The following is a 72,089-nucleotide window of genomic DNA, read 5'->3' as shown; positions in this document are numbered from 1 at the left end:
AATAAATTAAAAAAAATTAAAAGTATTTAGACGTTTTTATTAAAAATAAAACTAATTAATATATAAGTAATATATTAAATATTTTATAGGTACAATAAAAAATATGTTTTTTATTATTTCTTAATATTTTAAGAGAATATTTAGATAAATTACCAAAATAATTAATGTAATAATTAATATAATGTAAATTGTTTTATTAAAAATGATAAACTAATTAATATATATAAGTGATATATTAAATATTTTAAAGGTATAATAGAAAATAATGATGAATTTTAGAGGTATAATATAGACATAATATATGATATTCGATACTACAAGTGGCTTATAACAGTTGTTGGGGTTAGGCTATAAACAACCTTAGTTTTGTGTTACAACCCAATACAAAAGTTACAAGTAATCTAACTTTAATGGTAGAAAAATACAAACTACATAAACACAAAGGAACAAAGTGTAGAATGGAAATTTGTTGAAGAACAACCCTTAGAACACAAAATCACAAAAGCTATGATTTTATGTGAAACGCAAAAGTTGCAATGCTTGACACAAATGTAGATTTGTTGTCCAAGAATCTCTATTCCTAGCATTCTCCTTGGAATTGCTTGAAGTTACTACAATGGAATGAGATTGAGATTCACAAGCCTTGATCATTCATACAAGTCAAGCTTTCTTGATGAAGATCTTTGAGAAAACTAATAATCTTGAAAGCCAGAGAGAGAGAGAGAGTTCTTTTTTAGAGAGAGAGATATGTAAGTGATCAAGTCATCAATTAACTCATATGAACCTTTTAAATAGTATAGGAACCTCATTAGACTCAACCAATAAGATTAGTATATTTTAATTTGAATTTTGGAGCTAAAACATGTCATTGTACGGACCCGTACAGACAACCCAGATGATGTGTCGCCTGGCACCAGGCGATGTATAGCCTGCCATGCGATGCATCGCCTAGCACCAGGCGACATATCGCCTAGTCCATTTTACAAAGGACGAGCAATGCGTCGCAGATGCCTCTGTAATAACGCTCCAAACTTTGTCTTAAAACATCAATGCTCCTAAACTTCTTAGGTACTCTTATATACTCCAAAGTAACACTTTGGACCCAAAAAGCATGATTTATAAATGCCTATACTAAAAGTCAGTTTTCACTTGTTGACTTTTGTGAAATCGTTATTGTTTTTACACATCTTCGTGCCTAAACAATTTCACTAAAAATCAACTTTCACATGTTGACTTTTGTGAAATCGTTATTATTTTTGCACATCTTTGTGCCAAAATAATTTCACTGTGTATTTAACCAATCACAACAACAGTGTACTAGAAAGTCTCTTCTATAATGTAGAGCAATCATAGTGGCTTCTTTAAATAGCTATACTCTATAAATATAACTCAAAAGTATCAAATTGGCTCTCCATCACATGCTTTTCTTCAATTTAAGTTGTATAATTTTTTAAAACTTAGTTTAAGTAAAATTAAATAATTTTTTCATGTTAGAAGTTTTAAATTATTTTTTGTTAATTAATTAAAACAAAATTGTAGTAAAATGTGACTTTTCCATTAAACAAAAAAAAAGAAAGAAAATTACATGACATATGGATTTTTTTTATTTGTTTTCATAAATATGGACTTTTTTACATTTTGTATAAACTATGACTTTTTACTAACTTAACCTAATTGTATGGAAAAATATTTTCATATCGAAATAAAGCCATAATTTAATTAATTGAAATAAAGTCATGTTTTAATTAATTGTTTAGTGATTAGAGATTTTTTTTGTCATGATGTTTAGAGACTTGTATAGGCCCGTTTGGTAAAATTTTTGTTTTTGAATTTTTTAAACACAAAAATGGAAATATTATTTTATTTTTGTTTTTATTTTTAAAAAATAAAAATATGTTTGGTAACTATTTTTGTTTTTAAAAACAAAAAATAATAAATGCATTTGATAACTTTTATTTTTATTTTTTGTTTAACAATATGATATGTTGATTTGAAAAAAAGAAGGAAAAAAAAATGAAAAATTGAAAACTGTTTAAAAAAAATTTGAAAGTGAAAAAATTCTATTTTCAAAATTTTAATTAAAATTTAAAAAATAATAAATAAAAATAGAGTTACCAAACACATTTTATGTTTAATTGTCAAATTTTTAATTAATTAAATAAAAAAACTATTTTTTAATTGTTACCAAACAACACCATTACTTTTGGTTTTATTTATTTTTTTGTTTCCGAACTTTAGTTATTCAAAAAAATTAGAGAGATAATTTATAAATTTGTTTTCTTAATTATATACTCAATCCCTTCAATTTTTTTATCTCCTCTTATTTTAATTTAGTACAATTGTAATCTTATTATTACAATATTTAATATTTTATGCTAATAATATTTTAATTATAATTTTTAATAATTAAGTTTTTTTATTAATCAAAATTAATCTTTAAAAAATAAATTTAACAAATTGTATAGATTAAAAAAATTCTAAACATATTTGGATTCTTATAATAATAGATAGAAATAATTTTTTAGGTATTTTTATCCTTTCATCCAATTTTTAAAAGATATTTGTGTAATTTTATATATTTTTTATTTGCTTTTGCTTTTACTAAACCACCGTTTTTTTAGTATATATATTTTTTTGTTCTAGAATTTTACTATAAGGAGTATCTTGTTACCTTGTTCCTTAGGTTACTATCTGAAGTATTAGGTTACTCATTTTGATAACATAAAAGTAGCTTAGTACATTGAAAATCATATCAAAAGTAACTTGGTACATTAATTCCATATAAGGCTACCATCATGTGTACCACTCTTTTAGATATATAGAAAAAAAATACTTTGAAAACCATATCAAAACTAACAACAAAGAATGTAATATGTTACATGCAGAGAACTAAAAGTAACCTAATAAATTTTATAACAAAGACGAATATCAAAAAGCAACCAACAACAAAGATAGATGACTAAAAAAATAACCTGATACACCATGTTACTCTTTTAGATAAAAAGAAAGTAACCTGGTACTTTGAGAACCATATTAAAAGAATGTACAATGTTACCATTTGTCATTGTTTTTGTTACTTCTATAAATTGTAAAGTACTTGTTATCTTTGTGATTGTTTTAGGATACTTTTATGGTGTCTAAAATGTAGTTACTTTTACGTTGTTGTCTTTGTTAATTTTATAGATTGCAAAGTACCCGATTTTTTTTTTTTTTGTCTTTATTATGCAGACATAATTTCAAACTCTATTATAGACATTTTGTTTTTATCTACACGTGGAAGACTTTTCTCCTTTTTTTTTTTTTTTTATGTAATGTTGTTTTTTTTCAGCAATATTACTCTCTTCTTAATAAATTATTATTAAGGTCCCAAATCATTAGCCATTTTGTTGGTAAATATATTATTTTATTTGGCTCTATTACAATTAATTTATTATTAAAATGAAAGTATAAAATACATTCAACCCAATTATTATTATTGGGGAAGTCTGTGGTGCGGGTGTTAAAAACGTCCCCACCCGTGGGAACTTTTTTTTGTAACCTGATTGGGTTTATATTGATGGGAACTTCTTAATAAAATAGGCATGTGTATTGGGTATTATTTTTTCTCATCCCCATCTTAATAAAATAAAAATCAAACAAACACACCCATCTAAGAACCAGCTTCGGCGTTCACCCACCCCCGACAAGAACCCACCACGCCAGTGCCTTGAAAGGAGCTTCAGAACGGAGGGCAAGATCTGGGTTCTAAGTTCTGGGTTTTGGGCGAGATCTCGGACATCTTGGAGGCTCCTCCATCGTCAATTTCGCCATTCACCCACCCCCGGCAAGAACCCACGCAGTGCCTTGAAAGGAGCTTCAGAACGGAGTGCAAGATCTGGGTTTTGGGCGAGATCTCGGACATGCTGGAGGGTCCTCCATCGTCAAGTTGTGGGTTTCGAAGCTCCTCCATCGTCAAGCATCTGCACAGTCATTTCTTCCTACAGCCATTTCTGCGCTCCAACCAAAGTCACTTTCCCTGGTTAGTATGAAATTTGTTGTTTGAAATTTTTTGGTTAGTATGAAATATACTGCAGTTCTGTATTGGAGGGCTGTGTTTAGGGTGTATGAAATTGGGGATTTATTATTTTTATTGTTAATGGATCTTCATTTTTAGGGTGTAGTTAATTTTTTCTTTGTTATCAGTTTTTTATTTGTGATGGTTGAATTGAATGTCATATTTGTGATGGTGTCAGTTTTCTTTGGTATTTGGATGTATGTTTTAACTCTGAACTCCAAAGTTTTCAAAATTTTTGTCTTCATTTTAGTAAATGTTTTAGTGAATATGTTTGATTTTTTGTAGTTGATAGATAGTCCTATAATTGGATGAAAGTTGTTATTTTGTTTGAAATTGTACTTCATTTACTTGTCGATGAAAGGCTCAGTGACTTGAACTGTCCTTTTTTGGAGAAAAATAAGGTTGTTTAAGCAAGAACATGTTTATGGCTAGTGATGTTTAAGCAAGAACATGTTTAAGCAAGAGCTGTCATTTTGTAGTGTTTTTTATGAAATTGTCATTGGAGAAAGGGGCAATTTGATTGCAACCGCATTTTCGATTGACCGTGGAACTCAGCTGTTGTATGGCTATTCTGTTTACATAACCTTGGTAAAACTTGAAACCCGTGTGTTTGAAAATATAAGCATAAATAATTTGCCGTGTTATAAATCTTGATTGTTTATGACTTTGCACTGTTATAAAACTCATCAAGTATAATATATGTTATTTGTTAGGCTTTATTGGTTTCATCTGAGCTTATCATTTTGTATAAGGTTTTTCCCTTGGATTTAATTTCTTTGGAGATAATTTTGATAGAGATTTAGTGGGTTGTAGAAGTCTTTGCATATGCAATGCTTATTAAATTCCCTAACATTATAGGTTATGGTGTGTATTGGTGATTTCGATATTCCCTAACATTTTCAGTTTCTATTCTTCATCTCTCAAGCATCTCATACTTGAGTTCTTCTTGATTTGCAAATCACAGTCATATTTTTTGTTTTTCTGCTGGGTTGAAGGGTGAACAAGCGAGAGGTCTTAAAGGCACCTGAAGCACTCTTCCAGGGTAGAAGCTTGTCGTTTAATTATGTTGTGCTTCAATAAATTTTTATTGCCACATATTTCACTTTGTTTGTTGAAATTGTAAATCTTGCTGTGGTAATTTGACATGGTTTGGATTTCCATACATGGGTATGTATGCAATGCAAAGTCAATAGTAATTAAAGAAAAGTAAAGTAAAATATTTCATAGACATTGTTTGTGATAGTCTTTATTTATGTAGTGTATGATATTATCCTAAAAATTGTTTGGATATTTCTCTTGTGGGGACTTTAAAATAGCCCCCACCAATGTAGACTTTTATAATATACAGTATATTTGTATTGGATGGTTGATTCTTGATTACACTTAAGTTATTGTGCACTTGGGCAGAAAAGAGTATTTTTCGAAATTTTGTTTGTCTTTTTTCATAAGTCTGTACATGTATGTAGTGTAGAAGTGAACCCTGACTTTAGGGTTTGGTGTTTTGAACAGAGAAAGAAAGAAGGAGAACAAAGATAGAAAGAAGGAGGCTTGGCAATATACGGGTGGGGTTCATTCGAAGAGGGAGGTGAGATTTTTTGTTTCTACACCTGTAGCTTCGTTTGAGATTGATTGTTTGGTTTTACGATATTAGATTTTAACACATATAAGTGATCTCTAAACTGAAGCCCTAAACCTAGTAGTTGGATGGTTTTGTGGTATAGCATTAAATTAAATTCAAATTGATTTTGAATGATGTGGGAATTTGTTCAGTCATGTTTATTTTTTTGGGATTAACAGAGATGGGTGTGGTTTTACAGTTTTTGGCGAGAATTAATTTTGTTGTATATGTATTAGGATGGAAGGTACGGTTCTGAAATACATATGGGGTTGTGTGGAAAGACTGCGGGCCGATTATAAGGAGGTGAGGGAGGACTTGCGGGTCATACATCAGGACTTGCGTTCTTTACTAGATAATTGCAAACGCAGAGAGGAGGACCAAAAAGTTTATCAACTTAAGATGGTGGATAGATTCGAACCGAAATCTGATGATGCTGATCCATCGTATTTCAAACCAATTGGTAACTTTAACTCGTGTGATGTATATAAGGGTGATAGGATGAAAGGTTGTGTAGAGAAGAGTAAGGCAGATGATGGAGAGGTTGAGTTGAATAAGTCAAAAGGTAGTATGGCTGATTGTAAAGGACCCACTTCTTCTTTGGTAAAAGGTGTTAAATGTGGTGTGGAGAGTTCTATTAAGTTAGGCAGTAAAACAGAGAGATTCATAGGTAGTATGGATGATATTTGTGGAAGTAATAAAAAGTTGAAGTTTGATGATTCAGTTTTTAAGGCATCAAAGCAGTTTGGGGAAACTTTATTGCAGCGTGAGTAGTCTATGAAAGTAAGATAGTAATGAATTGTTCTTTATTTTTTAGTTATTATGTTGTTAAGTATGCAATACTGTTATTACTTCTAATATGGTCTTTGTCTGTTGAATATTTAGAAGCCAAGTGAGTGTTTGATAAAACCTGGGATAAGCTTTTTAGATGTTAATGCTGCAAGCGAGAGTCGGAGACGCACCGTAAGTGGTGTTGGTGGTGGTGGTGGCGGTGGAGTTAGAGGGAAGGTACATGTGTTATTATATTGTCATTTGATATGTGATTTTGTTGGTGACAATTAATGGAGATTGTAGTGTAAATTGAACAGTTACAGAGTAATTCAGATTCAAGTGGAGGCAGAGTTGGGAGTAATTCTGAGTCAAGATCACGTTTAGTTGGGAGTAATTCTGACTCAATTTCACGTAGAGTTGGCACACATAATTGTGATACTATGCAACTCCAGGATATCGGGCCATTTAAGATATCCCTGGCATGTTTTGATGTTGACATTGAAGCATTAGTGGAGTATGTTTTTAACAAGAAATTACCGGAGGAGTAAGTTGTTAGTGTGTGGTTGTTTGATGAGACTGAAATTCTTCTGTCTAGATTTATTTTCGATTTTTTAAATTAAAAATTATTGTTAAATTACTGTTTACATTATTTTTATATTTATGTGATTTAGTGAGGTAGTTGTGGACACTGAATTTAATTACCTGACGAGGAGAATAATTAGATCACTGTCACCCGGTGTCATGGTTTTGGGGGAGGTGGGAGTTATATATATATATATATAAATTTTTTGATATTTTTTTTTAGCTGCACTAAGATTGTTTATATTGAATATTCATGTTATGTTTGGTGTTGATGGCACAGATTCTGAATGTAATGTGTGAGATGAACACATGCACAGAGTTGCAAGTTTCCATGTCAATGGAGTGTCGATCAGCGTGGTATTTGAATACTCGTGTGTCGGTATGGGTTCTTATATTGATTGTATGTTATAATTTTAATCATATCTTCTTTTTGTAACGAGGATTATGTTTTTCTTTATTTGAACTTAGTTATCTGTGATTAGTATACAAACTCTTTACCCTAAATGGAAAGGAGACGTGTGCTCGACGATTTTTTATCGGAGATCTAGCTTATTGTAAACGGGTATGTACTGATGGATATTCACAGATATTGTTTTTGTTGAGTTTTTATCTTGTTGAGAAAGTAAATTTTTATGGATATAACATGATTTTTCAGATTTATATTCCCATTCACAACGAAAACCTACTGCACTGGTTGTTATTTATAGTTCGGGTGGATGAGGCAGTTGTAGAAATTTGTGATTCATTGCTACAGAGGGGGTTTGAATCAAGTGGAGTTGCTTTTGTGAAGGTCGTGGTGAGTATTAGAATAGCTAGTACTTACTGATAATATTTTATTCAACAATTTATAGTGTGTATTGCCTACTATAAATTTTTGGAATGTGATGTTATTTGTTTTATGGTTTTGTGGTTAATACAAAATTTTAGAAGATAGTTCATTCATATTTTAGTTACTCTAAATTTCTTATAACCTTTAATATGATTTATTTAGTTCATTCATATTAAGGGGATAAGTTTAGATGATTAAATTGAAATTTTTATTATTTTGTGAGTAGAAAATTTCAGAATTTATAACAGTGCAAGTTGTTGAGATGAAAAGTTTGGAAGTGCATATATAATTTGAATTTTTCTTTTTTTGCTAGGCAGATTTAGAAGATGAATTTTTTATTTGTTTTGTTTTTGGGCTTTAGACGTAGAAATATTGTTTATTTGGTACTTAGGCTTGGAAATGATAGTTGAGAAGCTAAGTGTGTGTTTTGGTTATTAAATTTAGATGAAGAAGTTGGACTCTCTGCTAGCGGAAGACATATCAAGGATTAATCCACAATGGGGGTCTTTCTGTAACTTTCAAGTTAGAATTAACACTGGTATTGTCCAACAAACGAATGGATATGACTGCGGGATCCATGTGATGAAATTGATGGACCAGCGTCCAGGATCATATTTGAAACACTGTGTTGTTAGTATCTTCGCTTATTTTATTCATTTAATTTTAGGTTGCTTGATTTAGTACTATTCCCTAAAACTGTTACGATCATCATTTATAAATTTTGTAATAGTATTAAGTAATGTTGTTTTGTTTCAGTTTGATTCTGACAATGATAGGGCTCGTGTGGCCGTTGGTCTTCTCACATCTAGACACAACAAAGTTCGAGATGAAGTTAAGAATGCAGCCACTGCGTGGAAGCATGAGAAGGTTGTTGGTGAAATCCTTGGGAAATTGTTGTAGTTGATTTACTCGATTAGTTTGTTGTAATGTGTGAGAGGAATACTATTACATTTTGGCAGAATGTTTTTTTGGTGGTTGTTCGTCTACCTAATGTACATAATTTTTTGGAGATGAGACGTGTTTGTTCAAACTGAGTAGTACTTGAGAGTTGAATGTTGTTTATATGAAGTTGGAACTTAATTAGTACATCATTTTGTAAATTTTTTATATAACTATAGTTGTGTGGATTATTTTACCTTTATTAGTGAAAAATGCAGGTTTTGATACTTTCATTCCCATTTACATTTGAATTTTGATGGAATTGTTTAACTTCTTTGTGTAATTCCATTTATTAAGCATCACCTATATGATTTGATCTGATTTGCAAATTTTTTATGTTTCATTTTAATATACTAGTTATACATAATAAGGCAATGCTATTTTGAGAGGGAAGGTTTAAAGATATGGATTGATTAGTGTGAGGCTTTGTGAACCTTGTATTATAATTTAATAAAGGAATAGTAGAAAAATTATGTGATTTAATGGACGATGAGGGCAAGTTTATACATATATGTAAATATCAAAGTCAGTAGCTAATTTTGTATACTCCCACCATGCGTATTAAGCTTACACTTGTGTCAATTTATGTGTTCAGAACTTTCCGAAATTTTGAACTTAATTTATATTGGAATATATGAAGCATAGAGTGGGTTTTCAATAAATAAAAATTAATCCTTCTCTCCCACCTAATTATCCAAGATTTAAAACGATGAATTTCAGACAGTATATTCCCAACCTCCAGAAGATAGTTTCAATAACCATATGGAGGTTTCCACCACTTAAAGGCAGAACTCATATCATCTGTTGCAGAGTAACTCAAATTTTCTTCTGTATAGTTATGCACTTGGTTCGTACAATCTGGTGTGAAAGGTTGTCGGTGAGTAGGTGCGTTTAAGTCTTCACTTTCCGAATTATGGTAGATAGTATGTCTTTCCCTGTCATCCATATCCTCTATTCCATATTGATATTCGTCTTGTTCGTGTGGTTCAGAGTTATCAGAGCCCCCGTTCTTGTGACCATTTTTCTTACTTTGTAGACATGTAGACTTGTTGTGTCCTTTTTTTTTGCAAATACTACACTTTCGGGCAACTCCACCGTTTGACCCTCTCATCTTAGCTGTGCCTTTATTCTTACTCAAATAAGGATCCAATATGTTGAAGTCTGATTGACGATGTAAAGGAAGCTTGTCATTGGAACCTTCTTCCCCAATTTGGAGGTTGTTTCTTAATTGTGCGCAAATTCAATCAATCTCATAGTTTGCTATTTCGTATGCATAATGAGTCCTCGATCCCAAGTAAGCGAGTTCAGTCATTTTGGTAGTAATGCCACCAAACCTTGCTCTCTCTTCTGCATCTGTGTCTGGATATCTTGCATAGGAATCGTTTTCCACATTAGGAAGTTGTGTAGCGTCAATCGTCCACTGTGTTAAGATTAGTGATTTAGGCATTTGTGTGATACGCAGGTGCTTAATTGCTGCAAAAATATGCTGACAAGGTATGCCAAAGGAAAGAAAATACTGGCACTCACAAGCAAATAATTGACGATCGTCTGTGACATAGACTGACCTCCGTATTCCTGGGTGAGGATACTTCTCCAGCTTCAATATCATTGCATCATCCTCTACGTCAGTAGTTGCAACGATGTAGTTTCCTTCTTTGGACATCTGCTTCCTTACTCTGAAGAACATGTTCCTCGTGTAAATTATCGACAACTCCTCCTCTATGTTGTGCAAATTTGTCTTGCCTAATTGTGGGATTGTGTGCAATGACTCATACTCGTCTTTAGCCTCTCGTTGTCGTACCCATGAAAGTGCCATGTCAAGAGCTCTAACAAACTCATACATCTTCATATGTTGATTGACCTTCTTCTTCAAGACAGCATTAATACCCTCGCTCCTTTGGGTTGTTGTCATTCCGCAAAAAAAATTTCCCCTCAAGAAGGTTTCTGCCCAACTCTTTCTTGATTTATAAAGACTTGCGACATATGAGTTATCTTCCACATCAAAGTGAGTGAGCAATGCTGCCCACCTTCTTTCAAATTCCTCCTCAGTGTAATATCTAAACACTAAATTAGTTAGTTCCTTCCCGAATGATGGGTCTTTTGTGTGAGAAATGGCATTGTTGTGTATATGCCAATAACATAGCCGATGTGTGACATTAGGCATCAACTCTTTTAGTGTTTTTTCAATGGCAGGATCTCCATCGGTGACAACTGTTATCGGTAGCACACCTTTCATACAAGCCAAGAAGGCCCTCGTTGCCCACATGTAGCTAGCAATGGATTCATTGTCAAGGATTGCGAAACCAAGTATACAAGTTCGAAAGTGGTTATTAATACCAACCCAAATCAACAAAGGCTTACCAAAGCTATTTGTCTTATATGTAGAATCAAAGGCGATTGCGTGTCCATATCTTTCGTAATCCGACCTTGATTTTGCATCTGCCCAGAACAGGTGAAGTAATCTCTTGCCTTTATCATAAGCAAATAAACCATAGAAACCTGGATCGTGATCTGCTTTGTGCTCCAGATACCCTAAGGCTCTGCCAGCATCCGACCCCTTAAAGCAAACAGTTGAGGCTGATGACATTCGATTGTATAGGTCTTTGATTGTAAATGGGGTCTTATCATATCCGCCGACTAGCTCTGCCATGTATGACATAATGTGGCATGTTCTAATGCCAGATTTCTTCATACAATTTTCCTTCTGAAGACAGCCAGATGATACCACTCTATTTGACCATAGATACTGCTTGTGACGATCAGTTGCTAACGAGTGTGAATGAAATGGGAAAAAATATTTGCATATCCAGTTACCCCTCTTTCTGTTAAGGATAACTCGAAAAGCCACATTGCACCCACATCGGGTGATGGCCTTTGGCTCCCTCACTCTATCAAGTCTTGATGTATGCTGTTCAGACCTACTTCCCTGCCTTGAGCAGACCCATTCTCTCAAACGAATGTTACCTCGAATATTTGTACGCATGTGGCCCTTACGAATACTAAACCCCACTACCTTTGCGTACTCATATATGAATTCTTCTGCCATAAGAAGTGTAGCAAAAGCATGACCGACCATGTTATCCATTGTCAAATTGGTGGCCGCTGCATGTATACCGTACTTTAGAAATATCCCCTGGTTGGAGAATCCTTCATCATTTGATATCTGCATGGCCCCTTCATTAGTTATGTTCTCTTGTGTTTTAAGTGCCTCATTTACTTTGTCACCATCAATAGGCCCCCCCTGGCGTACATCTTCCACTTCTTTCTCTTCACATGTCTCATTTTCTCCACTAAAGTCACTGCTAAAGAGGTCCTGCACCTCCAATTCTGCTTCCCAGTACTCCATAAAAAAAGTATAACCTTGTTTTGAAAAAGGGCAGAACACATGATATTGCATTTGTAAAATGACATCTATGGTTGGAGAGAATATTACGACTACAACATTGAAACATAGTTCAGGGTTGGCTTAGGTAATCTTACATTCATTGTCATGTCTCGAAAATCATTAAAACTTCTATATCCCACCCAAGATTTGGTTGTGGAGTTAATAAGCTACGTACACATTTCTATAGCAGGAAAATGGTAGATAACCTTACACTGTCCACTAAAATGGGTAATCCAACTTCTTGTTCTTAAAAGTTGGAGGGCAGAGATCTCAGGTTGTACATCTGCCTTCATATTATCCTGATAATAATTTAAACTACCCACATATGTTGGTATGAACATATTACAACCCTATTAACAGGCTAAAATATGATGGGGAGGTATTTCTAGTGAAGTTGTTATTTTTCATATTTTTTTAACAAGCCACACTAAAACAAATACACAGGAGACATGGAGAAATCTTAACAAAAATTATAACATATAGAAATTGTACCTCTCCGGTAATGGAAATATTTGGAGGTGTCCGGAGATGGGGGAATATAAAATGCAACCACCTCCTCAGGAAAACAGTCCCCTGGCAACAGGTGAACATAGTCTTCCCTAATAGATGGAAAATGATACTCAGTAAATCATGTAACAATATAATAAACAGGGCACCACCAACACAGCAACTCCATTGAACAAGATAATAAATATCTTCAAGTCAGGGGCATTTTGCTGTTATGAGAGTTAAATTTGGACAAAGACATTTTGACTCACCCAAAAATTGAAGACCAAATATTGAAGCACATGTGTTAGATATTGTGTTTCCCTTTTCGGGATGTTCAAATGTATTGACATTCATTTATAAAAGTCAATTTGTCTACAAAAATTGTTGAAAATGGTAGGCTGTCGTGTAGGGATAATAAAGAAGCCTCAGTTAGATCAGAGTTGTTCTGTGTTGCTCTAATTTTTTCACCAACCAATAAAGTTCTCAGTTTTTGTAATGCGAAGCAATAAATGATAGTTTATCCATTGTGGTGGAGCCTATTGTGTGTGTCAAATTTTAAATAATGTGGATAAATTTATGTTTCCCGAATCTTTTTTTATTTTAAATTTAATCTTCGGCAATTGAAGATAAATTTGCCAAAATGGCATTCTGAAATAGTGAATTTAACAAAAATTACTTTTTCATTTGTTATTTTTTTTTAATTTATACTTTTTCTAAAAAAAAAATGGATGATGTGCCAATCGCCTTGCATTATGATCTTCTCCAATCCTGGTTCATATGGTAGATTCATAAACATTCTGTTCAAATTTCTACACAGAACCATTGACCCAATACATACGTACAAGTCGAATTCCAACTAACTTCTTTAGTGCGGGGTGATTCAATCACAATTATTTATTAAATTATTATTGAAATTATGGATAAATTTTCACCCTTGATCCAATGATGGTACACCAAAGTCACATTCATTCCTAAATTAGATACATGTCAACAATTATACATCTGGGAAGCTTATAAGCACGTCACAAATTATTTTGATTTGGTAGGAAGTATCCGACCAATTTTACTCTGTACAATTTTGAATACATATTTAAATGTAACAACCACCCTTCTTAAATCAGTTCTTATAATTTAATTAGCTTGGGAGGTTCTGAATTGTATACGTGCCATTACCAGTTACAATAGTTCCCCTGCAAAAAACGTAAATTTCAGTTTACATAAGTGACATATGCATTCAACGTTTATGGAACACTTTAATCCTCGGATGATGTTTATTGAGAGATTAACAAAATACATAGTTACCACAGGAGTTACAAATATTGATAAGCATTTGAAATACTAGAGTTAGGAGTTAAAAAATCAGTTAGTACCCATGACAGATTCCTCTGACTCTTTGCCTCCACTCAGTCCAGCTCCAAGCTCGGTATGACGTTTTTCTATTGAATCCACCTTGACATCCACAAAAGCTTCAGATCGCACGACGCCCTCTCTTTGTCCACCACGTAATGATCCTGGAATCCTGGAAATATTATTAATGTTACAACTACAGCAGCATGAAGCTAAGTGCATATTCCATTCTACGTTACCCTCGAGAGACGAAATCTTCTTCTTCAACAATTCAATCTTTTGTTCTTGTTTCTGACGGAATATATTCCCACATTTTATCTCGAAAGACAGGTCCTGAACCTCTTACCTTAGCTCGTTGATGGTTCTCAAAGGGTCGACCGGAACCTCCATCAACTTAACACAGCCGACCACCTCCGAATCCGGCGTTGAAGGTCTTTGAGTGCAGTCAACAGGGAAAACCTCCAAGTTGCATGAATCCACGGATGAGTCAGAGTCCATTTCCAAATGCGCAATAAATCCTTTATAAACTTAGCTGTAAAGTTTCAGAGTGTACTGCAAATTATATTTTGGAGGGCCAAAAATATGAAGGAAAGAGGAGTTGAGGACTTTTACAGTCTGGGTCGTTTAAATTTAAAGTGTAATTTTTTTAAATGGTTTAAGGGCATCTCCCACTTGGCTACATCTGTTTATAAAGTTGGGGTGACCACAACCACAAGTGTTGTCTTTATATGACCAGGGCACCTCCTCTCCTCTGCATTGCCTTACTGACTCAGTCACGTCAATCAACTTTTCAGTCAAGTTTAATGCATATGGTTGTTAAGAATTTATTGATTACACTGTGATATAAGGCAAAACTTTGTCCACTTTTTTATATCTGCAAGGGGGAGTGCCACTTGAGTTGCCAAAGGTAGAAGATTTATTATTAATTTTTATAGTTATTATTTTCACACATTATTTTCCACGCGCCTAAAAAAATTAGTCATGTCTGCGATATTCTCGTTTGAAATATTTTTTATCACTGTAAATTATTATGATTTCGACATTATATTGTTATGCTCTAAATAACTACATTAGTCACGGTCATAAAAATAACAACGGTAAAAATTGTTTACACCTCATAAATACAAAAGAGGCCCACCGGTGGAGGTATTTCTAAGGGAATTTTTCAAAAATATGGCTTTTATACCATTAATGTGCAAAAATATGGGAGTTATACTTTTCTTAATTTGTATGGAAAATTTATTAAAAAAAAACTTAAAGTATGGGAAACACAATTAGTAGCTAACTAAAATATGAAAATGTCACATTTTTTTATCATAGTTATGTTTTCTTTGATTTTGAAGGTAATTTTTTTGATTTTTTTCCATCATTTTTTTAATATTTTTCCTTGTTTTTTCTTCCATTTTTTCCTTTTTTTTTCGACCAATTTTTTCCTTCATCTTTTTTTCATTCTTCTTCTTCTTTTTTTTTTCATTTTTATTCATTTATCTATATTTTTCTTTCATTTGTATTGTTTTGTTTTTTTTCATAATTTTTCAGTTTTTTTTTTCATTTTATTTTTTCTTCATTTTTGTATTTATTATTTTCTCCTTCCATTTTTATTTCTTTTTTTTCACACATATGAGCTTTTTTTCTTCTTCCATTTTTTTTTTTCATTTTTTTCTACCAATTTTTTCATTCATATATTTATTTTTCTTTTCATTTTTCCATTATTTTTCTTCATCTTACTTTCATTCTTATTTATTCATCTATTTTTTTCATTCATCATTTCTTTTGTTATTTTTTTATTTTTGTAGTTATATATTTCTCATTCTATTTATTTTTTGTTTTTTTTCCTTTTTTCACACATATATTTTAACATTACATAATTATTGTACTATTTTTTATTTATTATATTTTATTATTGTAATTTTTTTATAGTTTTTTGCACTATATATAAACAAAATTCAAATCAATTTTTCCAACATTTTCTTTTTACTGTAACATTTATAGGAATACTAAAATTTGGAAAGAAAACTAATAAAAATATGAAAACGTGAATGGGTAACTGGTTACCTTCACATTCTTTGTGTGTATATTTCTGAGGGTAACTGGTTACTTTCACGTTCTGGTGTGTGTATATTTATGCTTTCTTTATGGTAACATGTTACTTATGTTACTAAAATCATAGGTTACTTCTTCTAACTTTTTTAATGAAGTGTTCTTCCATTCTTTCCTTCAAATTTGATGTTTCTTTTCATATTTAATATGAGTAACTCGTCACCCCTCTTAGGTAACTGGTTACCCATCTTATGGGAGAAAGTTATTTATCTCAGGCTCCTGGTGCATGTTATTTAACCTAACTCTAGGATTTTTTTTTAAGATCAATCAAGTAACTGGTTACCCTACCCAGGATTTGAAAAAAAAAACGTACAATCTTAAAAAAAAAAATGTTTATAATAAGTAAAAAATAATTTAAAAAACAATTCATATGAAAAAAATAATTTGCAAAGCAACCAATAAATTTTTTTATATAAAATTAGTAATATAAAAAAACAAATAACCTAAAAAAATAATAATTAAATTACAAACATACCCTTCCAAATTTGATTAAGAGTAAAACTATGGCATAAACCAACTTTTATACAAAAATATGAGAAAATAATCCCATAAAAGTGAAAATTCTTAAAAAAAGTCATAGATTAACTTTTTTTGAAAAAAAAACCATATTTTTGCACACTCTATTAAAATTCCCATATAAAATGTAATTTCCTCTATTTCTAAAGCCCCTATCATAAAATCCTTCTAGAATCAATATCTAAATAATCATAATAATATGTCGAAGAGGGGTATGTTAAATAACTTTATAATCTTCTTTGTCCTTAATTACAAAAGTTTTCTTAATGTGGATTCACTATTACTTATAATATGTTCGATTTTTATAATGTAAAATTTAACGCATGAGCCAAAATAATTACAAGTACTCCATAAATTCAAAACATAGACAGAAAGACTTGAAAAAAATAATTTTTGTGAAAAATAAATTAGGGAATTCAATTAGTTTCCTCTATCCACTCTAATACTTATGAATGCTTGCGTTACACAAACAAAAATATGACCAAACACAATAATGAGCATTTTCCACATTTGATGACAATTCCTGTGGTCGCACATTTTGATTCCTGCAGTCGCAGGAATGCCCTGGAAATCCCCAACTCCTCTGGAACTGCGGCCGCATGATCCTTCACCTGCGGTCGCAGAAAGTGGCCCAAAACACCGTTTTCCCCCAACTTTTGTCCTTTTGTCGGTCTTTCCATCATGTTCCTACACCTAAGTCACCTAAGGCCATTAACACCTGAAAAAACAAGCGTAAAATAGAACAAAACAAAACTAACCCCCTAGCACTTAACCTGAAAACACGTAGATAAACGAGTGTAAAACTCACTTAAAATTTGCTCCGCCTCGTGCAAAGAAAACAAGAATGAAGACAAACGACACAAAAAATTACAGACACTAAACAAATGAATCAAGATAACCACAATTTTTAAACCAATAAAATAATTGAATGACAAGCATATAAAATCGTCGAAAAATAACTGACAAGTAATCCAAATTTTCAATACAACCACTTCTTCAATTTACCCTAACTCATTGATAATTTTTGTCTACTCAATCAAGAACAGTAAATAACACACATTTAAAATAATTTACATATGCTGAATTCTCACCATCAATCCATCAAACCTCATATTTCCATATGCTTGCTAACTTATTATTCTCGACGAATATATATCAATGCATGTTCAAGAATCAAAAGGTCTTTTAGAGCTTGTATTGAAAGGCTTAGGTAACGGTAGATAAAATAGTTATTTTGGCTAAAATATACCATAAGCATATAATCCAAACAAACCAGACCTGATATCCACATTGTAATCCAAACAACCCCAAATTTCCCTTTATTTTCCAAGATTGAGAAAAATTCACACTAGATATATCTTTTTTTTTTTTTTTTTTACCACACTTCCCCAAAATTATGTTTTTCGATGTGAACAAACATAAGAAGTGTAGTTTATTTTCACTCTTCTTTTTTTTTTCCGAATTTTCCTCTCAATCTTTCATTTTATTTTTCTATTGTCACAACCACATCACAAAAATAACACCCATTACAAATCAATCCCCATGTATATGTTTATATATATATGCTTACGGTATAAATCAAGGGAATGGAAAATAATAAAGTGTTTAAATAGGCTCAAAATAAGTGTTGTACGATAAAAAGATATTCTTTTAGGCTCAAAAAGGGTAACTAGGGATAAAATATTCAAGGTTGGCTTGAAAGGGTCAAACGTTATGAAAAAAAAATTGCCTAAATCATTTTCCTAAACAAGCATTGAGTATGATATCACCCCAAGTAGCAAGCAAGCAAGTTGTAGAATTTGTTCATACATTATTTCCACATTCAAAATTCAGCAAATGTAAATATATTTAAATATAAGAATTTACCAATCATGATCAAATATTCAGTTTACAATGAATTAAAGTAATCCAAAGAAGTAGTCAAACCAAGCACACGGATTGTTTTTACAATCAAGCATATTTTTCTCGAACTATATTACAAGGCATTCACGTATTGTCATTGGCTAATCATTGTTATCTTGATTCGACGAACTCTCTAAATACCCTAACACAAAACAGAATTAACGCAAAAAAAAAAAAAACAAACCAAACACAATTTAACAAAACACCAAACGAAACAGCCACTTGACTCAACTAGCTTAACACAAATAAGAAAATGACTCCTTCCCCAAACTTATCAAAAACATTGTCCCCAATGTTTAAATAAAAGTTAACGAAAGGAAACTTACCTGACACGACTCACGCTGAAGGACCGGCCTCGTCATCCCCATCAGGTGGATGATACACAAAATTGGGTGGTTGTGGATATGGTGGAAATCCACTTGTGTCAATGCCAAGATGAGTGGAGAAAGCTTGGTTGTAGGCATATTGGTTCTGCGCCACACTGACACTCCACAAGTGTTGCTGCTGGAACTGTGACACCAAAGTGTCCAACCTTTGGTTGACATTCTGAGGTCTTGGTGGTGGAAGAGCATACTGATTTGATGTACCTGCACTAGGATCAGCTGAAAAAGTTTGGACCTTGTTAATCTTTACCAAATCGTAAACTAGAGGGGGCAATTTCTCCTCTAAGTCATTAATGGGGACCCCTGCTTGCAAACACAAACTAGTGATGAGGCTAGGAAAATAAAGGCCCACATAACCAGTGACACAACACTCATTTAAATTAGCAGCAATAATATTGCCAACATCTATAGATTTATTGTTTAAAACAGCATACAGCAATACTGCTTTAGTAGGTGTGACAATGGTAAAGGCTTCGGTGGGTGTCAGATTTGAACAAATAAAATACAACCACACTCTTTTCTCCTTCGTCAATAAATTGAAGGGAAACCCCACTCGATGAGTGCCATTGAAGGTCCATTCAGTACTTGGCGGGGTTAAGGCTCGCAAGATAGTGTCCCAAGTACTCTCCTCACAAAGTTGCTCCTGTAAGTCCCTATATTCATCATTTTCTAGGGTGGGCAATTTAAAAAATTTATTGATATCACTTTTGTGAAATTTCACAATTTTTCCCCTAACAGTTGCTTCCCAGGTATAGTCATGATGAAAAGCATTAGCATAAAATTCTCTAACTACAAGGATAATAGCAGTAATTGGAGGAGCACAGAAAACCTCCCACTTATGGGCTCTAATGACTGATGTATACTCTTCAGGGACAATAAACTCATCTTTCCAATTGGTAGCAAACCCTCTCTCCCTAATAAGGCTACGCTCCTTATCTTGAATGTACCTAGAATTGGCCATTGGGTTGACAAACCTAGGCACATCCTCAAAATTTAGGTCTTCTTCATTCTCTATGGGTGGGGGTGGTGGTTGTTGTTTTTTCGTTTTTCTAGTTTTTGTTCTTTTTCTACTAGTAGACATTATTACACAATAAGCAAAACTACACAAAAGAATGCACGCACACTGACCAATTCACTGAAGACCAAAAATTTTAAAAATTATAATCAATGTTCAATTTAGAATTGTCCACAACCAAAATAAGCACAAGAACAATGATGAATACCTTCAAATTTAAAAATCCCAAAAATTATGGCTTAGATTTGCAAAATGGAAAAATTCTCCAAATAAATTGTTCACCGGATGAAATTGGACATAAATGTAAGCATCTACACTTCCCAATTACACCAATGTCACATCAATTTCATAAAATCAAGAAAAACAAATTCATCCAAAACTAGGTCAAAATTTCCCAATTTGAAATTAAAGCAAACTCAACCCAAAATCGAATCCACCACCGTTCAATACAATTGGTTCAATGGCAGCATAAAAATCCAGAAATAACATACGAGGTGAAACACGACACACAAATTTCTAATTCACTAGCTTAGCATGAAAAATTTATGGAGAACACAATGTAGACCTTAATAAAAAAATTATAAAGGAGACTTACAATGATGGATGATGGTGGAGAGAAAGTTGGGAAAGATTAAAAAGGGAATACACTTACAAAATGTTGGAGTGGTTGGGCCTCTTGAAAAAAAAAATTTGAAGAAAGAAGGAGAATGAGATATAATGAAATTAGGTTATAAAGAGAAGAGGAAGATGATAAAATTAGGGTGATAGGAAAGAGAGTATGATAAAATTAATTTTTTAATTAATTAAATTCATTTAGATTTTTATATATAATATTACGCGCTGAGGCGGTCGCAGGAAGCCATGCGTGCGACCGCAGGAATCTCCCCTATATGCGTTGCCCACTGGAGCTGCGGCCGTAAAAAGTTGTTCCTGCGGTCGCAGCAGTGTCTTGGAAATGACCAACTATGCTGTAGATGCGACCGGAGAATCCATTCACTGCTGTCACAGAATGTGGCAGGAAACAGTGCGAGACAAGACCTTCAATGTTTGATCTATCTGTTGTCATGTAATATGGAGAAATGATTTTTTTATTATTATTTTAATTGTTCTGCACAAAAACCTATATCATCCCCTATATACATCATATCATGAGGCCCATCTCTCTGCTTTCTCTCTCTCTCTCTCTTCTCACTCCATCTCTCCACTTTTTTTCGGTCAAGATGACCCTTCCAAATGCAGGAGAACAACCAAAAACTGCCAATGAAAAAGGAAAAAAACTATGCATTAAAATGTGTATAAATATATATTTTTTCCCTTCAATGCTAGATATTTTTCCCAATGTTTTTACTAAGAAAGCTTATAAAAGACAAAAATTTAACTTTTTTTTTTTCTGAAAAGTGAGAAATTGTTATTCTCCCCCTTACAAGAACATTCAATCTTTAGGAAGAAAAACGTTAAAATAGACACAAAAAATTAAATAAATGAGTCAATTGACTTTATTTAGAGATGAAAAAGTAGACAAACAACATTATTTTTTTTATTTTCAAATACTAATAAAAGGTCAGGCCACGTAAGAAGACATATGGCTCGGGATAAATTTCTATCGGGATGTTTAACATTTCTCTTGATACAATAAACCACGTTGACATATTATACGAAATAACTAATTAAATATAATATATTATTCAAACACAAATTTGGTACAATAAACCATGATATTAAAATGGTAGAACAAATTTATTTTGTGGACCCTTTCATCAGTAAAATGGTTAAAATAGAACACTAAACTTAATTTTGATGGAGAAAATTTTTAATATAAGAACACAGTTTTTAAGGAGAATGATGTTATTATTGTTGTGAATTGTTAGTTTGGTACATTATTTGTGATTTTAGATGAGAAAACATTGACCAACGTGTGGTTTAGGGTTCTATTTTAACCATTTTACAAAACATAGAGTCTAAAAAGTAATTCGTCAAAACACAATGTCCAAATAGGTAATGGAAAAAAAACACAGTGTCCAAAAAAGTATAAACCCAATTTGAAATTTTTATACTCCTACATTTTAAGATTATACCTTTTGACAATTTCATAAAGAAGTCAGTCAAAAAAAAAATTTATCCAAAAAACAGGCACGGATGACGTGGCAAGTGATTTCCGAATACGTGTCTGACACCTGGCGGGATTCTGCTACAATATCGACCAGTAAATATATTATAAGCAAAAAGTGGTTGAGGTTTACCTACGACCAGTATAGTTGCGGATTCTACTTATTTACAGATATATTTAGAAAGATCTTGATAAATCCCGAGATTGAGTCCTATTATTTCCTGATGTTATCCCCATTTCCTGCGTGGACCCGGAACATTCGTCCCCAATTGGTGGGACCAAGCGTCCAGGACCCTGAAGCCGCCCCACCCCGCGTGGGCGTTGTCCCTACTTTTCACCTCCGGGAAAGGTCACCTCGGGATTGCACGCCGCTGTTTCAGATCTGCGCTGCCAATTACTCTGACTGGTCTTGTCCCCTGAATCTGCTAAATAACTCGAATTGTCCAGACCAAAAGCACTGTTTTGTCAGGCGAAATATAGCTATTGGGCCAACTTAATGGGCCTTAACTGGTCTGGAATTAATGTATGTTTTATCTTTTATATTGGGCTCCCACTAGAGAGGCCAAGAGTATCCATATCTCTGATGAGCCCGGGTCATACCTGGCCCAGACCCAGTGTTCCTATAAGCCTATAAATACAAGCTATAGAACACTGGAAAACGGATTTCTAGAACTAGTACACAGTTACTTTGTCAAAATATAGAGATAAACTCCATTGTAAAAGGCTTTCGAAGCTCTAATACTACTGACTCGTAGACTAAGGCTCATTAACGTCCAAACCTACGTAAAAATCCCGTGTTAATCTTCTACTTTTCTTATGAGTACTAATAAATAATATTAATTAATATAGTTTCCGAAAATCTCGGCAAACACCTGAGTATCCGATTATTTAGGAAATAATTTCTGTAACAAATTAATATAATCCCCCTTGAGCCTATAAATAGAGAAAGATAGCTCAAGGAAGGGACTTTTTGGCTTTCAAAGTACCTGAGATCAGTGTGATCCTATTTGATATATTGTATTGTTCTTCAGAGGTTGTTGAAACTCATTGAACCCTAGTTCTTTGATCACTCCTGTGAATCCTATATCAATAATAATTCAAGTGGACGTAGGTTATTATCAGATTCTGGGGCCGAGCCACTATAAATTCTTGTCTTAGTTATTGTTTTTCGTCATCACATTATTTCCAACGTGTTTCTCCACATCAAGCAAGTTTGACTCCGTCTCAGTTGGCCAAAATCAGGGTCAACAATTTTAATTATGGGTATTTGAGAATGTCGATAATAACGGAAATTGAAGGGTGTTAATTATGATTATCGAAATAGTGGAATCGAAGGGGGTCAACATTTAATTATGAATGTTTAAATGTGTACATTGATTGCATAAATGGGTACATTGATTGCAGATGTAAGAAAGTTGCACCCCATATGTGACAGACTGACTACTGGTCACATGGTACTGACTAATAAGTGGAGAACGATATTTTATTGTTTATGGCCCCATGATCAGTTTTATGTTATAAATAAAACATTTAATTTCCATTTGATTGGTTGTTCACCTAAACCTATTAATAACACATAGATGCACGTTTATAACCAAATAACTCAATTAGCCAGTTTAGCACAGTTCAATGTTCACATCAACGGTGTTGGAGTAACCAGGGCGTGACATTGTACATGTACTTTTATTTATTAATATGGCAATTTTTAATATTACAGACCTTTACACTGCACAAACATTTTATACCTCTTATACATAGACAAGAAAACTTATACAACTATTAATCAACATTCTCATATGATAATACATGGAGGTAATGCTTAATAGTAATACTTCTATAAAAATAAAATAAAAGGAAATATATTTGGTAGGGCCTTCAAAAAGAGCCCCACCGTAGGGCTCTTTTGTGTTCTGAACCTTTGAACAGTTTTCGGCGGGATTTGTTTTTTATGACCAACTATATTGTAGTTATTTAGAGCATTCTGCAAATTTTGACAAAATTTCGAATAATTTACATTGCCGAAAATTTGCAGGATTCTCTAAATAACTACAATACACACGGTCATAAAAAACAAATCCCGCCCAAAGTTGTTCAAAGGTTCAGAACACAAAAGAGCCCTACGGTGGGGCTCTTTTTGAAGGCCCTACCAAATAAATTTCCTCAAATCAAATACTCCATATTGAAATTAAATTACGTAGTTGTTGTGGATACTCCCCGACCTTACTCCCCGACCTTCATAGAGGTCATCATTTTCATCAGTATCACAACCTATACCACCACCTACTAATTCTTATAGGCTTGTCGGGTAGGTGAGACATTGTATTGTTGAGGAAGCGGAGTGATCAGGACCACCTTATATAAGTTTATTTGTTTAGATGTTAAACAAATGTGGGAAAGTAAATGAACTTGAATAACCTGCATAATTTGTTGTCACCACTATAGGCCGATTGGTGTGACCATATAGAGAAGACGTTAGGATTGACATAGAAATTTGTAACATAACTACAAATCTTACTTTACCAATTTGAAAGTGGGTTAAGTCGGAAACATCTTGTTTAAGAAATTCTTCAGGCGTCCACGTCTCCTTCATCTCTTATTTAGAATCCATTTACATAGGGAAGTGATGTGTAGAGGTGGGGGTACAAGGTACACTCCAACTTTTCTTTAATTATCAAGTGGGCATTGAACATTCCTCAGTTGGACAATATTGTAGAAAATGAAAGTTATTTATAGAATGGGATGGGGGATGAAAGTTATTTATAGAATGGGATGGATGAAAGTTATTTATAGAATGGGATGGGGGATGGACGATATCCTCCGTGGGGCCCAGTAATTTTTATGCTATATAGTCAAGCCAAACTCTATTAATATGCTGGGAATTGAGTGGTCAATGAAAGGCTAGTACATTAAATAACAACCTGCCCTACAGAGAGGCGTGCATCAATGTCCGAAGCACTGCTCAAATAAATGCCTTCTCGGTACGTGTGCCATGCCCAAAGCTGCCCTGCAGAGAGCCATGCAGCAAGGCAGGCTGGGAAAGTGGCCCAGCCTTGGATTATAAATAAGGGACAAGACATGTAATAAGTAAAGTTACATGGCCAGCTAAAATTATTGGTATGGGCAGTTGTTAACTTATATGAATTCACATGTGAGCAGTGCCACAACAGACAAATTATATACAAAACGATTCTCTGTTGGAAGTGACAACTGAAGCTATATTTGACTGCAGTATATGGAAGTGACCACTGAAGTTTTATTTGACTTTTTCATTGATCAACCACATTTATAAATTTGGGGTAAAACGTAACTATTATATTTTTTTCTCATGTGAGTACTCAATAATTGAAAGCATTAAATTGTATGGTGTATTATTGTGAAGCTTATAGATACTAGTAATTAAGCGTAAAACAAATTAGAGACAAGGGAAGGTGGAAACACATAACTCACCTGTCACAAGAGCCACTCCCGAAGGAAGAGGTAAAATATCTAATTGTTTATAATATGATAAAGTTGTTAAATAATTTTACATTGAGTGATGTAAAGTTATTTTTTTACCCAAATGAGTAATATTTCTCTACATATAGTGTAACATTATTCATCAAGCTATAAATATTTTAGGAAATTTCTTTAGTAGGGCCTTAAAAAAGAGCCCTACCGTAGGCCTCTTTTGTGTTCTCAACCCGTGAATAGTTTTTGGCGCGATTTTTTTATTGACTATGTATATTGTAGTTATTTAGAGCATTCTGCAAATTTTCAGAAAATTCTGAATAATTTACAGTGCCGAAAACTAAGTTCAAACATGCTATTTTCCACGCGAATAAAAAAATTAGTCACGCGTGCAATAATCTGTTTTCGGCAATGTAAATTATTCGGAATTTTCTGAAAAATTTGCAGGATGCTCTAAATAACTACAATATACATAGTCAATAAAAAAATCGCGCCAAAAACTATTCACGGGTTGAGAACACAAAAGAGGCCTACGGTAGGGCTCTTTTTTAAGGCCCTACCATAGAATTATCCAATATTTTATTACTTTTTTATAAAATTTTGTATATATATAAGTGTGATATTACTATATTTAATTATATATTATTTCTTAAAATGAATGAAATATATTTAAAAAATTTAATATTTAAATGATGTAGAGAAAAAATAGAAAAACTAGTGTATGCTATAATGTAACATTTTGAGGTAAATTATAATATAACTGAAGTTAGTTGAAAAGAAATGATGGACCCTTGTAATTATAGTGTGGTTGAATATACAGTTAAAAAAGGAGTTTTATTAGTAGGTTATTGTTATCCAACAAACGGGCACGGGTGACGTGGCAGGCGTTTATAAACACGTGCCTGACACCTGCCACAGTTCTGTTCGACCATCGACCAGTAAGATTCTCCTGGCGTAGCGTTTGAGGTTTCCTTACGACCAACATGCTCGTACACTTCGCATATTTGAAGATGATCATGGGGAAATCATAATCAATTATGAGATTATCTCCAATAATTCCCGATTATCCGATTTATTAGGATATAATATCTGTAACAAATTCATGTAATCCTCCTTTACCCTATAAATAGAGAAAGATAGCTCAAGGAAGGGACTTTTTGGGTTTTCGTTAATTGAAGTTATACACTTACAAGAGAATTAGGGTTATTGTATTAACACTTGCAAGAGAATTAGAGTTATTGTATCAATTATTATTATACCAAAAATAAAAAATATACATTACATATTCAATTTTTAGATTTTCTACCAAAAAATTATTCAATTTTATAAAATTCAAAAATAGTTAACGGACAATACATTCAATCACATTTTCATAAACATATTTTCAGACACTAAATGTAGATTCTTTTTTCAGAATCATACTTTTTCAAAATACAATTTTTAAATCACAAATCAATCATGCCCTAAAAAAATATAATTTATATTTTTTGAAAAATATCATAGTTAATGACAATGCAATATTGTTATGAATTTTGACGTATGCACTATTATTAAATTTTAATTTATCAATATAATTAAATTTTACTTTCACCTAAACCAATCACGTATTCAGTGTCTGTTATATTTTCAAATTTAATCTCAATCACATTTTCAGAAACATGTTTTCAGTCACTAAATTCAGAGTTTCATTTCAGAATCTCACTTTTCAAAAATACAGTTTTCTAATCGTGAACCAATCATACCTTGGTCTGATTGGTTCGCGATTAGGAAACTGTATTTTTGAAATGTGAGATTCTGAAATGAAACTCTGAATTTAGTGACTAAAAACATGTTTCTGAAAATGTGATTGGTTCAATGTCAGTAAACTGTTTTTGAGTTTTAAAAAACTGAGTCTTTGATTGGGATTGAATTTCACAATATAACAGAAACTGAATACGTGATTGGTTTAGCTAAAAGTAAAATTTAATTATATTGATAAATAATAATTTAATAATAGTGCATACCTCAAAATTCATAACAATATTGCATTGTCATTAACTATGATATTTTTAAAAATATATAAATTATATTTTTTTAGGGCATGATTGATTAGTGATTTAAAAATTGTATTTTGAAAAAGTATGATTCTGAAAAAAGAATCTACATTTAGTGTCTGAAAATATGTTTATGAAAATGTGATTGAATGTATTGTCCGTTAACTATTTTTGAATTTTATAAAATTGAATAATTTTTTGGTAGAAAATCTAAAAATTGAATATGTAATGTATATTTTTTATTTTTGGTATAATAATAATTGAATTGAAAATATATTTTTTATTTATTTGTTGTAATTTTTATTTGATCAAATAATTTTTTTAGAAAATATATTGTAAATTAGAATTAAATTATATTCTGTTATATGATTTTATAATTAATTATTTTACTAAATTTATATAGATAAAAATTTTAAAAAGTAGATTGACTTGTAAAAAGGACAAAAGAAAAAAAATCAACACTGTAAGAAAAATAAAAGAAAATTAGCAAGAAATTTTTTTTTTTTTTAAAACTCAATTTACAATTTGTGGACTTAGAAAAATATTTTACTTTGTTAGCTATTCTTATTTTATAATATTTAACTTTTAGTATAGAATTGAAATGATAAATTTATATTTATTTATTAATAGTAATTTATTTTTGTAATCTTTATTTTATAAAATATTTTATCATTAGCTGAATTTTATTTTAAAAATTATATTATAAATTAGAATCAAATGCATCCCTTTGTATAATTTTACAATTAAATATTTTAACAAATATATATAGTTATGGAGATGAATAAGAATTTTAAATTGAAGAAAATACCATTTTTTTTTTAATAGAGTAAATATTTTAACACTACAATTGTAGAAAGAAAGAAAAAAAATTGTCACTAAAGAAAAATTATTGTACATAACATAGCACCTTAAAAAAAATGTAAAAAGTCTATTAATATATAAAGTGAACATAAGAAACAAGTGGTCAGAAAAAAAAAAAAGGTAAGAAAACGTGAAAAAATCATTTCCTAAATCCTTTGATAAATTAGAGTTTGTTTTTTAAAATAGTTTTAAAAAATGATAAACCAAACAAGATTTTTGTGTGGGTCCCACAACTTTTAAATTTTAAAAACATAAAATCAGTCCTTTATTCTCATATGTCTGCCATTAACAAAGGGAAAACACATGTTAGGGGCAATTTATGCGACCGCAGGAAGAACATGCTGCGGCCGCAATTCCAGGGGAAATATGACTTCTACGCTATTCTTGCGACCGCAAGATGACGATTCTGCGGCCACAATTCCAGGGAGGATAGGCCTTTCCACGTTATTCCTCCGACCGCAAGAACACAACTCTACGGCCGCAATTCCAGTGAGATATGGCTTTCTACGCTAATACTGCGACCGCAACAAGACTATTCTGCGACCGCAATTCCAGGGGAGATATGACTTTGTACGCTATTCCTGCGACCGCAACAAGGCGTTTCTGCGGCCGCAATTCCAGAGAGGATTATGATTTTTGTTCTTTTGAAGTTATATTTACTTTATGTTAGTTTATTTTCTATGGATTTTTTAATGATAAACATGACCTAATTTTGGTTTCCAGGGTGTTCACTGTAACCACTTTCGTCTTTGTTAATTTGTATGACGAATTCTAAATCTGAGTTATTCACTTATATTCTAAATTCTATAAATAACAACTTAATCCACAAATATCCTAACTTACCACAAAATAACAAACTCTGATTCTCTAGGCTAATTTTGAATTTACTAGGCCCAAATTCTTATTGAGTTTTAGGGCTTTGTGTAGACTCGGTTCATAACAATTTTTAATAATACCATAATTAAATAATTTCTTTTACGTATTAACACACATCAACTAAGCTTCTTTCATATACATCACATTCCTTCTAAATTAGAACAAACAAGCTTGGTAATTTAATCCCATCAACATTTATAGGATACAATGAAGCCAAAAAAGTTGGGAAAATCTCAATTCCCATATTTGTGTTTAACAGTTACAAAAGGCCATCTGTTTTAGGAAATTTTTTTAAGCTGCCCATACATTAACTATATAAAACTATGTTATCAGTAGTTTATGTAATTGGGCCGTGACATTGGCTTATGTTTTTGGAAAGGCCCACTGCAAATGAAAAGGCCTAAAACTATTTTGGGGCTCTGTGTATCATCAACAGAATCATCCCCCATTCTGCACATGGAGATCGAAGGTGGGTACTTTCTTCAATGAGGCCAATCAATTGATCAACCACCTTCCCAGTAAGGGTTTTACCCAGTTTGATGGAGTGGACAAGTAAGGGTTATGCATCTCATTTTCATTGTCAACAGGGAATATTAACCAGTAACCGGAATAGTGTATTGACCATTGATCGGAAGATTCAGAAGCTCCTCCTACTGTACAACACCACCGTCATCAAAGAACATCAACTACGACGACTCATAACTGCCCCTCACTGTAAGGTATTTCTTACTGATCATTTGATTTTCAAAGGGATGGATGTTGTTTTGTGTCAACGTGAAGATTAGAGAATAATCCATGAAATAGTCATTTAAATCTTTTTCCATTTGATGTGTAATATAATGCATTAATAAAGCCCTTACCACATGCCATAATAATTGTTATCATAGTGAAAAGTATTATGGATATTTGCAACTCACTCTTTCGAAGAATCCCAGGTTGTACATATATGTTTTCCCACTTCAATTAAAATTATTTAAAACCTGATATAAATCAATTTTTCTAACTTTCTAATTTAATTATATCCTCTATTGTGTTATTTAAGGAATAAACATCTGCTACTCGATAGGGAATTAATAAGACATGAACCTCTCTACAAGCTTAACCAAATACCTCCACGGGCCCTCGGACACCGATGCCTTCGTTGGGCGCTCCATTTCAAGTCACACTCGATCAAAATACTCCACCGCCGACCCACTGAATATAAACGAACTTATAAGTATACCACAGGGCCAACATGGTCTGAGGAAGCAAAAAAAAAAAAAGATCACTACGTCATATTGAATCTGTCAGGCTACATGAGCAGGACCACATCTCCTATGAGGTAAACTTCTATGTGCTTATTTTTACACAAAAGTCACAATAGGGAAAGCATCATATTGGTAATGCATTGAAGTACCATGTTAATTCTAATTAACTAATTTGTACATAATTGAATGGAAAATACAAAAGTGTGTACATTCTGAATGCTCACTTGACGCTTGTTCACTTCATTAGGATAAAACAATTCAGATAAAAGGAGCTGGAAACTCTGTACTCCTACTGGAGTGGTATATGGAACTACCAACTGCAGTCAGAGAACGGGTTCGAGTTACAGGACTGCAACCACTGGTAGATGGCCTCAATCGAGCCGATGTGGACGTCCCATTAATGCAAGCTCTTGCTGAAAAGTGGTGGGATACCACCCATACATTCATATTCGAACAATTAGGAGAGATGACAATGACTCCTAAAGACTTTAGTGCCATTACTGGAATACCTGTGTATGGGAGACCAATAAAGATAGACAAGCACATTCACAGGAAGAAGGATACCATACAAAGGTTATTGGGACGACCTTTAGCCTGTGTTAACCAAAGAAGAGTTGATATCAATTGGTTGTACCAATCATACAAGAATATGAGTACGACAACTGAGGAAGATATTGACATATTATCCAGGGTCTTCATTTTGGCTCTTTTAGGCGCTACCCTTTTCGCCCGTGCCAATGATATGGTTCACTTGTTCTATTTACCATCCTTAGACTGTATTGCAGATATAAATAATTTCAATTGAGGAGGGGCTGGGCTTGCATTCTGTTATCAACAAATGGACGACTTAGGCAGACAAAACACAAGCAAGATTGGTGGCCTATGGAAAGCTTGGGAGGTAGATTCAAGCAAATAACATGCTTAGTACACAATATATTATATGATGTTATCAATAAACTTAATTTCTCATATGCCAAATAAATTTACAGGTTTGGGGTAGAGAATACCTTCCATGTATGCGCATCACACCTCAATGCATCTCATCTAAAGTATTTCCCCGTAGTTTGTTATGGAGTAATTGCCTCCCACCAACCATGGAAGCTAAAGTGTTGTTGAAATACTACAGGCTGAAACTGACCCAACTATCTTCTGAACAGGTACCAATCCAACTATATTCGCCAATAAAGATTTACTACATTCTTGGAACATCCTCATTTACACTACTGTACATAATTAAGCAGAGCTTACAATATTGTTCTCCTCAATTTCATAAAGGTTGAGTGGTATCCATGGGGAGCAAATACACTTCATCCATACTATGTCGCACAAAGCGAAGAGCCAAATACACGGCGGATACTACTTGTTGGGCCAGACGGAGGTGAGTGGTATTTGGGTGAAAGAGTCACGATGCAGACTTCTGCCACGGTACCAACTCCAATCCCAAAACAACCTCCAAAGTCAATGCTAGTTAAAGAGAAACTAATAATCATTACGAAACCATGGTGCCTTACTGGGAGGCCAGCTTATCATTTCTGGGAAGAAACCACGACCATGGATTACAATGAATACATATCTAAGGTTTTGTGTCGTAAGGCAAAGGAGAAGGTATGGTATTCCACTTTCTTAAAGGAACAACATGAAGATTATTAAATTCAAAATTACTTGATGATAAAGGAGAATCAAGAGGATGGGAGGAGAAAATGAAGGTTTTATACTCCACCAAAACAGATAAACTATGCTAATGAAGTGATGTTTTCATTCCTATTTCAGGAAATTAACAAGAAATCGGATGACATTAATCACATGACATTACTTCAAAAAACCAATTCATCATCAAATTCAGAGGTACATTGCAAATTTTCAGTCTCTTCATACTTACTCCTATATCCATTACACCTAAAAAATATATTTCACTCCCATCGTAGACAATACAAAGCAAGATCAACCAAGTTCTCACCAAAGTAGACGATGTTCAACACAATCTAATAAACCAAATTACAACATTAAGGGAGGCATTGCAGAGTTACACAAGTTTCTTACAGATCGAGCACCGACAAAAGGTAACATATCCATAAACCTAATAAGTGTTTAAAACTTCAAATGCAACAGCATCCAAGAATGTTTCTTTTCTGGTTTACTAATGAAAAGTTCTGAAAATAATGGCAGAAGAAATTAAAAATTGTCGGCTTAGGAGAGGAGATCCAGGCAACTAATTGTCGTTCTTCAAAATACCAAGATTGGGATCAATAATCAAAGTTATTGGCCCGGGACACCGACCTTGCCCCACCAGAGCAATGTCTGCATCATTTTCAATGGCATAACATGATATTTTCTTATAAATCTTCAAGGACAACTTATCATTCATTAGTGGAATACCCAATTTTTAATTTTATTAGTGTTGAGCTTTATATCATAAATATCAGTTACAATATATTCAATTTATTACACTACCACTTTCAGGATGGTTAATTATTTAAATTCTAAACTTAAATTATTTAACTGTTGTTGAAACAAGTCCTCCCCTAAATTATTTCAAACATATTTTTAAAAGTCTTATATTTCAAGCTTTCTAAGATGGTCCTCATCTTTGTCAAAAAATATTCTACACAACTCAATATTTCCATTCCATATGACCAAATATGAATTTGGATCCTAATTACTTTGCACACAATTAATTTCCAAATTTATTTTCCATTACATTAGTATATGGTATGCTCGGCATATAAAAAATTATAACTGAACTAAACTTGATAAACATAGACGTTCTCCAAAACCATGATATCAAAATCTGGAACCCAAAAAATTAAACACAATTATATTGTAGACACCTTAATATGCCCAACTTCATCACATAGTTGAACTAATGTAAATTCATCACCTTATAACCTTTCATATCTACCACAAAATTGTCCAATATCTTATAACTTCACAATGCCTTTTTACTAAACAAAATAAAAAACCATTCCTCCACCCACATAGGTTCCATCTACTCAACCTTCCTTTCTATCCTGCATCTTAACAGCTTTCTGAAACATATTATCTCTTACTTTGTTCACCCCAGATGTGAGAATTCTTGCACCAATAAGTAGCCTATCAATCTCCCTAGGTACCTGCACAAGTTCCACGAATAAAAATAGAAATCAAAATATGATACACATGTAACATTCAAAAGCAATTTAAACCATGTACTACAATATAACTAACATTGGTTGGTTCTGCCCAAGTACATCTCCAGTCCAAGTCGGCAACGACATCGTCTCCTCTTCCACCTAAAATTCCATCCACATACTCTTGCAGCAGCATCTTCATTACGTACACACCGTAGTCATAATCTGCGCACTTCTTATGATGGGACGAAGGTTCTGCTACATCAAAGTCGGCGAAAGCCCAATCACTTGTGTGTACACTCTTCACTAATTCACAGAATGCATTATCCATCGACCGCAACTAATGACCCAAACAACCAACACATTACAAGACACATTTTGCTAAAATATCATTTATATTATAATTAAATCATCAACCAAAAATTTCAACGAAACAAACATGATAGCACCAACCATTGTGCTAATTATACAGAACCCGAGGTGAAATGAAGGAATTTCAAAATTGTCATAAACATCCACTTTCTTCAACGCCAAGTTAAATACTGCTAGGAACCAGTGTCTTTTTGCAAGGATTGGGGCATAAACCTATAACCATATAGCAAAGCAAAAAAAATATGGACTTACATAATCTGAGAAATCATTTTCATTTAAAGGTCTCCAACATTACCTTCTCACAGTCAGCAAGTTCTCCACACCAAGCACGCCATTTTCCACCATCAATAATACTAAAGCAGGATAAAGGATCGGGTCGCTGCTACCTCGTTTAAAGTACAAATACATTATTAACACATTCATCCAAATAAATCTACACACGTATTAACCACAAAAAGAATATACAAAAACAAACCAATAAATATGTCGGTATCCAACAAAATCTAATCTTGTTCCCACGCTCACCTAACTCCGTTGAAGATAAAATCTCAACTAAGCAATTCACAACCTTCAAACACTTTAAAGAGTTAGCATACCACAACCTTCTTCACATCATTTAATATAAAATACAATCAGAAATCCAAAACATTATAAGGACATACTCTAGCGCTCACAAGTTGCTTTTTTGACAATGTTAGGAAATCTCTCCTCCTACCAACAACTTTCTCACCAAGGAAAATAATCTCACTGTAAATAGAAGTTTAGAAGATAAGCTTAAAACTCTATAATACTCCAACTACAAAAATTATAAATTAACTAATATTTATATAATTACTCTGCCGGCTTTGTATGGTCCATCACATACTCCATCAAAACTTTCTCCTCATTATTCAGATCGTGCAAATTAGCCCAACTACTACGATTCAGAATAGAAGGTGGAAATACACTCTCCTTAACACTTTCCTGCGTTATATTAGATACTAACTTCATCTCCAATCAAAATAAATAAAAAGTTACAAATAATAAATTTATTAAAAATACATAATAAATGTAAAAATATAAACAACCTCACAAGATAGGTTCTGAAATTCTCTTTCTTCTACATCAAAAGTATTACAATCAAATCCAGATCCACCAAACTTAGAGACCAACTCCTTCTCCTCTTTAAAGTGCAACATTATTTGATATTCAGAATTGGAAAATTCACGTTTGCGACACTGTTCACTGGCACTAATCAAATTAATTAAAGTCACAAAATGTGAAGACAACCCATCTCCTTCTACAACACATTCCTCACCAGTTAGTTGACTAGATTCTCCACAAACTACCTCACCATTTTTAAAATAACAACTATTGTTGCAAGTATTCTCCTCCAAATCAACTATATCAATTCCATCTCCTTCCCTACAGTTTCCATCACTTAACAAATTACATTGACTAATCAATGGGGGATCTTCCATCTTTTTATTCTGTAACAGATCTTGCTCCAACTCTCCCTTTGCATCTTTTAGCGTCAAATCAACCACGCCAATGTCTTCCAACTGCCCTACAAATATGTCTCCATTTTCTCCTTTCAAATCAACCAAACCAACGACTTCCAACTGCTCTACCCCAACTTCTGCATTCAAAGGACAAACGTCTACATTCGAACATCCTAACCCATCATCATGAAACACTCCCTCTCCATTTTCTAGTTTCAAATCCACCCCCCCCCCCCCCCCCCCAATGACTTCAAACTACCCTTTCCCATATTCCACATTCAAACCACTTAACGAATCATGTTTCAACTCTGCATCTCCATGTTTTGCATTGGAATCCACTCCACCAATGTCTTGCAACTCCACCTCACATTCTTTTACATTTAAATCAACTAAATGAACCCCTCCAAACTCTGAATCCCCATTCTCTATATTAACATCACAAAACAAATTTCTATTTTGAAATTTCTTAGTCAAACTATTAAAATCATTCATCAACCCACATGCTTCCTCGAACAAAAGATCAAATTAATAACTTTGCTCATATTGTCTAAGCTCATTCAAACGGAGCTGAAAAACATCATGTCTTAAATATGATATCGCTCGCTTCAATTCCTGTACTTCACACTCGTGGGAAATCAACCCCGATAGAATATCACGCAACTTATTTTTATCCATACCACCTAATACAATACCAAGTACAAAGGGTCAGCCAATATTCCATGAACATTAACTACTTAAGTCTTTCTAAATTATCCAAACCATGTCAAAGTACCACAGCAAGATTTACAATTTCAACAAACAAAGTGAAATATGTGGCAAACCAATACACACCATAACCTATAATGTTAGGGAATTTAAAAGCATTGCATATGCAAAGACTTCTACAACCCACTAAATCTCCATCAAAATTATCTCCAACGAATTAAATCCAAGGAAAAAACTTATACAAAATGATAAGCTCAAATGAAACCAATAAAGCCTAACAAATAACATATATTATACTTGATCAGTTTTATAACAGTGCAAAGTCATAAACAATCAAGATTTATAACAGTGCAAATTATTTATGCAGTTGGAATCAAATTGCCCCTTGATCCAATGACAATTTCATAAAAAAACACTACAAAAGGAAAGCTCTTGCTTAAACATGTTCTTGCTTAAACAACCTTATTTTTCTCCAGAAAAGGACAGTTCAAGTCACTGAACCTTTCATCGACAAGTAAATCAAGTACAATTTCAAACAAAATAACAACTTTCATCCAATTATAGGACTATCTATCAACTACAAAAAATCAAACATATTCACTAAAACATTTACTAAAATGAAGACAAAATTTTTGGAGAGTGAAGTTGAAAGAGACTGAGTGGCTATAAGACAATTCGGTTACAAAGGAAAAATATATCCAATAATTAAGACTTATTAGAGTGCCAATCCTTTGCCTGCCAAATCCAAACAACCTAACATTTTCTCTCCGTTTCAGTACACTATTATTTTTTATAAAAAATATCTCTATTTTTATATTATAATTTTTTTTTTCCATTAAATACCTCCCACCGTTCGCTTAGATTGAGTATTATTTTCCTTAATAGAAGCTCAAAAAAAGTTACAGAAAAACATTGTTAATATACGGACATTTTGGGGCATTTCCCATCTCTCAGTTTCGGAAACTTTGAATTTGGAAGGGAAATCGGAATTGGGTTTCTGGGATTTAAGAGGAAAATATCCATTAACAATAAAAATAATTAATCCCCAATTTCATACACACTAAACACAGCCCTCCAATACACAACTGCAGTATATGCAAACAAAAAATTGTACATACTAACCAGGGATGTACAGCTTCGAAACTTGCTCAGATCTTGGAGGAGCTTGGCTCGAGTGTGACGAACACGGGAGGAGCTTTAGGTAGGCGAACACCGGATGGGGTGGAGGAGCTCACTGTGGGAGATGGGGTGGAGGACCTCACGGGAGACGGGAGATAGGGTGGAGGACCTCACTGTGGGAGATGATGGGGTGGAGGAGCTCACGGGAGATAGGCCAAAAAAAAATCAAATAATATTTTATTCAGATGGGATGAGAAAAAATAATACCCAATACACATGCCTATTTTATTAAGAAGTTCCCATCAATATAATACCCAATCAGGTTACAAAAAAAGGTTCCTACGGGTGGGGACGTTTTTAACACCCCCACCACAGATTTTTCCATTATTATTTACTCACACATAAACTCATTTACTTTATAACTTTTACTTTAAAAAAACTTTCACTAGATGATATAACAAGAGATAATCAAATGTAAATTTAGAATACATATTGCTTTTATATGCATATATTTCCTACATAAATTAGTGATAATTGGTGTATATTTATATATATATATTCAAATCTCAATAATATCCAAAAAAGAAAAAAAAATTAAAAGATAGTAATTCATGCATAAATATTTTACATTCATACTTTTATAATAAAACTACAATATGTCTTCACTAAAATTCTGTTTTCCAAAAATTTCTTTAATATTATATATATATATAAATTCTTTGAAGGACCACTTGTGGTGACAAAATATTTGAACCTACACCATAATTTATTTAACAAAATATGAAATGCAAATTATAAATAGTTATAAAAAAAATAATTAGTAAGAGAAAGTTATTATAATTCACCTTCTCATCATTATCTAAAACACTCTCATGTTGAGAATGTGGATTAGACAAAAACTTTAGTATGTTATAATCCTCCTACAGGCACACGTGAAAATAATAACAACATACTACATATAAAACATGTAATAATCTTCATACAAGCACAAGATAAAACATAACTTAAAAAAAAAAAAACAAATGAATTACTTACTATATAATATAAGTCTTGGTTTGTAGGAGAAGGTAAAACTTCAATGTTCTTTTCTGTTGTTTGAGAAGAGCTTCCAATACCCTATGAGATAATTTGGTAGTCTTCAATGCGTTTAATATAATAAAACTCACATATATTAGTATGAAAAAAAATTAAGATGTCATAGAATTTATAATTATCGAAACAATTATCATACCTTTTAGATGTGCGTCTCATGCATTTTTTCTCGATTCCACTTTTGATCAACCTTTTTGGAGTACCTTTAGTATTTGACATTGGTGGATCGTTTAATGAAATACCACGCATAAGATTGCTAGCAATGCTTTCTTTGTTAAGATCATAAGACTTTAAGTTGGAATTTATGGAGTTTTTTAATGAATGATTCTCCATAACACATTTCTTAAGTGTATCATTCAAATCATAATATGCAATGTTGAAACTCTTCAAAGACATTGATCCTTCTTCACTCAATTTGATAGCCTCATTGTGTAATTCATTAAATCGTTGCTTTTTGGATAGTAAATCTTTTGGAATTTGTACAATTGAGTATAAACTTCTTGCATCCTTGCACCATCGTTTCAATATGTAATGTGGTGGAACATTGAAAATGTCAAGGCCTTGAAGAACACAAATTACATGCCGACAAAGAAATCCGCAGTACTCGAACATGCGACATAAACAAGTTATAGTTATTGACGTTGAATCCCAATTTACTATGAAATTTTCATTTCTCTCAAAGTCTCGAACTTTAAAAGTTTTCTAGATGCCATCATCAATTTCTTTCATTGAAAAACAAGCAGATGCTCCCATAACCTCAATTTGAAACTTCTTAAAAATTTCACTGTTGACATTTGTTTCTCAAATGGCGAAGGAGATTTTAAAGTTGGGTTTTTGTGCCATATATTAAAATCTGCATAAACTCTTTTTCATGCCTATCTTGGAAAGCCACCTTGTATTGATCAACGAAATCTTTTAATGAAGTTTTCTTGCTCACATATTTATCAAAGAAAGAATTTATACTTTCAAATCGTTGAGTTGTAGACATTCCAACAAAAAAAGTATCTCTCACATAAGTCGGTATCCAGTACATGCGGTCTTCAAACAAGGTTTCAAGCCATTCATGATCTTCAAGTTGAAATGTTTCAATCATATTCTTCCAACTCTTTTCAAAGTCTTCCTCGGTCCATGAATTGTAAACACAGTTATTGAATACCTTCATGAAATTTGCATTTTCTTTTACAACATGTCCAATCTTTTCAGCAATCTTCTTTAATATATGCCACAAACAAAAACGATGCTTTGAGTTAGGGAAAATAATCTTAATTGCAGCTTTCATAGCTTTGTCTTGATCAGTTAAAATAGCGCATGGAGCTTTTCCACCCATTGCTCTAAGCCATGTTTGCATTAACCAAACAAATGTTGACATAGTTTCATTCGCAAGCAACGTACATCCAAGTATTATAGATTGAGAATGATTATTCACTCCAATAAATAGAGCAACTGGAATTTTGTACTTGTTTGTAAAAGTTGTAACAAATGAGACATCATCTCCCAAAAAAATTATAATCATCACGACTTTTAGCATCTACCCAAAAGATATTTGTAAGATTTTCGTCTTGCATACGCATAAAGTGCTCAAGCATTGCTTTAGCATTACCTTGCTCAAGTGCTAAACATCTTTCTTTATCCAAGTGATTTCTAATATCTTTTTCCATGTGTCCAACATTTTCATATCCACCATATCGTTTGGCCATTGTAGCATAAATTTTGCTTGTGCTTACTCCAACCGAATGTAAAGCATCAATGTAATATTTATCGGATGAGGTAATGAGTCTATGACATGGAAAATAATGAAATTGACTTGGATAAAGTTCATGATTATGTTCATTGATGAAATTGTGGACATACCATTTTCCATCAAACCTTCCTTTTACATGCAACATGGCTTTACAATTTGTCTTTAAACATGCATGTTGATTACTAGCATTAGATTTTCTTTTCACCCCATATCTTGTGCAAGAAAATCTTACTTCAATAAATTCTCTTGAAGTCTTTGACCAACTACTGTGAATTATTGAGATACCAAATCCAATAGACTTGGAGTATTTCAAATAAATGTGCATCATTGTGTGAATCAAACTCCATACCCATATATGGTTCTACAATTTTTTACACTTTCATCCTTCAATGTTCCATCAACCATGCATTCACTATCATTTTTGTTCCCATCCAAGTATGCATCCAAACCAAAATTTAAATCCATATTCCCTATCAAAATAAATAAGGAATTATTGTTTTCTACTCAAAACCTAATTTCATAGTTATTAAATCCAACAACAAAAAATGAAGACCTAAAAATAAATCAATACACAATGACATAGCAATAATATTATTTTTAAAAAATTCATGCAACTGGAATAAAAACAGAATGTTAATGTAGTTTCTAAAAAAATGGATGTAGAGATAATGGTAGGGAAATTTGATAAATCATGCTTATATTAGCTTAATAATTAAAATTTGAACCAAAGTTAACCACCATATGATATCAATGCTCATCTTTCATTTAATACCAAAAATACCCCTCTCATAACACATTTCCTCTCTATTCTCCCTCTTCCTCTCTACCTCTCTTCACCATACATTCTCTCTCACTCTCTCTTCACCATACGTTTTACACACAAGATTTTTATACTAAAATCTTGCAAGAAAGATACACATTCGGACATTGTGGATTGTTTGAGGAGAAACACCAAGCTTTGTGTTATTTTTGCTCATAGTGAAGAGATTAAATGGGTAAGTGATTTTCTTTGATTCTTGTTGTTGTTGGTTGCTTTTATGATTTAGAATGCTGTTTAGATGTTGGATCTGTAGTTTGTTGGTATTTTTTGCTGTTTTTTTGGGTGAAAATCGTGTTATGTGAAAATCTGCGTTTTCTTGGGTTCCCTGAGTTTTTTCTAAATGCCCAATAGTGTCCGATAGAGGCCCGATTCAGGCACGATAGTTGTTGAGTTTCAAGGTTAGGGATGAAGGTCCGATGGCAACCCGATGGTTGCCCGATAGTTTTGGTTACCCGATGGTCATAAAGGTCCGACGGCTACCCGATGGTTGCCTGATTATTATTTTAAATCTATACACCCTTTTAAGTACTATAATGGATCGATAATTGTCCGATTGTTGTTATTAAGTTACTGCGGACCTAATAGTACGATGGTACACGATGTTACCCGATACTTGCCCGATATTAGTGTTTTAAGTGATCAAAAACATAAATAAAACTTTGCCCGATACCGCCCGATATGGCCCGATACTGGTACGATGCCAAAAAATTTGAACTAAATTTCGACATTTTGTTGCCATTTACTGATTTTTTTTTTCTTTGTACATGATAGGGTCAACTTTGTTCGCGTACTTAATGTATAATGGTGTTTGGGAGCGTGAAGGTAGAGATTGGGTTTTTAATGGAGCCGAAAATTTAACGTTCGAGTTGGAGAAGGACATAACTTACTCACAACTTGTTGAACTTTTGTACTCAGAGTTGGAGGTTGACAAAGTGCAGTATGACCTGAAATTAGAAGTGAATTATAAGTACATGAAATGGTTAATGTATCGGCCTGAACTTATAATGAATTACAAGGGTGTAAGCTTATATTTGTCAATGCTTTTGAAGAAGCCAGATGAATTTGTTCCCCTTTTTGTGACATTGGTGGAGAAGAATATCATTGTTGATCATAATCCTCCACCAAGTACTGTTAAGGATACTCGTAGTGAGGTTGGGACTTATGTTCCAGAAATAAATCCGGAGGTGCTGGTAGCCACTGCTGTACCTGAATCAAACCCTTTCATACCGACAGTTGATCATGTAGCACAGATGCCATTTCATGATGATTTTCCTGATTGTCCTGACCCTGAAGATGATTTTGAGGGCAATGACGATTTTCTTGATTATCCTGAACCTGATGCTAATTTTGATTGCAATGATGATGTAAGAGACAACCAAGAAACAGAGGTCTGTTCTCAAGCTTTGAGCCTGAGTCCACTGTCGTACCAAATACCGAGGCAAACAACATGTAGAAGTAGACCCCATAGAGAAGATCGCCAAACACCTGGTACTAGTAGTAGTCGTCCAGACGGAACAAATGATGCTAGAGAATTTAGTGATCCACTCTCTTCTTCGACATATTATAGTAAATTCAAAGCTCAGATGTTTACAAGAGAAGACATTGAGGATAATAGTCACTATATATCTATGGGTGGCACATCGGGCGGGGAGATTCATTTAGGAAAGTTTTTCAGAGACAAGGAACATTAAAAGAAGGTTGCTGGCTTGTTTGCAATGAAGAAGGGATTCGAATTTATAGTTAAGAAGTCTGGTACTGATGTTTGGTACATTACATGTAAGGATCCTGATTATGGGTGGAGGTTAAGAGGGAAGAAGAAGCAACTTTCTAACATGTTCGAGGTGACAGCATTTGAAAATGTACACACATGTTCCCTCGATGTTCGAAAAAAAGATAACCGTCAAGCATCACCTTTGGTAGTTGCCGAACTGATCAAGGATAAATTCTCAGTTAACGGTTCAGATTATTTAGCCTCCAAAATAAGAGAAGATATGAAGAATTCTTTCGGGGTCGAAATGAGTTATGAGAAGGCTTGGAGATGCAGAGAGAAGGCACTCCACATAGTTAGGGGTACGCTTGAAGCTTCATATTCGAAGTTACCTGAGTACTTGCACATGCTGTAGTTGAACAATCCCGATTCCATTACTGATTTCAAGGTAGACGAGGGTCACTTCAAGTATTGCTTTTTTTCTCTGGGTGCTTGTAGGTGGGGATTCAAGTTTTGTCGACCTGTTATATGTATTGATGGGTCCTTCTTGAAAACTAGGTATGGTGGCCAAATGTTGTGTGCCGTGGCATTGGATTCAGACAACCACATATTTCTGATTGCTTTCGCAATAGTTGACAGTGAGAACCACGACTCTTGGACCTATTTCATGAGGAAGTTGAAACAAGCGATTGGTGATGTTGAGAACTTAGCATTCGTATCGGATAAGCATCAAAGCATTGTTCATGCTTTGGAACTTGTCTTCCCTGATGCACCCCACAGCGCATGCTACCACCACATTATTATGAACGTGGCTAGCAAGTTCAAGACTGATTGCTTCACGGATCATATTTACAGTTGTGCATACTCGTATAAGAAGACAGATTTTGAAAGAGAATTTGAGAAGATAAAAGCAATGGATGTTCGAGTTGCACTATATCTTGAGGGCATTGGATTTGAAAGATGGGTTCGTGCGTACTTTCCAGGGGACCGTTACAATGTAATGATAAGTAATTGGGCTGAAAGTTTCAACAGCAAAACTAAGGACGCAAGAGCCTTCCCGATCACTGCTTTTGTTGAATTCATCAGGTTTACTATTCAAACATGGTTTGCTACTCGAAAGGAAAACGCTGAAAAGTGTAGCACGACTCTATCACCAGTTATGGAGGGGGACTTGTCATGTCAATTTGAGAAATCTCGGTTCTTAAGCGTCGACAGAGTTGGACCTTATACATTTAATGTCCACCCCGGAGGAACAGTTCAGAGCGATGGTATAGTTGATTTGGAGGCACGAACATGCAGTTGCGGCCTATTCCAAATCATGAAGATTCCTTGTCCACATGCATGTGCTGCTGCTCAAGAACGAAATATTAGCATGTACGCATTGTGCTCTCAATATTACACAAGAGAGAGTTGGAAGAGCACATATGAGGGGACAATTATGCCAGTTGGTGATGAGGATGATTGGGAATTTCCTGAAGACATTAAGAACATCCAAGTTGGAGTACTGATTGAGAAGAAACCTGTAGGCCGACTAAAGAAGCAAAAGGTCGGACGAATTAGGAAAAATCGATATCCTTCTAATGGAGACAAGGTTGTGATACAACGATGTTGTAGCAAGTGTGGTGGTAAAGGGCACAACAAAGCATCTTGCAAGTGCCGAGGTTAAATTGTTTTGTTTGTATTCTAGTTGACCTATTATGTTTTATTTCTGCTTGAACTAGTAATATTTGTTATGTGCTAGATTTTGCAGGTTTTTTTCTGTTTTTTTCTCCATTATGAAACTCTTAAATATGTAATAATCCAGTGTTGGTCCGATAGTGCACGATGCTGGTACGACAATGCACGATATCGTTTGTTGTATGATTATTTAAATGTATCTTACAATATGGTACGACGTTGCTCGATGTAGTACGATAGTTAATGTACGACATTAGGGTACGATAATGTACGATAGTGGTCCGATGGTATGGTTTCAGTACAGTTTCGTGAAATTTGTGAGACATGTGAGGGTACGATAGAGTACGATAGTGATCAATGATAGTACGATGCAAAGATTAAACACATTAAAATGTAGTAATTACTAAAAGAGCAATAAAAAAAATTATACAATTCAAAAAAATTAAGACCGTTCAACATAAGTTTTGGTAGAATAAGTCTACACACCACCTTTGCCTAAAAAGTTTCATATTATTGTCAGTTACATTATCAAATGGTAGTTGTAGAAGCTTATGTTCAATATGCTCAATTACGTAACATCCGCAATCGCCACTGCATTAGAAAGTAAACAATAATTTAATAAAGTTTTGTAATTAAGAAATAATAATTAATATGTGATATTTAATAAAGTTCACTTGGATTTTGTTTGCGGTACGAATTCACGTGGAGTGAGTTTCCAATCGAAGGGTCTGACCTGGCTCTCTGATGCTGTCAACTGAGGCGCAAGTATAACCTCATGGTTCTCAAATAAACCGGACTGTCGCAAGACCGACGGGAAAATGGTACACCAGTCAACCATCAAGCTGATCAAATCGTTTTCGGAAATTGATCCAATACTGGAGTCAAAGATGTTGAGCATCCACCCATTCAGGTCTGCCTCTACAGCTACCCAATGCAATTGGTCTTTCAAGAAGAGGGCAAAATAAATGAACTCCTTGTTCTGCCAACTTGGTAAGAACTGGACTGCATCACCCCTAACCAGGTCCAATATACTGTCATCCCAACTAAAGCTAGAGTAGTCAGAACCTGGAAAAGCGTCCCACTGAGCCTTCAATGATTCGAGAAAAATTGTAGGCATAACAACACGTTATGAGATGGATAAAATTGTAGGCATAACGTCCCACTGAGGGTACACGTTAGGATAAAATTCTAGACGCCTCCTCATGAGATGGAATGATGCATCTAAATGCTACATTAAAGGAAAATTAAGTGAGTAACCACATTATCGTACCAAAATAAATAAACAAAAAACTATCAAACATGAATATAGTAACTATCGTACCCCAATCGTACCATAATCGTACCCCAATCGTACATGAATATAGTAACTAAATAACAACAATAAAACCTTCTATCGTACCCATATCGTGCTAATGTCGTACCATCATCGTAACTTTATGGCAAAAACTACGGTAGTCTACACCATCGTACCCACTAGCCTCCCACTGTCGTACCATCATCGTACCATTGACAAAGTAAGTTAACATATAGAAACTAACTATTATCGTACTACCAACGTACCTATATCGTCCCGCTACAAATTCTAAAATTACGATGTTAATAGTAACTACTTAACAAATTATATCGTACCCCTATCGTGCTAGTGTCGTACCACCATCGTACCATTGACAATATAAACAATTTATAATTTGACACTTATAAATATCGTACTACCATCGTACACCAATCGTACCTATATCGTACCACTACATATAGAAACATTTAAATAAATTTTCAACATTTTTTAATTATGAAGTTATAGAAAACTTACAGAGTCAGAAAGCCATGTCCTTGGAGTATGCAGTTTCAGGAACCAAGCAGCATCGTGTGTCCCTGAGAAGCATTCCCTCGGATATTTATTCCCAATAGTGCCATGCAACCACTTGTGAAAGGTCATAAGTAATTTTCCATCAACAACCCTCAATGGATCCACATTCACTGCTGTCTTCGTTTTCTTATTCCTTTTCTTCATTGCAGTGTACTCATCGAACCACCTAGGCCTCTTTCTTTCTCTCCTCTTCTCCGGTGCTGGTGGAGCTATGTCTAAGAATTGTACCTCAGAATCTTCAGTATCTCCGATTACAGTAATTTTTATATCCTCTGGTGTGAGAAAAATGTGATCATCTACATCATCAGGTCTGTAATCGTTAGGGAGAATGTCTTTATCTACAGGAGACTGAGGGCCTTCTTCAGTGGACTGAGGGTGTGGATCTGGAGCTGGCCTACTAAGATCTTCCATCATTGTCATCAGCTTCTGCAATTGACCCAAGATCTCGGACTGACCTTTAATAAGGGCACTTTGTTGCCCTTCAATCTTTTCCAACCTGGCCAAAATCATAGAGTAGCCTGGTTGCTCAGCTTGGGAGGAGGTGCTGGCATGAGGTGCTGATGGGGAAACCTCAGGTGCTGGAGGTGGTGGAACCTCCTTAAAAATATTTGCTGCTTCTGCTTGCTCCGCTAACTTTTCAGCAAGCTTTTCAGCCTGGCTCTGTAAGGCTTCCTGTGTAGGCTGTCCATCGGCACCCACCTCTAGTTCCTCTAACCTCATGTCCACATACAATGGGGCTTCATTGTCTGTAAGGGTCCTCACATACTGTTCTTCAGCAGGTCGGGCACACAGGTAGGGGTATACTATCAACTGCCACAAAAAACAATAAATATTTAGATTGGAAAGTAAAACAATATAAAAAATAAGTAATTGCATTCGGTGAACAATGGTAACCTATCGTACCCCAATCGTACCATATCGTACCCATATCATGCAATTATCGTACCCCAATCGTACCATATCGTACCCATATCATGAAATTATCGTACCCATATCGTACCCATAACATAACAATATCGTACCCGTAAGTGAGAATTACTTGCTAACTATCGTACCATCGTCGTACAACATCGTTCCAATATCGTACCTCTACAACTACATTAATAAAGAATAAATATCGTACCCCAATCGGACCATCATCGTACCAAATCGTACCCCTTAGCCAGTTTTCAAACAGTTGACAAAAAACCACAAAATAACCCCACAATCGTACTCAAATCGTACCCTATCGTATTCCTATCGTGCAGTACCCATAGAATTGCATATGTAGAAAAAAATATAGAACATTCAAAATATTTAAAAAGTAAAGTAAAAGCTCACCTTTTTGGCAAACAATTTAATAAGTTGCTCTTTGTGTATCTCTACTTTCTCCTTGCTCTGCCAGTTGATCATTCTTGGAATGCCTTGGCCCAATCTCACAGCATAATCCTGACCCAACTCAATGATGGACTCAAAAGCCCAATACTGCAATGCTGCAGCATACCCATAAATAGAGTACTTGGCCTCCTTCTGAGTCTTTCCTTTCTCAATATTCTTCTGTAAATGCTTCTTCATTTCTACAAAGTCTTTTTGACAAGTTTGTAACAACTTCTGATATGATATCTTCCCCCACGGGTACTGGAAAAAGAAGTCAACGTCATCTACCATCTTCAGCATGTCAGTCCAAACCTGTAGAGTCCAAGCACTTTACTTAGCTAGTTAGATAGTAGTATTATAGTATTTATAGCATTATCTTTGTAATTGTGGATTTTTGGTTCAGACCGGGAATTATTTGGACACTCATAGTAGTACTTATAGATTTTCTAAGTTTAACATATAGTTTAAGAATATTAATTTTAACCTAAGGTTTGATTAATATGACTGATATTAAGGATAATATTTATTATACTATAGGGTTTAGATAAGAACCAATAGGATTTTAAGCACATGTTAAGAATGGGTGATTAATGATTAAGTATTTTGAGGATTAAATTTAATAAGGGGTAAAGTTTGAATGCTATAAGGTCAGTCAGCAGCTTTGAATATGTTGAGGGCTTAGTCAAGGCTGTTTACTCCATTCAAACTTAGCTAAAAATGTGTAATTTCGTGTTTAATTAATCAGCGTGTGCCGATATATCGCAGCTATAGGGGGCGATATATCGCAGCACGTAGATACGGAAAACACGAGACGATGCACGACAGCCTTGGGCATACTGGCCCAGGCGATATTTCGCCTACAGGGGGCGATATATCGCCTCCTTCAGTATATTTCAAAAGTTTTTGAATTCTTTTTCCTTTCAGCCATTCAACCTCTTGATAAGTCCAGCACCTTTTTGAACGAGTCTTCAGCCTCTGCTGAACGATTATTCAAATTATTTTCACCTAAAAAGCTATTATTTTTATTCAAGTAAAATTAAGATCATTTCATTCCTAAACTCTATAAATAGGACCTAGTACCCAGCCATTATTCACCTTTTACTCTAAGTTCAGAGGCCGCAAGTGCTAGGAGAGTGTGAGAGTTAAACACTTGGGTGGGGAAATGTAACGCCCCACGTCACTATGGCTACTTTCTGGAATGACGACTGGCCCTACAAACCAACACAAGTCTTTTCAGCGTGCTTTGTCCTCACTCACATGCTTCCTAGGAAAACTTCCTAGGAGGTCACCCATCCCTAGATTACCCCAGGTCAAGCACACTTAACTTTGGAGTTCTTAAGTGATGGGCTACCGAAAAGAAGATGCATCTTGGTGATATAGGTAGTACCCATCAATCCATTTAAGCCATCTTCAACTATGTAGTCCCATACCTACACAGTCTTAGAATCATCACACTTGACCTTCCCCAGGCGGTGTGGGATTGCACAGCTTACCCGGTCTTTCCCCTTACGGATCACGGGATTCTGACTGTCACAATCACCCCCCCTTACGGGCCCGACGTCCCCTTTGGCCACACTTCCGGCTGGGTCAAGGCTCTGATACCATTTTTGTAACGTCCCTAAGGTAGGGTACGTTCGCCATATACTCGAAATTCTAGTGTTTACGAGTATGTTAGGCACTTGACTAAAAGGATTAAATAAAATGATACGAAGAAATACAGAAAAATTTAAAACTTTTATATAAACTTATTAGTATAAATTATTACACGTATGAATACTTTAAATTTAAGGCAGCCATATGAAAACTCTAAACCATTATTGCATTGCTACTGAGTCCGTGCTCCACAAGTTGCTCAACGGCTAAAACCACACCTGGAAAAATGTTGGGAAATAACATAATGGGCTAACGCTCAGTAAGCAAATCTCATGCATACACATACACATGAATGTCGTGAGTTTGTAGTGCACATATACTAATATGCTGACTTATATACTTATGCATTTCATTTATTGCTCAAGCACTTTCAAACTTTACTTTTATGCTCTTTCTTTTAGTTTCACATTTTTATGGGCCCAATATCACTTGTGCACACTGTTTGATTCAGCCAATGCCTGCAGGGCTTGTTACACATATCATATAGAATCCCATGGGTTCTCCTCCGGCTAGCCATCATCTCAGCTAGGCTCATCATAACACTCATTTCATCGTTGCCATAGCTGCCATACTTATTACACATATGGAGGAGAAAGACGGAAACATGGCAAACATATCTGAATGGTCAACTCTGACCTAGCCCACACTAGTGGGCAGCCACTATAAGTCTTATAGACTTCCGTCTTCTTTACTGAACTTACTTGATTGCTTCATCAAAACAGTGGCACCCTTTTTAAACATCTTATTATCACTTTGCTTAAGCCTTGTGTCATTAAAATGTTTAACTTTACATAAGACTTTTCAAGGCATTTCATAACTTTTCTCATATTCATATGCATGGTCTTATATCACATAATAATGTATCACATAACTGTACATGCCATGCATACATGCTGATGCTGAAATGCCAATGTTCATGTTCATGATTCGTGTTGAATGGTATTCAATCAAGGCATTATATCACATCTCATATAACTCAAAACATCTTTAGTCATAATACATGAAGCTTTGGGTTGGTGGCGTTGTTATACCTTAACGTAGAGCTATGGCTCAGGTCTAAGGTTTCCAACCTAAAAACTTAAACGCTTCATATATCATAACATATAACAAATCATGAACATAGAGTAATCCACATATCCATCAACATAAGAACACATACTTGCACATAATTCATATCATTCTTAACCAAGTAAGACATCTTTCACATATCACAGAATTCATCAATTACATATCACACAACACCCTTATGGTGTTCATATAACCATTTTTCACATACTTATCATATGCATCATCATCATACCATACTTAACTCATCAGATGTACACAATCAATGCAGTCATGCATCTTACACTTAAGCACAAAAGGTGAGATTTACTTACCTTAGGTCCTTAGCTTATTTTAAAATTCCTCACCAAGAGTCAATCAATCAAATCCATACAAATCCTATTCAAGGCACATCATTTATTAAATTCTATCAAAATCATAAATATACACTATTGATAGTGTATATTAATAATACCATAAACTATATAAATGATAATAATAATTATTATCAACGTAATGCAAATAACTCTTCATATAAAACCATGCTTTAAACCTTGCTCATAAGATAATGTACTCTTATGATAATAATAATAATAATCCCAACAAAAATAATAATTATCGTCTATAATTAAACTTATTTCGATATTAATAACAAAATACTTCAATAGCAATACGTATATGGATGTATATATTCAAATAGTCATTTTATAAAAGAAATCATATTTTTAACATAAAGTTGTAATAATCAATATAATGATAATAATATAAATATAAATATTTATATTATTATTAATTAGTCATAATATCAATTCCAGTGATATAATAAATATACTTTCTCCAAAATTCACTGGTCTTACAAATATCAATAACTGTAAGAAACTAATATTTGATATTATTTTAATATTCAAATATTAATAAAATATTAATATACAATAATAATGGTTAGATAATAGGTTTACTATAAATCATACTTTTCATATATATATATATGAATCTGTATTCTTGATTTACTTAACAAAATAATAACAATAATAATTAAAATTACTTAATCATAATAATTTCCATATTAATATAAAATCAATTAAATATGTATTTTTATAATTTATTTAATATCTAATATTTTCTAGAAAATTGGACAGCACAACGGCTATAAAGTGGACAATTCCAAAATCAAAACCTGTATAAAAAATATATATAATCCCAGACAGCCAGTAAATTACAGAAAATATTCCATATATCAATAATATATAATTATATACTATAAATACACATAATAACAATTACTCTAATCAATCACAATTAAATCACAATAAATCACAATATATAGGTTAAAGAAATTATACCAAAATGATCGGGTTCCACAACAAGTCAAACGATGATTTTCTGAGACTCAAAACGTACTTCGGAACCTCAAACACTAAGTTTCGACCGTCGGTCTACGGTGGATCGTGGTGGCTCGTGGTGGGCCCACCACCCAACTATGATAGATGTAGGAACAAGTTATTGGGTTTTGAAGCCCACAACACGAGGAGCACGATGGTGGTGACGGATCGGCAAACGGATGCCCGAGGTGGCCGAATCGCAACTTTGAAGTCGCGGGGTGACCGAACTTAAATCGAGTGGTTGAGGCGTTTAATCGGCGAGTGAGCTCTAGATTCCCGCGTGGGTCGATAGTTCGGAGGCCTCTGAATCCAACGGTCCGGCGCGTGGCTAAAAGTGGTGGCCGGAAAGTACTCCTACGTCGTCGGCAACAGTAACACGTAGAGAGAGAGAGAGAGAGAGAGAGAGAGAGAGAGAGAGGGGCTCGGGTAAAAAGAAAGGCTGAAGCCTTTTATTTTATTTTATTTATTTATTTATTAATTTTTTTTATATTACACTTGGACCCAAAATACTAAAATTCTTTTCAAATAAGTCCTTTAGCAAAACTTTCTTAATTTTATAAAAATCCCCAATTAAAATTATATGACATTCGGGTCCAATACTTGACTACTCAAGTTTCTCTCTCTTTAATCTCATTAAAAACATAAAATGATATTTTAAACACTATTTTTCCATTACTATTTCTTAAATTTGTAAACTTGTACATTTTATGTATTAAAACTCTGATTTATAATAAAAAAAATGTATAATGAAAATGTTGGATATTACAGAAAATCATAAGCTTGATCATCATAATCTTATCAAACACTTGGGGAAGTAAGGTTTCATAGTATTTCAGTTCGAGGTTTAGATTGGTCTACAAGTCTTCAAGGTATTTCTATACCCTAGTTCATTGGTATTATGTTATTTTCTTTCTCATAGTCTTCTACTCAGTCTTCTAACCTTATTCTTATTTTGGTTAGGAAATCTAAGAACTTACACATAAGTTTTTGGTAAGTATGTTTCTCAAAGGTTTAGTCATTCCATTCCTTCCATTCTTTCCATTACTTTTTCTTCAATCTACTCACCCTGTTATATATGGTTTTAGGAGTGTTCCAAAAGTCCCAACGCTGTCCTCTTATCCCGGTAACTTTGGTAAGGAAAATAGGATAGAAATGCATATGTTATATGTTCTATGTGTTATCTTATGTTTCTTATGTTATGATAAGTGTTATGATATGTATGTTTGTAAGCTTGGGCATATGACCCATATGACTAACAAGACCCCAAATAGATTATGGGCATATGACCTACTTAGCTAGTAGGACCCCACTAATCTCATGGGCATATGACTTGTTTAGTCTATGGGACCCCAAGTAATAATGGCCATTATAGTATGTCTATGTAATAAGTGTTATGTTATGTCTTTATGTTTCTTATCAAATTTATGTATATGAAGTATGTGTTAGATTTTCCTTGCTGGGCATTAGGCTCATTCCTTTTTGTTTAAATGTGCAGGAAAATAGCTATTAGTGGCGGTAAGGTTCGTGGATGCTTGGAGATTGTGTATCGATGGTGAATGGATTCAAGGAGTCGAGAGTTCGATTTCGAGGATGTAATCTTTTATTTATGGGTTTATGTGTAATTTTTCCGCACTTTCTATGTAACTCCTTTATGTTAAATTATGTTTTGTTTTTAAGACAATGGGATCTCATATCCTTCTTGATATTTTTGTAAGAAACTCTTATTTTTACAAGTTACCTAATAAAATTATGGTATTTTCGCAATGTAAGCTTTATTAAGGATTTGTATGCATAGTTTCATTAATGGTCCAAAAGTCTAGAATAGTTGGGTCATTACAAAACCATCAACTTCTCCTCGCAACCTTTCAAAACACCCTCTACTAATAAGCACAAACCCATCTTGTACACATCATCAACTATTTGACAACTCTCAAAAGTTCTGCGCAGTTGCACTATGCTCACTGGGGAATGACCATTGAAGTACTCAAGAATCAACCGATCCAAAGTGGTCTTCGCTTTAATCTCAGCTTCAGACGATCCGGCCTCGAAATTTAAACCAGTAACTAAAGCGAACTCCAATTAGCTAAATTTGCATCGTTTTTTCCCAATATAAAATTGGACTTCGTCAATCTTCTCCCCTCTGAATTTGTGCAACAACAGCTGATGGACTAAGGCACCAGAAAAATTTAATGGTTCCGCCATGAAGAACTGTTTGGAAGGGGATTCCTTCACCCTATCCAATAAACCACACTGTATAAATTTTGCTTTAATCTTTGGAAAGTACCAACTGCCGCGTCAAGTGATACGTCCTGTAAAATGTTCTTCTACTGGAACTATCAGTTGTGGAGGTCTTAAATTCTGCATAAAACAAATAAATACCCAATTAAATAGAATAACAAAAAAAAACATCAAATTTTATATTATGCAATTTACTATCGAGCAACTATTGGACACTATCGCACCATATCGGACACCACTTAAAAATAAATAAAAACAGGAACTATAACATTATCGTGCACCATCGTACCTCACATCGTACACCATCGGAATATAACAACACAACAATTTGTTCCCAATATCGGGCACACATCGTACCTAATATCGTACCCTATCGTACATTCATCTTCAACCTCAAGTTATCAGAAAAACAAAACTATCGTACCAACATCGAACCACTATCGTACCCCTATCGTACAGTCATCTTCAACCTGAAGTTATGAGAAAACATAAACACTATCGTACCCCTATCGACCCACTATCGTACCTCTCAAAAAACCCAGAAAAATTTCAAAATTTTACGGTTTATTAGATTTTGACAATACATACTATCACATTTTGAAATGGAAAAGAAAGTGAAAAAAACACATACCCTAGACATTTTTGCGTAATGGGGTGTCGGTTTTTCTTCGGGGTCTGAGTTTTTCTTCGTCTCCGGTGGTGGTTGGGGTTTGGGTGAGTGTCGGGGTTTGGGGGAGGCTTGGTCTCCGGTGGTCTGGGTTTTCCTTCGTCGGGTGGTGGGGGTTTTTCTGACCGTCGGGTGAGGGAGAGAGAGGCTTTGGGTGAGGGTAGTTATGGGTTGCTCGATGGTTTTGTGGGAGTGAAGAGTTTAGGCAGAGAGAGGGAACTGGAAATGGCAGGGGAAAAGTTACAGTTTTTATTTATGTTTTTTATCACTATCGTGTACCATCGTTTACCATCGTACTATCGGGCAAGTATCGGGTACCATCGTGTACAATCGTACTATTAGGTTCGCAGTAACTTAATAACAACCATCGGGCATATATCGGACTACTATCGATCCATTATCGTACTTAAACGGTGTATAGATTCAAAATAATAATCGGGCAACCATCGGGTAGCCATCGAACCTTTATGACCATCGGGTTGCCATCGGACCTTCATCCCTAACCTTGAAACTCAACAACTATCGTGCCTGAATCGGGCCTCTATCGGACACTATTGGGCATTTAGAAAAAAACTCAAGAAACAAAAAAAAAACACAGATTTTCACAGAACACGATTTTCACCAAAAAAATAGCAAAAAATACCAACAAACAACAGATCCAACATCTAAACAGCATTCTAAATCATAAAAACAACCAACAACAACAAGAATCAAAGAAAATCACTTACTCATGTGTATCTTTCTTGCAAGATTTTAGAGAGGAAAGGTATGAGATTTTGTTATAAGAGGGGTATTTTTGGTATTAAATGAAAGATGAGCATTTGTATCAACTTTGGTTCAAATTTTAATTATTAAGCTAATGTAAGCATGATTTATCAAATTTCGCTAATGGTATTGCCTTAAGATTGATAGGAACTTTCTAAAGTATTGAAGCTATGGTGTTCTTTTTTGTGATATAGCTTATTTTTCCTAATTTTCACATCCAAACAGGAAAAAGAAACAACTTAGAGGAAGAAAAACACTAAAGAAAATAAATAATATCTGAAGGTAACAATAATCACTCTTAATGAAGTGATGTGTGTTTCTTTATTTTGTAGCTTGTTTTTTTTTCTCATTTTTTACAAGAAACAATGAAATAAAATCCCTTTTTTTAATAAAAATGATAACAGAATAAACAATAAATAACATACATAAAGTGAGGAAATAATATTTATTACCTTAAAATTGATAGAATATTTGCAATCTTTGTGTTCTGATTTATGCCATTGTTTTTCATCTTCTTCAGTAATAACGAGATGAAATATAAAAGCATGAAGCATAAGACACTACTGAAAATATAAGTATGTGTAGGTGGTAGATTTTCTAAACTAAGTGTCATAATGTGCCATTTTTGGTTAATTAAAAAACATAGTTATCTTTCCACGTAGGTGTGTCTGTTTAAGTGGCTGCACAAATATCTGACCATAATATCATCTATAATTATTTCAGGATATTTTTATGGTGTCCAAAAAGTAATATGTTATTTTTTTAGGGATATTTGCGGCAATAATGCTTATGTAGTTCATTTTGTGGCATTTAAATGTTTATGTAAAAAAATTGGCGGCAATAATGCCTACCGTTACGAATTTAGAGTAGACATTGGTCCTTGGCCGTTAAGTTTGAACAAGGGCCAACGTGACGACTCCTGATTGGCTCAATTATTTTTTTAAATAATTTAAAAATTAATTAAAAAACTAAATCTAATTAAAAAATATTTTAATTTTTAAATAAATTAAAATAAAATATAAACATTAGATTTAAAAATTATTAAATATAAGCAATAAATCTTTTCACTTTTAACTAATTAAAATTCAAACATCTAAGAAAAAAAAACCAAAACATGAACAAAAACCAAAACTAAATAAAAAAAACACCAACAATATCAAAATATTCATAAACACCAAATTGAACACTTAAGCTACTCCCGACTGTTCATCCCGAAAAGAAAATGTTCATCATAAGCTCTCCAAAACCCAAAAATCCAATCTAACAAATCGTCAAAAATAAAAAATTAAAACCCAAAAATCAAACACAAATCAATAACACCCATAAAATTTGTAAACCCATTAGCCAGTAGCATCCAAACAAAAAATGCCTATACACATTAACTTGTAAAACCATCCACTAAGCAAAATGCAAATACCCAAAAGTCTAATCTAAACAATTCGTAAACCAAATATGTGTAAACTCCTTTAACCAATCATCAATCCTATTATCAAGAAGTTGAAGTTAAGATTTGTTCTACCTAGAAGTCGAATTTGTCGTCGAGATCTGCCCAGAAGTCGAAGTCGTCGTCCCTCAAAGCTCCACCCAGAAGACGTTGAGATCTGCCCAGAAGTCGAAGTCGTCGTCCCTCAAAGCTCCACCCAGAAGTCGTCGAGATCTGCCCAGTAGTCAAAGTCGTCGTCCCTCAAAGCTCCACCCAGAAGTCGTCGAGATCTGCCCAGTAGTCAAAGACGTTGTCGAGATTTGCCCATATGTTGAAGTCGCCATTGAGATCTGCCCAGAGGTCTTCGTCCTTCAAAGCTCCGCTTAGAAGTCGAACTCGTCTGCCATAGGCCTTTCCGTCGAGATCTGCTGCTGCTGAAGAAAAAGAAGGACGGGGGAAGAAGAAGGATGGGGTCTTTGCACGGTTGGGGGGAGAGAGAAAGCAAGAGGTTGAAGATGAACCCTTTTTTTTTTTTTTTTTAGATTTAGTTTTTAAGAATTTTTTAGTTAAAATTTGAGATTTTAAATTTTTTATTAGTTATTAAAATTTATGTTTTTACTTTTCTAATAGATTTATTTTATTTTATTGAATTTATTTATTATTGTAAATTAATTAGATTTTTAAAAATAATTTTTAATATATTTAGTAAATAAAAAAAATGGACCAATCAGGTGTTGTCACATGGCTGCCACATTGGCCCTTGTTCAAACTTAACGGCCAAGGACCAACGTCTGCTCTAAATTCATAACGGTAGGCATTATTGCCGCCAAAATTTTTACATAAACATTTAAGTGCAACAAAATGAACTATATAGACATTATTGCCGCAAATATCCCTTTTTGTTATACTTATAATTGTTCTAAGTTACTTTTATAGTATTTTACAATATTATTTTTCGTTCGCTTTTGTACTATTTTTATAAATTGCAAAGTACAATATTATTTTATGTTACTTTTTTTTTGTTATTTTTATCATTACAAAGTAATAGGTTACTTATTTTTATTTTTTCCAGGTACAATCTGCTACATAATTAATTATAAACACAGCAAAATCTAAAGCATTTAGAAAAGGCATCAAGGAAAGCATATGATGCTTTGGCTTGCTAAGTGGTTGCACTACCTTCTACCTTCCACCCTCTTAATTTATCATTGAGGCCAATGTGGGGCAGGTGTGGTTTGGAAAAATACTCAAACTGCATAAACAGTGTAGTCTAATAAATTGACAAAAAAAACTGCACTGCAAACACATACAAGTGTTTCCTTCAAAAAAAAAAAAACACATACAAGTGTAAAGCTATTAAAAATTTAAAATTAGTCCAAGCTCAATTACTCTGTAAAGAACAAAATTAAAAAAGACAAAGATAATAAGGAATCTTTTGGGAATATTCTAATTTTCTATGCTTTAATTCTTAGTATAGACACATGCCATTTTCAATACATCTTCACATCTCATGACAGTTTCAATTCTCCTCATCTCCCTGTCTTGTTCTCACCTTATGAGGAATTATTACATGAACACAAAGAAGTTCCATTATATAATACTAAAAGCTACAGTGGTCACGTAAAATAAACTGAGTACACACCAATGCTAAAAAAAATCATATTTAACTTGAGACCCTTGGCATTTTAACTCATCAGAAACAGCAACTCGGACAATCGAAACATGAAATGAAATCTCAGTTCCATTATGGAGCTCGAAAACACAGACATCGTCCAACTTCAAATCATTGTCCGCCATGAATTCTTTCCAACCACTACATATTACAGCTACAGGTTTCCCAGTTATATAGTTCTTCCTCCTCCTGAATTGAGCAGACCAACAACTACCACTTGGAATGGAAAGAATGACAGTACCTTCATTCTCAATGTGTTTGTCAGCTAAGTCTAATGGTACACACTGCCAAGAAAAGAAGATAATTTGATGTAAAGACAAATGATTACATGTTTCTTCTTGCAAAGGTTAATTCTTACAAATAAGAGGACTTTTCTTTTAAGTGCATATATGACTTGGAATGCTGTGTTTGGCTGCTTTGGCATTGGTCAGATTTCTTGTCTAATAGAGAACTTAGTTCTCATCTGGGAAATAAGATTTACACAAAACTGAGCGCTTGGGAATTAATTTTTTGTAATCATTATTGTACTGCGAGAGAGAGGGAGATAGATCAAACCTGAGTGGAGAAATAGTGTTCCGGTGAAAGTTTTAATTTTTAAATTACTGTCTGTACAAGTGAGTTTGTGGGGTTATTTTCATCTGTTTTTCTGTGTAACCTTGAGATTTTCATCTCTGTTATAGTGAAAAGAGTTTGTGGGAGAACTTAAACTGGAAGTAGATCAATCTAGGATCGAAACAGTATAAAATTTGTTGTGGTACTTTGTGTTCTTAACTTTGCTGTTGTTCAGTTTAGCTGATTGGTTTTTAATAGATTTTGTGTAAATTTTACAACACTTCTCAATTAGAGTAAATAGCAGCTCATTTAGGCTATAAAAAAACTTACCACATGCCACTTATTTGATGGTTGAATGACTATCTTGAAGAAAGGTTTTTCACTTTCCAAAGCAGCATTTTCAAGAATTTTAACTCTCTCATCAAAAGTCGGGGAAAGTTGCTTTCCAACCATCGGTGGCTCTGAACTCTGACTTGAATTGCATTCGTTTACTTGTTTTGCAGGAGAACAATTGTCAAAGCTAGGGGATCCTGATTCATAATGAGCTAAAAAAGAACACAAGAAATGAACAAGGGATTAAGTTTTCTTAAAAAAAAAATTAAGTATGCAATCAGGGAAACAAATAGATTAGGTAGCCAAAAGAATAAGACCCATTGCTTACCTGGGGACATAGAACCTTTTGAGCTTCTTCCAACACCTAATATTACAACTTCAAATGAAACATTTACTGCCTTAAGCATGACAAACACACAGACATCACCCACTTTCAAATTATTGTCCTGAGCAAATAATAACCAACCAGTTTCGAACCTTGGTGTTGCCTTCTTATGCTCTCCAAAACTGTACTTCACAGGCCAAGTTTTCTTCTCATTTGGAACTTTGAGGGTTACATCATAAAATCTGTTATTGAGATGAATCTTTGCAAATTGGTATGGTATGGCCTAAGCAACGCAAAAGGGAAATAAGGAAACTAATCTGATATGATAGCACAAAAAATTGTATATACGATTCGTTCTAAGGAAGCATATCTCTTCAAATCTATTCTTTCACAAACTTTATAACTCTTCTGCAAATAGTATTTAGTAAAATTTGTATTGATATAGCATAATAGAAAAATCACAAAACAGATCTTACCAAACGTCTACCAAGGATATAGTATGGTTGCATGACAACCTTGAAAAATGGGTGTTCAGATTTAAAATCACTAGTCCACTGAAGAGCTGCATTTTTTTCACTTGTATGCAATGCTTTCATAATTCTAGGAATCCCATATTTCGTCTTTCTTGGGGTGGTAGATTGATCTTGCTCACATTCAAACGGTGAATCAACATTTCCTGTATAAAATGAAACGTACATATCATAACGTAAATCATTTTACAAAGAATCTATAAATCATAATAAGAGTAATTTTCCAAGCCTTCTAATCTTGCTTAGAATTCTCTAAGCTCCCTTTAATCATTTAATTCTCAAATAAAATTATATTATTGTGAGTCTTCAACTTTTAAATGAGACAAGTTGCTTGAGTTTTACCTGTAGGACTTGTTCTCATTCTCTTAGGAGACCGAGAACATGGAGATTTTACTCCTGATGTGTGGCAATAGGAGATATCATCCAAGATTTCAATGCTGTCATCACTAACTTCCGTCTTGGGAACTTGGAGTTTCTCATCGATGTCATACTTATCAGAATGAGCAGAAGTAGAGGGATAATCTATCTCCACAGTAGTTTTATCAAATATGGCAGCATAAAGTTCAGAATTCCCATCATATCGAAAAGTTAACATATGACCTCTTTCTATAGAATAATGCTTCATAAATTCTGGCCAACCCTTTTGTAACCAAAACTGCCCATTGCAATTTTCTAACTTCATTTCCCATTTGGAACCACAAGGAAGTTTGACAGATACCGTTTCGGTTAAAGTTTCTCCACATTTCTTCACAAAATAATGTGGAACCCGCTGCCAAAAAATATATAATTTTCTTAAATAGCTAGGAAAATGATCTCCTAAATTGAGCTTAAATGTCAAAAATACATCAGCACTATCATTTCATTTGTTTACTAGCCTTATTAGTGTCTTCATTCTTCTAAATCCATTGCAAAAATAATAAATTCTCATCAGCAGAAAGTTAAAAGTATGCTCAAACTGGCCAATCTTTTTTGACAGAATAACCCCTTTTGTTTCTACAAAACAAAATGTCAACTACTTGAACAGTTCCTAAGTATTACTACTGATAACATTCAATGTTCAGTCAAATGGTCATAAATTTATTTATGTAAGTCAAAACCACCGATAATGTTGCTATCATAAAAAATGAAAAATCATAACAAAGTAAGGGTTATATACATTATTCTATGAGATAGAGAAAGCTATTCAAGCTTACAAGTTTGTTCTCTTCAAGAGTGTCTCTCAGAATTATCTTGAAAAAATGTGGATTCTTAGAAAAACATGTGGGTTTTTCACTGTCTTCCGGGGGTTCACTAGGCATCTTTTTCTTAGCTTCAAGAATCAAAAGCTTTAGCTTGAGACAAAAAGAAATCCAAATCCCAGTGCTCAGGTCAAGCGAGACTCTCCTTCCAGATGATTAAAGCGACCCCATGATCAAAGCTTCAAAAAAAAAAACTCAAAGTCATCTTTAATGGAAAAGGAAGTTACTTTCAGAGAAGAATGGCGATTACCAGGTTTCCCATTTGCACAGATGAAGCGTTATGAGGAAATGAGTTTCGTTTCTGGTAAATGAAAAACAGGGGAAGCTGTGTTGGACGTCTCTCTCTCTCCGGACTTTGGTAAAGAACTTGAGAAAGTGTCTTTGGTGTCAGATATTAGGTTTCCATTTTTTTTTTTTTTAAACGGATTAGGTTTCCATATTTAATTGTGGCGTTTTTGCCACAATTGTGGCGTTTTCTCTTTGTTTCCTTTTTGTAGAGTAACGTTTTTGCCGCCAAATATTTTCCATAGAGAGTTAAGTGTTACGAAATAAAATACTCATGGTTGGGTATTTACACTTGGTGGATTCTAAGAAACAAACTTGTATATCTCACTCCACTATGAAAGCAGAGTTTATAGCTCTAGCTGCTACCGGCAAAGAAGCCGAATGGTTCATGGATATTTTGATGGAGATACCTTTAATCATACGTAGAGAATGTATCCACTATATCGATACTTTGTAATAGCAGCAACATTGGCTAGAGCATCCAACAGAGTGTATAATGGGAAGTCTAGACACATTAGTCTAAAATATGGAGATATAAGAGAATTAATTCAAAGATAAGTTATCTCAATATCCTATGTGAGAACAACTGAAAACTTGGCAGATCTTTTTACTAAGCCACTAACGAGATATTTAGTGGCTACCTCATCTCGAGGAATGAGACTTAAACTCGCTAAAGAGATTCACGATTGATGATAACATATATTAATACTAGTTACTTAACTAGTATTAAGTTTAATAGATAATAATAACAAATCAATCAAGTGAATATTAGTAGTACTCAAAATAGTCTCATACGAGATATGAGTAATTGTGAGTTACAAATTTAAGGGTTAAATCCGAGAGGTTTTCTAATAGAACTCAATCTTTTAGTCAAAGTTTTTTTAACTAATATTACAAATAATTCACCAAACTAACAATTCAAAACAAAAACAAAATAATTATACCAAACAATTGTGTTATTATATTCAATTTTTTCAATCAAAATTAGATTTAGAGATCTATTTAAATTATTATAAAATACAAGGTCCAAAAAAAAATTTAAACACATGGTTCAAACAAATAGTGAAACAAAACACAGAGTCAAAAATGTATATATTTTTTTTCTTTTTGAACGGAAGGATTAATTTCATTATTAAGTACATACATATATATATGGACATATGTTATTAGTGAATTCTCAATTCCTTTGTCTGCCCGCACTTCAATTCCTTTATCTTAATCCTCCTACTAATGTGACCAATATATATATATAAATATATATATATATATATATATAAATATCTCATTTTTTATATTTTAGGCTACACAACCTTATTTATTCTTCTTCTTTACTAATGTTGTTTTTGTTTTCTTGATATTTCTATTTTGTAGGGTGTTTCTTAGCTATACAAGCAGATTGTGTGGTATTGGATTGAATTCTATCCCTAGGACTTTTGATACATATTGTTGAAACATATTATTTAGTAGTTGTGTCTTCTTTTGCTAAGAAAGTTACATTTTTTAATGACATTGAGTCTTTGTTAGAAAATATAACAAATAAGTTATCCAAAAAATTAAGAGTGTCCCTAATTCATGTTTGTCATTTAGCCAATGTGACTGCTTATGGATTAAATGTGCATGCTTTTATGATGGATAAACAACATGTTTGTTTATAAGATATCCCTCATTTTCTTCGAGATGTTTAGCTTTTGTTATTATGTTATTATCGATGAAGTTATCATTGCTCCATCAGCAAAAAATATATATATAAATGGTAAATACTCATTTGGTACACTGTGTTTTATCAAAATACAAATTTGGTATACTCTATGTTTTCAACAATGCTCATTTGATACCATGTAATTTGAAATTGCGCATATTTGGTACCCTAGACTCAAATATGAACAATAATATTTTATCAATAGGACTAAACTACCCTCAATTATATGAGTTTCAAATTCAAATTTAATTACTTAATTACATATAACTTAGGGTAGTTTGATCATATTTATCAAATTTTATTGATCAAATTTGAGTATAGAGTACTAAATATGTACAATATTAAATTACAGGGTACCAGATGAACATTATTGAAAATATATGGTACCAAGTGAGGGTGAACATTTGATCTGAAAAACCTGACCATGGTAGAATGGTTTGACAAAACATGTCCTTAGGCTAGACGATGAGTTTTGTTGGTTGGAGGAAATTCCTCCTTCAATTTATACTATTTTTCCGATACAATCTGAATAGTAATAAATATTATTCCAAAAAAAAAAAAACCATCGTAGTGAGGGAATGAGAGATAGACCGAGCATTAATGGGAAATATGCTCAAAAAAGAAGTTAGTAATATGGAAGAGAGAAAATCATGGGTGACTTATTGTACTTCCCTTTTTTTGACAAAATTGTAACTTCCCTTTTTTAATTTAAATTGAAAAAAGAAATAAACTTACCATTTTAAATTAATTTGGCTTAAAATTAAAAAATAATATAATGTCATAAAGTTTGAAAATCGTAACAAAATTTCTAAAACTAATAACGAAATTGTACTAAAAACTGAAATAAAAAAAATTACTGTATAAGTGTACTAAAAATATTTTTTTGTATTAATAAGTGTAAATTTCCTCTTTTTTTTAATTTATAAAAAAAACACTAACAATCAAAATTATAAAACTACTACTACAAAAAAAATAAAAACCCTAACCAATCGACATATTAAAACTACATCATTTAAAAAAATGTTTAAAAATACATAATTTTAAATTCAAACAAATTATTTAAAGGGACGTTAAATAGAAAAATGTGAGTATAAATTGGAAAAAAAATATGTATTATATATATATGACAATTTTTTTATAGGAGCTTCACTTTAAGCTCTATCAGTGGGCTCTCAGTGTTCTTAACCCGTGAACAGTTTTTAGCGCGATTTTTTTTATGACTGTGTATATTGTAGCTATTTAAAACATCTTGCAAATTTTCAGAAAATTCTAAATAATATACAGTACCGAAAGCTAAGTGAAACATGTTACAATGACTAATTTTTTTATGCGCGTGGAAAGTAACATGTTTAAACCTAGTTTTCGGTGTTGTAAACTATTCGAAATTTTTTGAAATTTGCAAGATGCTCTAAACAATTACAATATATACGGTCATACAAAAAAATTGTACCAAAAACTGTTCACAGGTTGAGAACACTGAAAAGTCCCACCGATAGGGTTTAAAGTAAAGCCCCTATAGGAGAATTGTCCAACATATATAAAAATAGGTGTCCTAATCAAATTTTTGCCGTACAAATATAATGGCCATTTTTCAAATCATAATATCTCCAATATTAAAATTGGGTTAGCAAGTGCTATAAACGGCAACAGATTTTAAAAACGGCGATATTCCACAGAAACGACACAATCTACGAAGAAAATAAGAATAAGATTGGCCCAAAGTGGACAGAGTATCGTAAGAAACGACAACTTCAACTATAACGACAATAACGGAAAATTTTCTCTTATCTTATTAATATGAAAAATGGACAGGACGACAATATACAACAAGAGCAGCAATGCAAAACGACAACTCTTTAGTCACTTGTCTAGAGAAACGACAAAATGTGAAAATGAGATTAAAAGGTACTCCTTTACAAACGACAGCATACAACAAAAGTTAGACAAATGAGAATGATGCTGTTAAGGAATTACTTTTATGTAATTTATAAAAAGTAGAAAAGATGCTAATCAAACAATAAAAATGGTAATTTTGTATTAAAAACTAATTAAAACTCAGTAATATTAAGATACTTAAAATTACTTCAAAAAGCAGCATTACCATACACACACACACACATATATAGATATACATGTTATACACTCATTACATAGAACCATTGTAGCTGAATACTAAGGCTAAACTTGAAACATGTTCTATATTCATAGAAAACCCACTTAACATCTCATAGCACCACATCAACATGGTCCATAATCATGGATTCAACAGGTTCTGGTTCAGCTCAGACATACCAACCACTTCAATAAGGACTAAGTTACTCAATTTCAATCTTAACTGTCACATCTTTGTATGGCTTGCTTGCACCACTTGCATAGTTACTAGCTGAACACATCGAAAAAGTTGGTGTTTTTGGTAACTAAGCAAAATTAGATGAATCAACAAAACTGAATTTAAGTTGCATTAGATTTGTTCACATTCATAACTCACCTTGAGACCACTGGCAACATTCATATTCAGCGAATCGAACAATGGAAACTTCAAATGTGATCCGAACTCCATCAAGAAGCTCAAAAATGCAGACATCACCAACTTCTAAATTGTAACCCTTCACAAATTCTTGCCAACCATTGCAGACTCTAGCCCCACGATTCTTGACTTTTAGGGACCTCATTTTGAATTCGGCTGACCAATATTTGCCATTAGGACCCGAAAGAACGGCATCACCTTGATTCTTTATGTATTTCATGGCAAAGTTTAGTGGTACAAACTGCTCAAAAATGACAAGAATGAAAACTATTAGATTTAGAAAAAAATTTCACATGTTTCTTTTCTTTCTACTTTACCAATGAAATGTACTATGAAGCTCACAAGTTGGTCTCTCCTAGAATCAACATGTGATGGCTGCATAAGAATCTTAAAGAAAGGTTTCTCAGATTCAAAGGGAACTCTTTCAAGAATTCTAGCTCTTTGACTAGAAGTCAAGCGATATTGGCTTGTTTTCTGAGTAGTAGACATATACATCCACTTCTTTTTGATAATCCTCTTGAATTACTCCACCTTCATGAGCTGAAAACAAATAACAAAGCAGAAATACATAAATGGGTAAAAGAGAAAAACATGTTGTCATGAGGGGAATTGAACACAATAGAGTTAAGAATCATCTTCAACAACTTCCTCCTCGGGTGCTCACTCAGAGTTCCCAAATCAATGTAAGACTCATCAAAATCAACAGGGATAAAAAGGATAAACTTATGTCAACAGTACTTGTATAATGTAGCATCATGAAATCCAGAACTAAAATTATTTATCATAAATGATATATACCCTTTTGGCTAGGTAATAGCTTAAAGACTTTTCACATGTCTAAACACATCTTACTTAGGAACATGATAAATGTATATAACTATCCAAATTATAAGGGGGAAAAGAAGAATATACTAAGATTACTTTGAATAACTTTATAGGGAGTGGATCTTCAAGCTTTTTGAAGGCCTAACTCACACTAGACATTCTTTTTCTCATTTGACCTTTATTCTGTCACCAACAATGATAAAGTGACCAAGTTCAGATGAAAATCACATTGCATCTTCGAATATAAGTATACACAGACAACATTCCTACCACTAACCAGTAACTTTTGGTCTAGAATGACTGAGGTTTTTACTACTGATACAAAAACTAGTGGGTTCTTATAAGCTTGACCAATTGAAGAGTATTTTGAAGAAAATGAGGAGACCCAGATAAAAATGTGGAATGGTTACTCTCTACATGGGTCACAAGAGGAACTTGATAGCATAAAAAGGTTAGAAAAATGCAGCCAAACCACAGTAGATAAATGGGTAAATAAATCTAAAAGATCCAAAAGGGTTTTTTGTTTTTGTAATTCAAAAAAAAAAAGAAAAAAAACCTATGATTCAAGCTTCATGAAAATTCAAACAAAAACAAGAACAAGTAATCTTTAATGTTGAAATGGATATACCCTTTTACTGCTTCTGTAGATAGCTCGTCGAAAGTCAGGGCCACCACCCACCTACCTGGTCACCACCACCATCAAGCTTTTTTCCTATAGAGAAGCCATTGAAATAGACACAGTGGAGGTGTGTGGAGAAGTAGCATATAAAATCTGTCAGGAAATGGTTTGACTGTTTCGGTAAAAATCAGAAAAAGGAGTCAAACTAGGTACACCACGATACAACAATATATGTACGAATAATCATGAAGAGCATTATAGTACACTTGGCTATGATTCATGAATGCACGTTCATTGATTGGATCCTTTAAAATTATGCACTTCTTTTAATAATTTTTTTTTTTTTTGAACTTTTAACATTTTGCATATCCATGATAGAAAAAAAAAAAGTGGATTTTTCTAAAATTTCAGTCGTGGATAGAGTATTGTTATAACTATTATTAACTAAGGCGTGTCCACACCGTATAATAAGGCATAATAATAGTTCAGTTTTATTGATTTAAATAGTTGAATTCATTTTTAAATTTATCTTATAACAATATTTTGTTGGAATCAATAAACTTTTTGTCACAATCTAGTCATCTTATCTAAATTTTAGCATAAAGTTTTTAGTATATATTTCTTATAAAAGTAATAAAAGTTCTACATGCTAGTCCTCTTATTTTTCACTGAAAAAGAGTAATGTTATAGAGCATCTTGTTTAATATTACTTATTTTAAGAGCACTTTCAATGAATCATCTACTCCATTTTTTAAAATATATCCTCAAAACACACATTTTTCTATTTTACTTTTAAATTTTACATTATACCATACATTATATTATTTATATATTTCTCTACATCATTTAAATATTATATCTTTAAACATATTTTATTAATTAAAGTAAAATAAAATAATTGAAAAAGAAAAAAGAAATAATAAATATATACTGAGAGAGAAAAAACTTATAAAGACAAATAATAATATTAAAATATTATATAAAGATATGTAAATGTTATGTAAACGTACATATGGATTAATTGGAGTTTGTGCATAGCTATTATAAATATATGTATAAAGGAGTTGATGGAAGATGTTTTTGTGAGTTTTAGCTAAATATTATAGAGAAAGTGTATTACAAAATACATCACCAAAACATATTTTTTTACAATTTGCCTCAAACGTTTATATTATACCATACACCAACTTTTTTATTTTTTATCTACATCATTTAAATATTATATTTTAAAAAAAATATTTTATTCATTTTAAGAAATAAAATAATTAAATATAATAATATCACACTCATATATATATATATATACAAAAGTTTATAAAAAAAATAATAAATATTTATAGCTTGATGAATAGTATTTCACTACATATAAAGAAATACTATTCATTTAGGTAAAAAAAATATAAGTTTACATCACCTATTGAAAAACTATTTAACTATTTTTTTTTCTATATTATAAATAATTAGACATTTTAGTTCCTCTATTGAAAGTGCTCTAAGTGGTGTAATTTTGTATCGAGTTTCGTTTAATCTATTAACTTGTACTAATAACTCGTTTAATCTATTAACTTGTACTAATAACTCATGTAATGTAAGGTGTCGTTGAAAATGATTAATGTCGTTAGTAATTATAAAAACAAAATAGCATTAGAAGTGTACTGGCACACAATTTGATGCAATTTTCATTATTTTCAAATTCATAGATTTTGTGAATTTGGGAAAATTCAAAACTAAACACTGGTTGTAAAACCAAATTGCATCACAACTTTATGATGTGATTTAGTGTAATTTTCACCATGGTTTGAACTTAGATTTTAATATCAAATTAAACTTTTTTTAAATTCAAAGAACACTTTTTGAAATAAGTTATTATATGTGTTGTATTATTAAAGTTGACTAATTAGAAAGAAGAAATATTTGCAGTTAAAGTATTTAAGTTATTACGTCTATAATACTTAAGTACCCAAATTATTTTTTTGATAGTAAAAGTATCTTCCGTACATATTTTGGTGGAGTACTTTCACAACAGTTGAAATAGTCTTGAGTATGTGCTACAAACCTAATAATTAGCATTTTGCCACAGATATCTCTACAAATAAACTTTGAAAACGTCCCACATGCAAGGAAAATAAAAATAAAAAGATAATACTTAACCTATATATAAAAAAATTGTATTAATTATTTATAATTAAATGAATAAAATATTTTTTTAACTTTTATTAATATGATATAATAAATTAATCAAATGGATTCTAAATTTAGAATGATATAATTGGTCCAAACTAGAGGATTAGCTTGAAGACATGTTAGAAGTTGACTAGTATATATTGTTTGAATTTGATATTATATCTTTTTTATAAAAAAAAAAAAGTGAAATATAATTTGGGTTTAGTCTTTCAATTATAAACTTAGTTTGTTGTTATGATTAAAAAATATATATTTTGATTTTTTTTTTGTGAAGATTGTTTCGTATATAGTCTTTTTTACTCTACCCATACAACATGTTCCTTATATCATATTATAAGGAACGTGTTGTATGGGTAGGGTCTACCTCTCTCCATCTCTCCTCTCACTTGCATCTGCCACGTGGCGAAGCCACCACATGCCACGCGTCCACGACTTAGCCACCCAGACCCACCTGCGACCCGGATTCGCGCCCAGCCTCCTCTACCCGAACCCGCTTCTGTGACCCAGCCTAGCTCCACCTAGGCCTCTCCCTTCTCGTTCAACTCAACCCAAGCCCAATCTGCCTCTCCCTTCTCCTTCAGCAGCCCAATCACAATTGCTGCTATTTTCTACTCATTTTTAGACTTTTGCAATCCCATCAATCCCTTATTTTACTCACACTCAAGCTTCATGCAAAGAAATAAATCCAAAAATAACCATAATAACACTATAAATAATAATATTAATAATATAATTTGGTTTTAAATAATCAGATTTTATTATTTATAACCCCAATTGTATTTCTATTTTGCATTTTAATATCTTTTGAGACTCTATAAATAGGAGTTCATTTAATTAGTTTTGTATGCAATTTTTAGGTAGCAAAACTCTACCAAATTTTAGTCTCACTTTTCATCTTTTCTCTCAAATTTTTTTATGAGAATGTGTAGCATAATAAGATAACCTTCTTAAAGAGGTTAGGATAATATTATATGTACTATGACTTTATTTGATATTTTTGATTCACTATGTGCTTCAAGTTTATATATTTAAGTGATTTATTTTCTTTCATCTCTATTTCTTCATCTTGTAATCTTTATTTATGTTTACTAATAGTATATAGATTTTGTCAAGCATTTTCTATGTATTATCAAATTAGTAAAATTAATATAGATAGTATATTTATCATTTTCTCCATCTCATTCATATATATTTACTTTTGCTAAATCTATATAGAATTAGTCATGCTCTTTCTATGTATTTTATAAATATTTAAAATAATATTTGTGTTAGGTTTTATGTCCAATCTTTTATTGCATTATTGTGGTATAGTGTCATTTTTAGATTTCTCATAAGATTTATCTCATCATTCTATGGTAAATAATATTAATCACTTCAATACATTTTGTGAAATATATTTGTGCTTTAATGTTAAATCTTTCAAATGAATAGTTGGGATGTGAACTATTCATTTGCGTAATTTTTGTGCATAAAAAATCAAAATAAAAAAGTATGCATATATGTGACTCTTGCTCCTTCCTACTTGTTACCTTTTGTTACATCACACTTTTATCCTATCTTTATTTATAATCTTTAAATCTCATAAACACAAAAATATAACTTGTTTTAATTTTCTCACATTAATTATCTCTAAACTTTATTTATTGATTAACTCTATTTCTTTGCCTTCTTGTGGAATCAATCGCCTAATCTATACTACAACCACCACTTAGTGGAAGTCAAGTTTGGGCATTAATAAAATTTTGTCGTTGTTTCCAGTGAGGTAATAGTGAAAAAAAGTTAAAAAAAGTTTTTCAATAAATTTTGTAAAAGAGGTAAGTAATTCTATCATTTTGTTTTTGTGTATATTTCTCTAGGATTTTTTTAAAATTTATCTTATTTACTCTTAAAAAAAGTAAAAAAAAAATTATTATTTTATTGTTCGTTTTTAGTTAGTTTTATGTCATTGTTGTGCTTGAAAAAAAATTGCTACCCTTTCTTTTCTAAGATTTGTTAGTTTTATTTTGTTATTATTTTTCTTTTGTTAGTTTTATTTTTCTTTCTTTTTATTTATTATTGTTGTAAAAACTTTAAAAAAAAAAAAAAAAAAGCTTGTTGTGTGTGTATTTAGTTTTTTTTTTCTCTTGTTAATTTATTTTTGGTAGCTTTTTTTTTGTCTCTCTATTTTCTTTTATTGTAGTCGTAAAAAAAACTTTTAAAAAAATAAATTGGTTGCTTATATTTTGTTAGGTTAGTTTTAATTTATTTCTTTTGGTTTTTCTTTATTTTAATTATTTATGTTTAGGGTTTGTTACATTTTTTTTCTACCTTACTTTTGTGCTTTTTTATTTTTATTTTTTTATATGTGATTACTTTAGTGTTTGGTTTACTTTGCTAGTTTTTCCTCTAGTTTTGAAAAAAAAAAGAATAAAAATGTTACTTTCTTAGAATTTTTTTTAGCCATTTTATTTATTTGTGTTCTTTTTTTCTATAATATTTTTTAGGCTTTGTGAACATCTTATTTCTTGTGTTTCGATCATTTTTATTTATTTATTATTGTTAGATTTGTCTCTTTATTTAATTTTTTTAATTTTTAGGTTTTAAAT

At 32.9% G+C, this 72,089-nt stretch overlaps 4 protein-coding genes and 1 pseudogene across 5 annotated transcripts; all 5 read right to left on the bottom strand.

Annotated features, from left to right (window-relative positions):
* Positions 1-9,541: 9,541 nt before the first annotated feature.
* Positions 9,542-14,509, bottom strand: LOC133779944 (protein FAR1-RELATED SEQUENCE 5-like). Its single transcript, XM_062219840.1, has 6 exons — positions 14,358-14,509; positions 14,035-14,183; positions 13,845-13,854; positions 12,668-12,774; positions 10,125-12,150; positions 9,542-10,013 (listed from the first exon to the last, which is right to left on the bottom strand). Exons 1-6 carry the CDS (start codon positions 14,507-14,509, stop codon positions 9,542-9,544), a joined length of 2,916 nt encoding a protein of 971 aa, XP_062075824.1.
* Positions 14,510-33,169: 18,660 nt separating this feature from the next.
* On the bottom strand, positions 33,170-34,052 carry LOC133779867 (uncharacterized). Its single transcript, XM_062219770.1, has 2 exons — positions 33,703-34,052; positions 33,170-33,608 (listed from the first exon to the last, which is right to left on the bottom strand). The coding sequence occupies exons 1-2, from the start codon at positions 33,934-33,936 to the stop codon at positions 33,489-33,491; spliced, it is 354 nt and encodes a 117-aa protein (XP_062075754.1). The 5' UTR covers positions 33,937-34,052; the 3' UTR covers positions 33,170-33,488.
* A 4,305-nt stretch (positions 34,053-38,357) lies between these two features.
* LOC133779932 (protein FAR-RED IMPAIRED RESPONSE 1-like) lies at positions 38,358-40,580 on the bottom strand (annotated as a pseudogene).
* A 17,556-nt stretch (positions 40,581-58,136) lies between these two features.
* Positions 58,137-61,779, bottom strand: LOC133811850 (B3 domain-containing transcription factor VRN1-like). The gene is made up of 7 exons (XM_062246226.1): positions 61,616-61,779; positions 61,321-61,544; positions 60,470-60,896; positions 60,074-60,273; positions 59,601-59,880; positions 59,270-59,484; positions 58,137-58,671 (listed from the first exon to the last, which is right to left on the bottom strand). Exons 2-7 carry the CDS (start codon positions 61,423-61,425, stop codon positions 58,363-58,365), a joined length of 1,536 nt encoding a protein of 511 aa, XP_062102210.1. The 5' UTR covers positions 61,426-61,544; positions 61,616-61,779; the 3' UTR covers positions 58,137-58,362.
* Positions 61,780-65,362: 3,583 nt separating this feature from the next.
* On the bottom strand, positions 65,363-67,525 carry LOC133779834 (B3 domain-containing protein LOC_Os12g40090-like). Of its 2 annotated transcripts, none has more exons than XM_062219737.1 (4): positions 67,330-67,525; positions 66,219-66,416; positions 65,838-66,117; positions 65,363-65,732 (listed from the first exon to the last, which is right to left on the bottom strand). In XM_062219737.1, the coding sequence occupies exons 2-4, from the start codon at positions 66,369-66,371 to the stop codon at positions 65,665-65,667; spliced, it is 501 nt and encodes a 166-aa protein (XP_062075721.1). In that variant the 5' UTR covers positions 66,372-66,416; positions 67,330-67,525; the 3' UTR covers positions 65,363-65,664. The 2 variants fall into 2 exon arrangements, with proteins under 2 accessions (XP_062075721.1, XP_062075725.1); XM_062219741.1 differs by lacking the exon at positions 67,330-67,525 and adding an exon at positions 66,798-67,243.
* Positions 67,526-72,089: the final 4,564 nt, after the last annotated feature.

The sequence above is a fragment of the Humulus lupulus genome, chromosome 1, assembly GCF_963169125.1.
Source record: "Humulus lupulus chromosome 1, drHumLupu1.1, whole genome shotgun sequence".
Classification (NCBI taxonomy): domain Eukaryota; kingdom Viridiplantae; phylum Streptophyta; class Magnoliopsida; order Rosales; family Cannabaceae; genus Humulus; species Humulus lupulus.
This window is presented reverse-complemented; position numbering and strand designations above follow the sequence as displayed.

Bases quoted from the DNA above. Each gene is read 5' to 3' on its own strand.
- LOC133779944 (XM_062219840.1), bottom strand. From the start codon at position 14,509: ATGGACTCTGACTCATCCGTGGATTCATGCAACTTGGAGGTTTTCCCT. The intron at 14,184-14,357 runs GTAAGAGGTTCA...TAATATTTCCAG, and splicing joins AGAACCATCAACGAGCTAAG to GATTCCAGGATCATTACGTG. The intron at 10,014-10,124 runs GTTTGGTGGCAT...CGCACAATTAAG, and splicing joins GATGCAGAAGAGAGAGCAAG to AAACAACCTCCAAATTGGGG.
- LOC133779867 (XM_062219770.1), bottom strand. From the start codon at position 33,936: ATGGATAATGCATTCTGTGAATTAGTGAAGAGTGTACACACAAGTGAT. The intron at 33,609-33,702 runs GTTAGTTATATT...GAACTTGTGCAG, and splicing joins CTTGGGCAGAACCAACCAAT to GTACCTAGGGAGATTGATAG.
- LOC133811850 (XM_062246226.1), bottom strand. From the start codon at position 61,425: ATGCCTAGTGAACCCCCGGAAGACAGTGAAAAACCCACATGTTTTTCT. The intron at 59,881-60,073 runs GTAAGATCTGTT...TGCGTTGCTTAG, and splicing joins ATATCCTTGGTAGACGTTTG to GCCATACCATACCAATTTGC. The intron at 58,672-59,269 runs GTAAGTTTTTTT...TTTTCTTGGCAG, and splicing joins CATCAAATAAGTGGCATGTG to TGTGTACCATTAGACTTAGC.
- LOC133779834 (XM_062219737.1), bottom strand. From the start codon at position 66,371: ATGTATATGTCTACTACTCAGAAAACAAGCCAATATCGCTTGACTTCT. The intron at 66,118-66,218 runs GTGAGCTTCATA...ATTTTTGAGCAG, and splicing joins ATTCTAGGAGAGACCAACTT to TTTGTACCACTAAACTTTGC. The intron at 65,733-65,837 runs GTGAGTTATGAA...CGATGTGTTCAG, and splicing joins ATGTTGCCAGTGGTCTCAAG to CTAGTAACTATGCAAGTGGT.